Source organism: Perissodus microlepis, chromosome 15, assembly GCF_051167445.1.
Source record: "Perissodus microlepis isolate ML-2025 ecotype Zambia chromosome 15, ASM5116744v1, whole genome shotgun sequence".
In the NCBI taxonomy this organism is placed as follows: Eukaryota; Metazoa; Chordata; class Actinopteri; order Cichliformes; family Cichlidae; genus Perissodus; species Perissodus microlepis.
This window is the reverse complement of record NC_140475.1, coordinates 5649389-5721477: the sequence shown is the minus strand read 5'-3', so window position 1 is coordinate 5721477 and position 72089 is coordinate 5649389. Positions and strand designations below refer to the sequence as shown.

At 38.6% G+C, this 72089-nt stretch overlaps 3 protein-coding genes and 1 pseudogene across 4 annotated transcripts; 1 reads left to right on the top strand and 3 right to left on the bottom strand.

Moving 5' to 3' along the window:
- Positions 1-30206: 30206 nt before the first annotated feature.
- On the bottom strand, positions 30207-37747 carry vrtn (vertebrae development associated). Of its 2 annotated transcripts, none has more exons than XM_084954417.1 (3): positions 37525-37747; positions 36023-36381; positions 30207-33385 (listed from the first exon to the last, which is right to left on the bottom strand). In XM_084954417.1, the coding sequence occupies exons 2-3, from the start codon at positions 36332-36334 to the stop codon at positions 31640-31642; spliced, it is 2058 nt and encodes a 685-aa protein (XP_084810543.1). In that variant the 5' UTR covers positions 36335-36381; positions 37525-37747; the 3' UTR covers positions 30207-31639. The 2 variants fall into 2 exon arrangements, with proteins under 2 accessions (XP_084810543.1, XP_084810541.1); XM_084954415.1 differs by having other exon boundaries at positions 36023-36354.
- On the bottom strand, positions 36344-43978 carry LOC146371493 (uncharacterized; annotated as a pseudogene).
- A 3951-nt stretch (positions 43979-47929) lies between these two features.
- Positions 47930-56160, bottom strand: LOC146371492 (mitochondrial basic amino acids transporter-like). The gene is made up of 4 exons (XM_084953800.1): positions 55770-56160; positions 53711-53754; positions 53459-53542; positions 47930-51262 (listed from the first exon to the last, which is right to left on the bottom strand). Exons 1-4 carry the CDS (start codon positions 55795-55797, stop codon positions 50504-50506), a joined length of 915 nt encoding a protein of 304 aa, XP_084809926.1. The 5' UTR covers positions 55798-56160; the 3' UTR covers positions 47930-50503.
- A 9901-nt stretch (positions 56161-66061) lies between these two features.
- Positions 66062-71709, top strand: slc25a47a (solute carrier family 25 member 47a). The gene is made up of 6 exons (XM_084953876.1): positions 66062-66217; positions 66772-66815; positions 66900-66971; positions 69621-69800; positions 69906-70170; positions 70454-71709. Exons 1-6 carry the CDS (start codon positions 66181-66183, stop codon positions 70765-70767), a joined length of 912 nt encoding a protein of 303 aa, XP_084810002.1. The 5' UTR covers positions 66062-66180; the 3' UTR covers positions 70768-71709.
- Positions 71710-72089: the final 380 nt, after the last annotated feature.

Genomic DNA, 72089 nt, shown 5'->3' with positions numbered 1-72089 from the left:
AATTAAAATACAACTCTTACGAGCCGGCTCAAAAGCCACAACATAAATATGGAGACTAATACTAGAATTTCACAGAGAAGAGGTTTTATTTTAAATTACATAACAAGTTGGCTAAAATAGCTGGTACCACTAAGACAAAGACTGGTGAGCGTTTAAGAAAGCCTGCCTCAGGTATGCCTTTATCCACACCTGACTAGGTGTGGTCAATAAACAACAGCTGAATACTCTTGCACTGCCACTGCAAAGAGATTAGGGGCTGCAGAGGGATGTAACACAACCAAAAACCAAACAGAGAATAGTAAATAACAGGAATTTAAAAGTTCAAAAACTAAAAACTTTAGGTACAAGAAATGGTGCCATGATGGTTTCAGCTGACATTTTCTTATTTATGTAAGAGCAAAGGATGGCAAAGAGGGAAAGTAGACCACAGATTAGTTAAGGGATGAGCCTGTTTCTGCATGAAAGAGAAGCTTGCAGGAAAATTCACCTATGGTGCAGATTTTGATTATGGCCCTATACATAATGCACCATTCAGTTTTTGAGTGGTGAAGTCACTTAAACCTCCAGCCATCCAAGACATCCTCTTTCATTTAAAGAAAAACAAGTGCATTCTAGTTTTTTTTAGTATTTGCTCATAACGGTTGGGCAGCAAAAGGTAGAGTAGGTTGTTTACTAATGTGAAAGAGTATGACTCAATCACTCCCTTCTTCAGCCTGCGTACCAAAATATCCTTGGGCAAGAGACTGAACCCCGAGATACTGAACTCTGATGTATCCATTGGAGTATTAGTGTGTGACTACTAGTAATTGCTTAGGCATAATGCTTGTGTGAATTTGTAAATGGTGCTTGGCGTTAGAAAGTGCTCAAATTGAGTAGAAAAGTGCTGTGTAAATACTAGTCCATTTAACATCGTCCTTAGATTTAAATACTGGCTGAGTTTTGTGTTTGTGACCTTTTTTTTTCTTCAATGTGGTTGGGTATTAGTGCCACAAAAAGGGGATTATGATATATGCTGACAGTGACATTAAAAAAACATCCAAGTCATTCATTAACTTTGTATCATAGAATGGAAATAAGTAGTCTATAAATCAAAAAGAAGAGGGGTAAGACTAGCAATCATACACTTTCTCTTCGCCACATTTATTCACATTTATGTTATCGGTATGTGTCGATCTATTGACTAGAGACATCTTTTAAAAGAGGTTTTTACTTTCAATCAGTATAAATAAAGCACAATTTTCACATAATTCCAATTTAAGTATTCACTCTTGCTTCATGATGAAGAGGGAATTCGAGCTTTGTGGAGGTTTTCTATTATTTAAGAAACAGCAGGGAACATATTTGCTACATAAAGAGCTTTGACACATTCCTTTGGTGGTGAAATATATCCTCATACTTTTGCTTGAATGAAGCACTTTGACAAAAATCATTTGAGTAGCAGCCCATGGGAAATCTATCTTGTCATTTTTTCCCCATTCCCTCTCCTCTGCCTCAGAGTGTGGGAGGCGTGCAGAAGAACCTTGCATTAATGCCTCTTGTTTTCAAATGAAAGCCCATCGACTGGGGATGTGTCCTCAGTTCATTTGCTTGATATCTAACTCAGAAGGAGGGATGGGACGTGCAAAGATTAGTAGACAAGACAGGCGTGTAGCAAGGAGATCTATCTGATTCTGTTGACTCTGTGGGATCCCAATAGGCTGTGCGTATACAGAAACGGGGGACGGAGGGTAGAGACGGGGCGGTTGTTGATGTTTGAAAACATACACACGATATGAGAAAACATAAGACGTAAAGGCACTTACATACAGATAAATATTTATATGCACTTGCTGCAGCTGCTGAGCAACATAATATAGTTACAGTCCACACTTATGATAAACTACTAATTTTAGAAGTAGCACTGTGCATCATATCTGTAGAGATAAGCAGATTTACTTAGTAGGGCTGGCTTTGAAGCCTTAACTTATAGAAGTATGCATGTTTGTATATGTGTGATTCCCGCATGTGCGGACGTGTGCATTTGTGTGAAGAACAGCTGTGATACTATATGATCCATTTGGGTGCAGGTGGCACATATTGGCAAGATTTGCTTGTGAGTTGTGTGATCCCGAGCACAGCTGCGATGTGGCAATATACTCAGCACTGAGTTCAGCCACGACTATTCATATATCATCCTCACAGTTGGAAGATCCTGTCATTTGCAAAGATGTGCTCTGGTAACTGGCTCATCTTCAGACCCTCTTGTGTGTCATGTGTGCACTCAACACCAAAATGATGCCTCTGGGGACCCTTTCGAATAAAAGTGTGACAGTCTTCTGCAGCACCTTAACAACGAACCGATTTTTTAAACGTGTTATTTCATTCAATTCTTCCGCTCAAAAATGTTTTCCCAGTGCTTTTTAAAATATTTTTTCATAATATTAGAAATTCAATCAGTATCACAGTTACATGGAGGAACTAGATCAGGGGTGGGCAATCTCAGTCCACGAGGGTCGGTGTCCCTGCAGGTTTTAGATCTCACCTTGGGTCAACACACCTGAATCACATGATTAGTTTGTTACCAGGCCTCTGGAGAACTTCAGGACATGTTGAGGAGCTAATTTAGCCATTTAAATCAGCTGTGTTGGTTCGAGGACACATCTAAAACCTGCAGGGACACCGGCCCTCGTGGACTGAGATTGTCTACCCCTGAACCAGATGCATTTTGTGCATGTGTGAATGTCAATGCAACTGTGCAGATGTGTGGGTGGTTTTTCAGGGCTATGATGAAAATCTATGAGATGGGAAGAACAAGCCCTTTATTATTTTCTCACAGAGATTTATGCGCAATCTTGCACTGAAGCTCAGCAGGGCCTGAAAACGGAAGCCAGTAATCGCAGCCATGGATTTAGTACTAGAGTCGAAAGGTCAACAACTTCTCCACTGAAATATGATGGGTAACCTAGACCAAAGCAGGACACCTAAAATCTCAGGCATATTGTATTTTTGTGTCCGTGCTGACAGCAAAAGCCATCTTGTGAACTAGTTGGCTCTTCATTTTTTTAACATTGTCTAGAAATATTATTGAAAATAATATAAGTGAAGTCTCGTACACCCCCCAAATCATCTGTAATATGTGTCTGTATTCATATTAGCAGTGCTCTCCTTCTCACTTACTACTCTTCCAGTAGTATATTTTGAAAGCCGCCGGGACAATTACTGAGTCACACTGACATGAAAATGTAATTATAATGTAATTAAATGATAATTAAAAATGCGATCATCATAATCCCAGCGGGATCACTAACTCTATACTTGCCATCATGTGACTAACTCGAGGACCTACGGGGCGTTTTAAGCCACATGCTGGCACTAGGGACTGTTGGCAACAATGCAATTAACTCTAAAGAAATTTCTCTCACAAGACACACGTACACATAAAACTGCTACACGCAAGTATTTCTATACTTATTTATATACATACATATATGATCTGATAATTAGATCATGATTTGCATGCATATACTGTATTTGTTACTATTTGCACGAAATGAACAAAGTCCATTTTTCTATAGTTTATTTTTAATAGAGAGAGACAGAACCAACAAAAAAAAAATCAACAAAAAATACAGAAAAGAACACATTACATAAAACTTTGAAAACATTTAGACAACTAAGAATGACCCTTTTTTTGACAAATCAAATACTATACTGTATAACTGTGTAATAAAGTGTTTAAGAGGTACTAGTAACTAAAATGTTACGTTTAGGTTAAACCATGCACAGACATCCAGATCTTTGTGCATGGTTTGTGTTGTACTAAGCTGTCAGGCGAGTTTGTTTTTTATCTGGAGCAACCATATAGGTTACTTTCTGATGAGTTAAATTACAGTACATAGATTTTTAAAGTTATTTTTCTTTCTTTGAGTTTGAGCACAAAAATAACTTGATTAGGTTTAAAGTAGATGATTTTCATTGTCATGGTTACAATTTTTAACAAGGTTCTGGAGTAGCTGTTTCTGACTCAATATACTTCATTTTCATGAAAGTTGAAAGAGCAAAAAGGTCTAAATAATGGATATTAAACACTTTAAATCACAACCAAGAATATACTAGTTACTGTAGGCTATTTCTTCTTGCATTAATATCTTGCCATGCAGTTTCACTATGAATCTCATACTTTTGCATACACCAAACACCAAGTTCTGTATCAGACTGACGGACTTTTATGTGGCGATTCTTCCCCTTCCCGTGTGATGATAGTTGGATCCCCAACTATGACCTACAGAGCAGCGATTTTGTTGTCACAGGAGGGAATGTTGGTCAGAATAGTCTTGTATGAAGCCCTTAAAATGAGGGAACAGGGTTGAAAGTGGTCCAGAGGTGCACCATGAGACAATTTGAGAGTAAGACTGGTCAATTTTAAGTATGTTAAGTATGTTTTGGGGAAAAACAAATGTGGTTTTTGCTATATGTAACAAAACAAAAGTTTTTGCTATATATAACGATATTTGCGCAGCCTCATCTGTAATCACTCAATCACGCAGACCTGGAGACTGGTCGAAGAGACCATGGCAACTTCCGGTCATGAAAAAAAAAAAGTTTATTTCCCTACTGATTGGTCTTTGGTTGCTGGAGGTTGATCACAAATAGTGGGCAGCACCAAAAACCTCCTTGTGATTGCTTTAATCACATTCCTGTGATCACCTGAAGTTTACATGGTAGACTGACTTCATTTATTTACTCCCTGAACTATTCACTGATTTTCAACCAGTAGTTTGACAGCCTGTCATATAAATGTGTTGACAGAGGTATAGAAGACCACAGAAGAGTGGAGATGTGTTTCCAGTGAAAGAACAGCACCAAACATTTATACCATCCTGTTTTCTTGGTTTTGTTTTTTTATGACTCATACCTCAGACAGTCAGTTCAGACGGGCTGATGTACAGAGTGCAAGTTGTAAAAAGAAGAATATGCTTCAAAATATATTTATGGACTTTTTCCCCTTGTTGTTTTTTCTTCCTACCTGACCCACCCACACCCTTATCTCCCAATGGACAGTTTTATTTACAAACCAAGACAACTGGCCAGAAGCCCCAAACTACATATCTCATCACTGCATTAAGTTTTACAACAGAAAAGTTAAGCGCACTACATTGTCTCCCTCGGCTCAATTATAGACTTTCCTTGGACTCCGAGGGGTGATGTGTTGACAGCAAGGCCTTGAATTAGCGGAGGAAGTAGTCCTTTCAACACAGCACATATTTTTATCCTATTCTTCTCTATCCATATATTATTCTTCACAACATATAACTGTTAGTCTGCACAACACTGCTGAATCACTGAATATGTATGTCTTTTGTTTTCTTATGTGCTGCTTAAAATGTAAATCAGCAACCTGTGGATATTTCAGGATATATTTAAATTTAAAACATCATTGTGAAGCATGCCAAAAGTACCATAGGCTGTTATTTTTTACGCCAAATTATTAAAAAAAAGTCACAAAATGGCAGTCTGTGTTCATGTCCAGGTTAGCAACTGATAATAATATACTCAGACAGTCTTTTCGCACAACCAGCTGCCTTTCAGCTAAGTGGAATACAAATGTAGAAGTTCAAAATCGTTTGTGCCTTGTTTTTTAATTTTTTTAAATTCCGACCTCATGGCTTATCTGGCTCCTAGCATTACACTAGGAGCCATGTACCTAAATCTGTCATCCCAAGATAACAGCAGCAAAGTTAGTTTTAGTTTTTAATATTTGCGACTTTTTATATACACTAATAAATGTGTACATTTCTGTGCTAAAGTTTTGATCCACCTATTATGTTGTTTCCAAGGAAACGGACTCATTTTTGAAAGTGGTCTTGAGCAGTATATGCATTAGTTGCTGCTTTTCTGAAAAGTAATGCAGCATTTTACTAATGTTAAGCCACACTGATGTATGAGCCATTCAAGCATAAAAAAGGCACCTTACTCAAAGGAGGAACCAGTGTTCTGTTTATAAATAAGAGGCAACTTCTCAGAAGTTCAATTTTAAATTCTCCCTTCGGACATTTTGTTACTAGCAGCCTATCACAAAAACCATATAATTTATTCCCATTTCTTCAGTTAAATCTATGGAAGATGCTGAAGACAAGAGAGTTAGCGTAAAATAGCATTTTTTGCACTAACACTGGATGCCAGGTGTTGAGTCACTAAGCTAAGATTGTATATAGTTTTTGCCACAATAAAAGTATTGTCACAGCATTACATGATCCATCATGCAATGTCAGCTGGAAAACATGTATGGCTGCATGTAAATCGCTGCACCTATTTCCCATTTTACTTAAAAAAAATATTGGGTGGTTCTGGCTTTTGAGGCTTTTGCACACTACCATGGATAGTCATACATGGCCTTTGGTTTTTGGGACTATTTATTATGATTGATGCTTTATTCTTTACCTTATTATTATTATTTACATTAATATTACTGCATAAAACTGCAGTCACTATACAGTTTAAAGGATTTAGCAGTGGATACTATAAAAAAAAATAAAGGTACTGAGACATTTAATCATTCCATGCATTGTGTTATGTAATAATATATTCTTGTGTTTAATATATAAACTTTGCCATACATTGGGTTTTTGAAAATAATGCTCTTCTGTATGTATTCACATTGTATTAGCAGCAATAAAAGCATGAAGCAAAGCACCTCGCTCCATCTTTAAGAATTCAAGCATGAAAGGATTAAGCAATTACTATATACCATAATTATTTGGTTCATTAATCACTGCTGAGTCATGACTGCCTGTTTTTAATACTCATATCCCAGAAATGATTAGCTCATAGCTCACAAAATAATAGCAACCGTGACATTCTAAATGGTTATCGGTTTTGTTTGCCCAGCATTTACATTACATTTACACTCTAAAAGTAGAAGAACCTCAAGGATCCTGTAGGAGTTCAGTCACAATTGCCACTGTGAAGGAACCGTGTTGATTCAAAAAGGTACCTTGAGATACTTCTCAGAAAGGTTCTTCAAGGACTCACCTTGTAAGGAAGATGATTTCCTTACTAGTATCACTTGTATTGTAACTAGTATAGCACTTTAGGAGCACCTTTGCACTTTATTAAAAGCACTTTAACCAGCACTTTATTTAGCATGGCGCTTTAAGCATAGATTTGCACATCGATAACCATTTGCACTCAAGAGGTTTAATTATATATTGAATATTTCTTGAGTATTTTAATAATTAGCAGGTAGCCTTTTGTTCAGGGTCCTGCACAGCTGCTCCTCTAGAGGTAAGAGTGTTGGTGCAAAGAAGTGCTGTGAGATTACTCACCTGTCTTTTCTGTGTCCTCTCCAGGGTGTTTGGGCAAATGTTTCCCCGGGGTCCGGACACTGTTTAAAGGTTCCAGAAAGGCCAAGAGTTAAGGAAGTGTGGGGAATCTCTGTACAGGGTTTTAATTTTTTTGCAGTAGGGTTAAGGTGTAATGTTAAAATGTAAAACATTTAATTTTCAGAGAATAGTCAAATGTGTGTATATATTTAATTAGATTTGAAAAACTCACCTGAGAGTAAAAAATGGTTTGATCCTTAACAGCTGAGAGTATTAAAGGCTGCCATTTTGTCATTGGACAGCAGAGTGATTGCTGTTGCTGTTAGCAGCTTGACCTGTCATTGATTGTCATGGCGTTAGTTATCTGTGGGCAAATAAACACCTCATGCTTCCACCATACTTTGTCTCAGTCTTGATCTTCACTGTAAACTTGCTCGTTTCCACATTGACCAAAATTTTTTTTAACTTAGTTTTATCATTCTTTTACTAAGTCTGTTTTATATTTTAGTTTGGTGGCGTGGTCAGACCTCTGTCACAGAGAAAAACTCACTGATTCAGATAGTGAGATGGTCCAGTGGTCTGAGGTGAGTCAGTCCTGTACTCTAAACAGGTACAACGGATGGCTTTATCAGTTCTTAAAAATGGTTTCCATCCTCTATGGGGACGGAGGTTTCTAGTTCCAAGATGCAGGACAAAGATTTCTAAAAACAGCTTTGTCCCTGTTGCTGTCACTGAACTCAATAAGAATTGTTTTTGATTTGATTCATTTTGTTTAGGTACTAAATATGTGTTTTGTCAGGTTCCATTAGGTGTGTGTGTTTGTGAAGGGATACCAAATGCTATCATTTTTCTGTAAAGCAAATTTACCGTTTTAGCAAAAAACAAGAAGCTCTTGGAGAGCACTGAGTAAAATGTTGGAGTATTGTCTTTGGATTCGGAGAATGTGTCTGCAAAGATAGTTCAAATAGCTTCGGCCAGAATCAGCCAGATATTGACATTTATGTATAAATGTACATACTATAATATGAAGGATGTGTGTGCTTTATGTTATAGTATTATTATATAGTACTCATATTCTAGTTACATACTATGTATATGCTTGTCAGTGTGAACAGTGAGTGGAAAGGAAAGTAATAGTAAAAGAGATCAACGTAATACAAGAAAAATCATGTTTGCCAAGTCCAAGTGGTGCTTTGTTAGTGTAGGCAATTGCTTTAATAGTTGGACACACATATTGGCATGAGCTCGAAAGGGAGTCAAAAATGTGGATGGTGTCAGGCATTGAGTAGCTCAGCTGGGATTGTATACAGCTTGTGCCACAACATCAACTTACTGCCACTTACCTGCTCTATTGACTGTTAAACAACAGTCTGTAGTAACAGTGGACCTTGGAATGTGGAACAGCTCAGGGTCTGCCCAATTTGGTAGTAAACAGGATCTGCCTCATTTCACAATCTTTAAACCAGTATGGCTACTGGAACAGGAGACAGCAGTATAGTTTGCAAAATGCACATGATGATTATTTTTCATAGTTTAGTCTGTACACAGTCCAAAACTCAAGTTTAGAATTGAACAAAACAGAGAATAGAGGCCAGCTGGCACATTTAGGAAGCTCGGTCCAATAAATCTATGGCACTGCACTTGATAAATGGGCGAAACAAAATGTAATGAAAAGTCTTTTCAATCGATTCTGTAAAAATCGACTTATTCTTTAAACCTTTTAAAAACAAAAACATCTATTCATGGAAAACCAAAAATAAGTGTAGATGTAATAAATAGGGCTGCTACTATTTCATATTGCCTATTGAATATTTTGGTTTTCAGAAGTGCAGTTACATACTGTCATTCAGGTGATCGACTTTCATCAGGAGGCTCTTACTCGGGGACTGCAGTGAGACCGCAGAGTGAGTCCCACTTCATCTCTTTTTTCTTTTTTCTTTTTTACTTTCTGAGTCTTAATTTTGTTCCAAGATTAGTCAGATTTTGATTTTACAGCATAAACCAGCACACAAGGAGCACCTGGCCCTGAATGGATCCCTGTTTTTTGTTTTTTCTGGGGAGGTGGGGTTTGAGAAAAATTACCTCGGGAGGCCTTTTCATAACACGCATTTACAACAGATAGAACTAAGAGCCATGTTTCCATGGTAACATAGATGGCTAGAGTAACCTCTTAGGGACACGCTGTTGGGGCTTGCTCAACCCCAGAATACACTGCGTTCTTTTAATTGCTTAAGGCACCCAGAAACCAAACAGCACTCTCGAGCTGAAGTGACTGGTTGATTAACCAATTAAAAAATAGATTAATGATGCCAAAGTTCAGCTTCTCAAATCTGAAAATTTTCTAGTTTTCTACGACACTAAAGTCAACATTTATTAGTTTTTCACAGCTTGTTAGAAAACGCACATGCACACGCTCGCACGCACGCACGCACACACACACGTGCACACACTTTGTTTGAGCATATTAAACTTTTTTGCTTCCTCACAGTAAGTAAATGATGAAACTGCCTGAGGTTTTCCTTTTCTTTTCTTTTTTGACACAATTTAACAAAACACTGCCTTTAAAAATAGTCACAACATCAAATGAGACAACTGATGATAAATGAACTGCTTCTTATATAGCGCTTTTCTACCCTACATGAGCACTCAGCATTTTATACAATATGCCTTTAAGCACTTTTTATCTGTGCATAAATGCTGTCTAGCATTCAAACTCTGATGTATGTATCGAAGAGCAACTTTGGGTTAGTATCTTGCCCAAGTATATTTGGCATGCAGAGTGGCGCAGCGAAGGATCGAATTACCAATCTTCTGATTAATAGATGACCTGCTCTACCCCCTGACCTGCAGCCACAATTAAGGTGTTACCACTAGACTTATGAGCTGTTCCTCTACAAATGTCAGTAGCCCCTAATGATATGGGGGAAACTTGAGGCTTCTTGGAGCCCTGGTCGTTAGGGTAATCCAATCTTTTTTTGGTAAGAATGAGTGATATTTGACTTTTGACAAATAACAAAAAGTGGCAAAATAGTGCTAAAAATATTGGGTCTCGAAAACTGCCATGCTAAGAAACAGCAATGACACCTTGGAAGCTCAGGATGTTGTCAGTTGGCTTTTGCTGCGACTGACTGACAAGTAGAAGAAGTAGTCCTGTCATATCAGGAAGCCAGTATTTTGTTTTTTCTACTGTAGCACTCTCCTCTTGTCTTTCCTAGTGATTCGCCCTTAGAAGGATTGAACTGCTTCAAAAGGCACTTCTTAGTCTTTTCATAGAGTTGCCTAAAAGAGAATAAAAGCAGCATTTGTGTTTGGTTTATGCAGTCAAAATACTAGAACCTGTTTGCTGACACATTTGCATGATCAGCGTATCCTTTATCCCGGATTAAAAATTTGATTGAGGATTACCGGTTTTTGGGCACGTAGCAATTCTAGTACACATACAAACACACACACACATAGAACTGCATAATGAGTCTTAAGTTCATCCTCCTTCTCAGTTTTTTTTCATAAAAAACAATAAGTTGCAGAATATCAATAGTTTTTGTTAAGTGTCTGTAGAGGGTCAACCCACCAATGAGCTGCATGTGTGGAAGAATAACAGAGGCAAATGTAAAAGTAAACAGCTGCAGGTGGTGAGAGTATTAGAGGAGATTATACAGGTAGCAGGCTGCGAGGCTGCCCCAGCCCCATTAGCATCAATACCTTCCTGGCTTTGGAGCAGAGGTGGCGTGCTGCTCCTAAGCCCTGCTTCTGGGGCTCCTAACTCCACTCCAGATGTTTGGCTCCACTAAGCTTGACTTCATCCAGTGCAGGGTGATAGAGGCTTAACTTCCCTCTTTTAATGCTGGGTTATGTGTGTGTGTGTGGCAGCAGCATAACAAAATTAAAGTTGTGTGTTTATTTTGTATTTTATCCGGTGGCCCTAAGGGGAAAAACACAATAACTGTTGAGGTTTATGAATTATCTGGCTGAAATTTGGGGGAATCATACTTCCAGCAGCCTCTCCTCATCCGTGTGCGTGATTTCCTGTGTAACAGTGCTACCAGATGAATGCAAAATGTCACATGAACATTTGTTCCAGCATTTGACAATCTGTGCAAACCTTTTCACGCGGCACACAAAGTGCATTGGTATAGCTTAGAGCAGGATTTGTGCTGACTTGTTTATGTCAAACAGTGTGGCGGTAAGTATTTAGCTTGAGTGAATTTTAATGACACCTTTATCTTTCACAGCGGTGCTACTTATTTATTTTTTAATAGAAAGACATTCATAAAGAAAAGACACCAAGGGAAGAGAGGTCTTCGATTTTCAGGATTTCTCTCTGGTTTTAGATTGATTGCCAATTAGATAGGCAGACTCTTGGTTCAAGTTTAGGGACAGGTATTGAAGATATTGACGCCCCAGGCCCTCTCCCTTTGCTTTTGTCTGGTATTTTTGATAGGGTGCATTTGTGTTACAACGGGGGCATAGAAATGAACCGATCTCTTATTTGCACTCCTCTGTTCTCTCGGAGGGAGCTGCTTTTTGAATGCTAAACAGTGTTGCTATATCTTCAAAAGGCGACAGTGGATTGATACCCCTGAGCTACAGAGGACTTTTCCATCAAATCTGGGATCAATTTACCTCTGTGCCCCACCCAGCATCCTCTATCTGAAAGTGAAAAAGCAGACCTAATTTCAGATCAGGATCCAGGCTTGAAATTAACTGAGAAATTTACTTTTGTTCAGTTCTTCGGAGGTCGTTGATTGCCTATTCAGAGCATACTATGCATGAAGAAAATAGGAAATTGCAGAACGTGTTTTCATTTAAAATGTATGTATTAAAATGAACACCAATTCAAACAAGCTAAATTTTGTCTCTGACGTGTTTCACAGTCTGTAGAAAAAATGTAATGTAAATAACTGTGGCTTTTTAATTACAGTATTATACTAATAAGGACTATAATATTGTAAGTTTATGCAAATGATGATTAGTGACTATTTGAACATCAGCTTTGAAGTATCCATATTTTACAGTATGTTCATCCTGATTTTTTATTACCATTCTTTGCTACATTGAGAGATTCACAAAGATTACTTGAACATGTGTTTCCAGCTGTTGGTAAACTGCAGTAAACTAATGACTGCAGTATATTTCTAAGTAACCCACTATGGAGTCTGGAAGTAGCCCCTGCAGAAAAAATATTCTGAGGCCACTTATGCTGTGTGAAATACTATCGCACACAAGATACAAATTGATAAGATTATTGCATTTTGATTAATTTGTGTATACATTTTGGTCATAATGCTTTCTTCCCAACTATCTCATACAGGTCGTTAGGTACAGTAAAAACAAATACATGCAAATATATTCAAAATCTGTCAGAAACTTGTTGAAAGCTAAAAAATATATTGAGAGAGAGAGAGAGAGAGAGAGAGAGAGAAAGGGGGAGAGTTGTACTGTTTTAGAAAAAAGCAGAAAAAAAGCAGAAGAAAATAAAGAAATAAAGACATTACAGTCTCTGCTGTGTGATTAAATGTTGCTGAATGAATGCTGGAGGTATATTCTACTGTAGAAACATGAGCAGATAGAAACAGAGGCTGCACCCTGACTGCTCATAACTTTGTTACCTGTAGAAGTTCAGGGTCTGGCAGCTGGGCTGGCGTCGGTATTCACTCAGCTTTAACATCACTCTGGGTGCTTGGCTAGCTTAGCATTGGCATGCTGTCTGTGCAGATGCTTGCAAAGTGCCAAAGTTGTGTTAGCAGCATAATACAATTGTTTCCATCCTGCATGCAGTTTGCAGTTTACCATCACATTCTTGCCTTAGGATTAGGATTGAACTTTATTGTCATTACACATGTATAAATACAGGAAAACAAAATACAGTTTGCATCTAATCAGGACTACAATGTAAGTGCAATAGGAGCATAATATATACAGATAAAGGTAGCATAAAAGGTGGGAATAGTTATGAACAGAGCAATGAAAACAAAAACAATGTCATATCTGTAGACTGTGTCACTATTTTTCCTACATTGGCACATGAACTGATATCATCTGATTGTAACACAAGTGGAAGTGGAATGGATAAGCAGAATCGATGACAGGTCACTCTCGTCCATCATTTTCTCCACTCCACAGTGAACATCTATAGTAACACAATATCTGCCGTGTTTCCTGAAACTTTTCCTACAAAGTCGGGTGGCTAGGTGTATTTTCAGTGCCACAGCTGCTACTAAACAATCATAGAAATATTAAAAAATAAATCTATATGAATATCATGGGAATGTAAAGGCAGCGATCCTATGTCAGCACCATGGACAGCGTCACAGGTTCCAGACATCTAGCTAAGGCACTGATTGTCTTAGCACTGACTGCATCTTAACCTAGCAGACGAGTGATAAATGCAGTTTATTTTATAGCTCGGTAATTTAGATTAGTGATAGTCATGGCTTAAGAGAGACTGCACCCTTATGTGCATTCATAGGCATGTTTGAGATGTGTGTGAGCGAGAGTGACAGACAGGGTCGGTAAGAAGGTGGAGTAGTAATTACAGCCTAGCTTTTTACAGGCATCTTGTTTTTTTAATTATCTGAACTCTGCTTTTTCAGTTTCTCTCCTCCTGGACCCATGGGCTATTGGTCCACCCACACATCACTAACATGTTTCACACTCAGACTGGAGGACAGCAAAAGACAGATGGTTTTGAATTTACCTTAGGAGTCTTGATCCAGGGAGTTCAAAACCATGAATATCTTTCAAATCAGTGCTTCAGGGAGTAAGGCTTGTCTGTTTGGCTGTCTTTATCCAGCAAAACATGCCCACAAATCAACCCAAGTGCACTCCCAAATTAATCAAAACACGTTGAACGATTGTATCTCACGCAAGTGCTCCGTGTACAAATTTGCCATAAAATATAGAGTGTTTTCTCCTCTGTGGCAACATCTGGGCTCTATACTGGACTTGAAATATTTTTTTAAAGAAGAATAAATCACATCTGTAACTCAACTAACGAATTGAGCAGGGTAGAATATTCAAGTATCTCTTGAATTTGCGTACCACTTTTAGGAGGTTGATGAACTTTAGAGGTTTTCTAAACCTCTTCTGAAGGAGTGGGTTCAAGTGGGTTTTGGAGAGGCCACTGAGTAAAATAGTTTTTAGAGTAAACATCAAACTTTTAGAGACAGGACAACAGTAGAAGGTGTGTTTTGCATAATCAAACACTTGAAGGAAGGAAGAGACAGAACAAAGAAAGAAGAGATGACTAAAAGAGATAATGACCAGAACCAAAACCAGAACAGGAAGTAAATCCAAGCTTTATTTCTCAGGGACAGCTTAGTGCACATCTTAAATACTGAAAATGGTGTTTAGTTTTTACAAACGCCAATGATGCTGATGTTTACAACCAATCATATTCAACTGTAACACAATGGTATCCTAGAACAACAGAAAGTATAACTAGACCTTCTCAATATTTCTTATTTTTTGCTATGAGAAGAAAGACGTGTGCTTTGTGGAAGGGAAATTCCTGCTTATCTTTCACAGGCTTTTCTTTTCATAGAGGTTGTTCAGTTTACTCATGAGAAGCCATTGTGACAGTCAGTATTGTAGCTCAGACAGTAACAAAAAAACTCCTTTACCATTTTTGCACTCTTCTGCTCTTTTGATGTTCTCTGCATCGCTGTATTTATCTCATCTCACCCTCCTCAGTGACATTTGGAAAATGCTACTCACAGCAATGGTGCATTTCTTAGTTCAAAGACTCAAATCTGATCTGTTCTTTGAAGTTCAGTCTTTGGAAAGATTGAAAGGAGAAAAAAAAATTTAGGACTCATTTGACAGTCTGCAAAGTAATTATGTTTTTTTTTCTCTCTTTTTATTTGGGTGTATCTCAAGCCACTTCTTTGTTTTTCCTTGCTGTTGTTTGGAAGCTGTTGATGCCTTGGTGGATATGCTGCACAAATAAATCATACTTTCATAGAGTAAACAAAAGCCGAGTCATGAGACAAAAAACAGGCTGGATGAAAGGAAACTTTACCCTGTTTATGCTTGAAATTCCTGAGAGCACTTGACGGAAAACATTTTCTAGACTTTGACTGTTTATTTATTTATGTTCAACAGGTAAGAGACAAGACAAGATGAGAATGAATGTTCAGTGTTTCTTAGGGGAAATGAGACTATAGATATAGGCAACGGATGTATTACATTTGTCTGGTCTTCATTAAGAGCTGAATAAAAATTTTACATGGGAGGGCAAAGGAGGGGCAACAGGTCTAGGCAGGGTGGCACATACCTTTTCAGCGAAGCATGTGAGAATCCCCTATGTGGAAATGGAGTCAAGAAAACATCCACAAAAACACTTTAAGAAAACAAATCTTTTGAACAAACAAGCAATTTTACAAGTATTTTAAGGACATGAAAGTTGGGGGGCCACGGCTCCCAGTTCTCCCCTTTGCTCCCCTGCAGATCCGACCCTGGTTTGAATCCATTCTGGGACCTTTGGAATTTTCGTGTTCTTCCCATGTATATGTGGGGCTTTTCTAGGTACTCTGGCTTCCTCCCAGAGTCAAAAGACATGCATAGCATTAATTGGCAACTCCTCCCAGTCTCAAACCAGGAATCTTTTTCATGTTAGGAAAATCTGTAAACTACTATATGTTTTAATGTCTAAATCTTGGCTAGAAAGCCAATGCTATTTGTTACAGTTTTCTGTTATTGGGGTCTTTGTTCAAAAGTGCATTACTCAGCCTATTACCTCCTGGCCCATCAATGCTAAATGATTTCTTGCCTTAAATGTATATTACACTTGATTGGAGTGTTTATTATTTTTCTCACCCAGAGTCATCTTTATTTATATAGAATGAGAAATTGGTTTCTGAAGCGTCTGAAGTTGATGTCATCGTCTTGTTTTCCCTTCTCCCTCTAGAAGAACACGGATTGGTGATGAGAAGAGCTGATTAAAAAGCTATAAAGCTACAGAGGAAGAGGGAGAAAAAGCGACAGATTATTTATGACAACGAAATAGAGACGGTGAGGGATATTGCACTGGGATCATCTCCTTGTGGGCGGACGTCCTCTTGAGTATTGGTTTTGATAGCTGAGTGAGAGTTTATTTGGAGAGACACTCGTGGCTGATAATGAGTAATGCAGTCAATATTCTCGTGACAGATTAGACCTGGATACATAGCAATGCAGCGCTGCTCCAGCTGCATGCTTCAAATGAAAGATCTGGCCCAGGGGATCAGTTGGTCATCTGTTGCACGGCTCCCAGAGTTTGTTTCCAAAGCTAATCAGTCAAGACAGATTGAAGTTCCAGCCGACAGGGAAAAATGCCATTAAATTCAGAGTTAATGAAAACAAAGCAACTCCCTCTCCTTACGTTCTGTCCTCTTTGCTTGCTGTATTTATAGAGAAAACACATAATTAATTTTTAACCCACTGACAGGCCAGCCAGATTGCTTTTGGATCATAAAAGCAGATACAAGTATATCACTTAAAATATGAATGTGGAATAAAGTCAACAGGTGAAATATGATATCATCTGGATGAATGTCTTTCTCTTACAAAGAGTAAAGGGAAAAACTCAACAAAAACTGGAAAACAAAATGTAACATAAGCCGACACTTAAAGAGAAATTTTGGGTGAGATTTAAATTGATTCAATTTCAATTACGGTCATGAGTGCTTTAGCCCATCCTGTGCTTTCAACCTTCTGATATCTTCTTAAACCTCACATATCTATTAAGTTTTTTACAGATGACCAGTCTAGAGCATGTTCTGTGCATTTCCACCATAACAGACTGGCGGCAAAAAGCTAGCATCATCGCAAGAGCATAAAATTGGAACAGTGGATGTTTGTGAGTATGAGAAAGATTATTGCATTCCAACAATTAGCAGATGTAGCCCATGATTTTCTTCTCATTGAAATTACCATAAATCCTGCTATGTAATGCTAAACTGTGCATGCTTGGCCTAGATGATGTGGTCTAAATTCTCCACATCATCTAGGCCAATTAAAGTTTTTATATTTTCTGTCATTAACAATACAACTTCCCATCAAGGGTAAATGACCCGCAGTTACAATTTGAATAGTATCTGAATTGCAAAACTGTATCCCTCCCATTGTATCCCAACTGTGGCTCTTAAAAGCATTAATGAGCTGTTATTTAATTATAAATCATGCAAAACTCTGGTCTTATTATTTATGCTAAGCCTTTCCAATCTCACATGGGTCATACACTATATTGCCAAAAGTATTTGCTTCAACTTGAGTGACATCCCATCCTTAATCCATAAGATTGAATGTGATGCCGGGCCTGGCTATGCTGCCATAACAGCTTCAGCACTCCTGGGAGGGCTTTCCACAAGGTTTAAGAGTGTTTATGGGAATTTTTGAGCATTCTTCCAGAAGTGCATTTGTGAGGTCAGACACTGATGTTGAATGAGAAGGTCTGGTTCGCAGTCTCCACTCTAATTTGTCCCAACGATTGTTTATCGAGTTGAGTTCAGGACTCTTTGCAGCCAAATCAAGATCTTCCACACCAAACTATCTCATCAATGTCTCATCAGTGGCACCTTCAAATATTCAAGATTCAAAGTGTTTATTGTCATGTGTCACAAGACAAAAGGCATTTCTCTGTGCAATGAGATTCTTTCTTTGCTGTCCACCCACAGATGCCGATGCTCAAAGCCGACCTTGCTTTGGGCACTGGTGCACAGTCATGTTGGAACAGAAAGGGACCATCCCCAAACTGTTCCCACAAAGTTTGGAGCATGAAATTGTCCAAAATGTATTGGTATTCTGACAGAGGAAAATTTAGTAGCATGGAAATTTCATAACTGGACATGTTGCACAGGTGGCATTCTATCATGGAATGCGCTGAGCTTCTGAAAGCAATCCAAATCTTTTACAAATATGAAGGTGCTTGATTTTATACACCTGTAGCCATGGAAGTGCTTGAAAGACCTGAGTCCAATGATTTGGATGGGTGAGTGAACATTTTTGGCAATATGGTGTGCACACTTTACAAAGAAAACAAAGGGTCTTCAAATTTTAAGACACTGAATTGTACACCAAGCTAATGAGAGTAATGCTGGCAGCTCTTAATTCTGAAATGGCTCAAATAACAACTGCTAAAGATTGTAACAAATCTTAATTTCACAAGTTGGCTGAATAAAAATGAACTTTTTGTTTAATTTAGTGAAAAATATTAAATTAGAGACAAAAGAGACAAACAAAAATGAACTGAACTGAGCAGAAAATTATCTGTATGACCACTTTTTCTGCTGCTTCAGACCAAACTTATATAAACACCAAGTAAAAAGCATCAAGAGCAAAATAAGCATTCCTTGAATCTTCAAAAGAAAAGGAGAGAGGGAGCTGTGTTTTAGTGCACAACAGGATTAAAGTCGGCATAAATGCTGAGCATATTTCAGGCTTTGATATGAGAGGTGAATTAAAACTTCAAGAGTACGAAAGTGGAAGTAAAACTCTCACCCTACTGCTGTGGGTAGCTTTTCATGTTTGTTCCTGTATTTGAGGTTTTGCTGAGACTAAAAAGAAAAGTTTGCCAACCTTCCAAATCATTTTTTATAGCTGCCCTCTACAGACCTCTGAAAACAGCTTCAGCATCTGAAGATTACAGTAAACACACCCTCCCTTTGAACACCTCAAAATATTACCCAAAATATTTTCAGTAAACTCAAAAATGGGGGGGGGGGGGGGGGGGGGAAGGAACTCATTTTAATTGAATGACTGTTACTTTACTCAGTTGTGTAATTCAGTGAGTCAATGAAACGCTGCGCTGATGCTGATGCAGCAAACCCAGAGCAGCTCCGCACTCCATCTTTTCTTACTCTTCGTCTTTGCCTCCCATTAAAGCAACATGATGAAATCACAATATCTTGATCTCTGTATAAATGAGAACATGGTGTGCTCAGCAAGTGTCCTTCCCAACATGAATCCAGACTTTTATCTTTAAAAAACTTTTGTGTTGTTCGCCCACACCCCTCCCAGCACCCACATCTTTTATACAAACCAGCAGAGTCCTCTATCCCAAAGCACATTTTTAATACATCAAAAACATCCGAGGCACTCCTGTGGGTGACATTATATCCATAACTACCTGTGCAACATAGGAAAAAGTTTTTAAAGTCTTTTTCCTCCTTAGTGGGTATAAGAAACAATGTGGTCCAATTCTCTAGATACAATCAAAGAGTTCTGCTTTTAGAGCAGGCAGATGAACAAATGCACTCAGACAGAGGATTTGGGACTCCTCTGCCTTTGTGTGAAATATTACAGACCTGATTGGAAGTGACACAGCTATAATTCAGCAGTGTGAGAGGAACCATAATTCAGTGAGAAGAACACACACACACACACACACACACACACACACACATGCATGCACGCACACACACACTCACAGAGACCATATGGGCACTTTTAAGGTACAGATAATTTTCTCCTGTTTTACTCAGTATATCTTTATACAGCAAAATCACTTAGAATTTTACAGCCTTCTGGCAGGATGATAAAGAATGGAAATAAGAAATAATAAATAGCAAATATAAAAGGCAAACAAAAACATTAGATGATGGATGGATACTTAGACGACGTTTGGTGATGAATTGGACTAAAGCGAAAGAGGACTAGCGTGTTTTTCCCTTTAAGCGCATTTAGATTCTTTTTTTTTTTTTTTTTTGCTTTGCTTTTTTTTTATTTTTTGTTAGAGCTATGAAATACACCGTTGATCTTAAAGTACATTGTTATTAAGCTGGACTATATGGAAAAAAATCTTTTGTGGCAAATTGCTGGATTGACGACCCAAATGCAGACACATAGAGGGAGACTGACTAACCAAAAGCTAAGTTTACTAAAGCTGATGCTAATGTCAGAATCCAAAATGCATACTGTTAAATCCCAAAGGCATCAAACAGAAATCCAGATCCAAAAGGAACAGGTGCTGAGACAAAGACTGAAGGGAAGACAACAGTATTTATACACAAAAAAGTAATCGGGGAATTGAAGGGTAAAAAGACAACAAGACTCAGGTATAGATAATCAAAGACCATTAGACAGGATGGGTAAGTAAAATTAAACATAACACAATACAGACAAATAACTTCAAAATAAAACAGCAAGTGAGAAAAGTAACCACAAGGGGTGGTGAAGACACACAAATGAACTACACATAAAGGAACCGACACAGGAAGATGAGGCAGGATACAGTGCAGGAACTTTCTATAACTAGAACTCAAAATGCTAGAAATAACTGAGAATTCAACACCAAACATCAGATGCAGCTAGGAATGAAAGACTCACAATAATATCAATAACCTAAAACTTAAAAAGAATAACTCACAAAAGCAGAACAAAGCCCACGGCTATGCAGTCTGCCTTTATAAATGTTTGTGAAAGAATGGCTTGTTCTAAAGGGCTCACTGTGTCCAGGTTTGGTAGTGTAACAGGACACCACCATCTCACCAAGAAGTTCTGAAATTTTTTTCCTCAGTGATATTCTACGATCAGCTGTAAGTGGTATTATAGCAAAGTGGAAGCATTTGGGAACCATGGCAACTCAACCATGAATAGACCACATAATGATAAGGTGCATATTGGGTAAAAGTTGCCACTCTGCTGACACACTAATGCAGAGTCCCAAAAGTTCCTCTGACATCAAGATCAGCACAAAAACCATGTACCAGGAACTTCGTGGCAAGGGTTTCCATGACCCTTGCCACGAAAGCTCATGGTCTTGTAGGTGTGACGTGCAAGTGCGCCAGTGTGTTTGTCGATCTAGTGTATGTTGTGATTCAGGAAATTTTTACAGCCTTTTGGATGGACTTGCTATTATGAAACAAAGGCACTTTATGTGCATTGAGGGATCTATTTTTCTTCATTATAGTAATACAGAAAAAGACGGACACCATGCTAATGTTCTTCTAATCTCCTTGGATTAATTAGCTTGTGAAATAGGCCAGGCCGTACTGAGTTTCTGGATTATGTTGAAAGGAACATAAAATAATGATTTTCTGTGAGTATAAATAATACATAGCCCTGTGTTGAAATTCCTGAACACAAACACATGTACACTTGCACACGCAAACACACACACATACACAGTGGACTAAAGCTCTCACGGAAGCCGCTCTGTAGAACATTTAGTTTGTGAGTGAAATGTATTTCCCCAGAGTGTACATTTTAGATGTAGTTGGGGGAAATTTCTTTAATTACTGCAACCCTGAAGCAGTCTAACCAAAGCTTGAGAGGTTGTATGACTAAAGCAGGAGCAATAATTCAACGTAATACACTCTGCAAAGGAGTTAAATTGACACAGGGGATGATTTGTTACATCCAGCTTGAGCTAGATTTGCCTGTAATTTTATTAAACTTGAATCTTGCTTCCAAATTTCGGTAGTGTCAAAGTTTAATTTTGCTGCATTGTGATGTAATAGCCTGATCCCAGAACAGCACGCGTCACTATCAAGTTCCTGAAAACACCTGTCCCCCTCTGTTCCGGGTTTGTTCTTTCCTCTAATCACTGTCTGAAGATGGAAACTGAAAAGCACAAGTTGCAAAGCTTGGTTATTTTAAATCACATATGGAGGCAGTTAAATCATATTATAATAATGAATCTATCCTTTTATCTCGATGACTCGGATAAAGGGTAAAGTAGATACATATACCGTAGCTATTCGGTAGAGTAGGAAGTAAAGCGGCTATGATTGAGAACAATTAGACTCTCACTGAGCATGTTCTTCCTTGTCATAAAAGAGACTGACTTTATTATTCTGGGTTCTTTTTCATTCTCACTTACCATTTGAAATACAACTCACAATTGTCACAAATGCTAAAGCTTTCACTTAAAGTGTTTGCCTCTACTTCGTAAACCATCCAGCCAGTTATTACTCAGACTCTAATTTCCTGCCCCTCCTTCATACTTATTCCCCTGTACGTCACTCTTCTTTTCTTGTGCTGAAACAAAATCTGGCTATTAGCTCTTATCGTCTCATTCTGCAGACAATAGCTGCACTGAAATGAGTTCATGGTTCATGGTCGCTGTGCTTTTAATCACAACCCTGGACATTAGCCATTAGGGGAACCAACAGCTGTGCTTACACCCACCAAGCTCACAATAAAACCCAGATGGCTATTATGGGAGGTTCATTTGGCGAGGCTGAGGTTACTAATAAGGCTCTCTTATTAACATGGGGGATCAAAACAGGGCATTAGCCGGGATATGGAAGATAGTTTCCCTATCATTTTGACAAGCAGGATTATCCGGCCTTCAGCAGACACCCAAGAAGACACACAGGCGCTGAGTGTTGTAATTATCTTAGGGCTTTTGCCTATCACATGTTCTCCTTATAGCAAAGACAACAGTGAAAACATGGTATTACATACAGATGAGGACTGAATTATTAGGTGTCCTATGACAATTTTATTTTTGTAAGTATTTCTCAAGCAAACTTTTATTTTGGATGCTTACATTATTTTTACTTTGCACACATAAACAAAGTTATTTCATAAAACCTAAAAAAATACCAGGGTCAAAATTGTTAGCCCCTCTGATGCTAATAGTAAACTGTGTATCCTTTTTGCTGGATAACAGCCTGTAGTTGTTTGTTATAGTCTCACACTCATCTCCTGATCGATCCCAGCCCATTCTTCTTCTGTGAATCTATCAAGTTCCTCCAGATTTGATGGCCTTTTGGCATTGACCTTGGTCTTTAGTTCACCACACAGATTTTTAATGGGATATAATTCATCATTGGGGTTGCTGTCGTACTGGAAGATGAACCGATGGCTGAGACCCAGTTTTGCTGCTGACTGCTTGAGGTTTTCTTTCATAATCTTTATAAGATTCTCAGTTCCAGACACACTGATGCATCCCCACAGTGTAATCCTCCCACCACTGTGGGTGTGGGTTGTCACCTCTCCCTTCTTTCTCTAAACATAAACAGCAGCTCCAAAGAGCTCCAGTTTCATCTGATCTAACCAAAGGACATAGTTCCAGTACGCATAATCTCACTCCAGGTTGACCTTAGTTTACTTCAGTCTGGCTTGGAGGTGTCCCTTCTCCAAAAAGTGTTTTTCTTGGTCTACAACCTTTTAGTTTGTTCCTGTTCAGCATTCAAGTGATTGTCTGCTTTGAGACAACAATTCCCAACATGGCTAAGTCATTCACTGGTGTCCTGGCAGATTGGGAGTGTTTAAACACGTGTCTCAGGCTACGTCCACACTAATGCGTTTTTGTTTGAAATCACATCATTTTCTCTCCGTTTCGGCCTCCCGTCCACATTGAGACGGCGTTTTCCTCTGAGGAAAATGCAGTGTTTTCAAAGCGTTCTCGAAAACGAATACATTTAAAGACTGTGCTTATGCGTCGCAGTGTGGACAGCGAAAACTGAGACTTTGGAAAACGATGAGGCATGTTAGTCATATGATGCAGTCATGTGACCAATTAAACAAAGATAGCGGAGGGCATTATACAGCAGTTGTTTGCTCTCAATTTTGACAGCCCTATTAAAGATTAATATCACTTTGTACATGCTTCAGATGGCTTTTCTTCGAATTCTTTAATTTGTCCGTTTCAATGTGGACGCGGAGCGTTTTCAGACGAAAACTCAGTTTTCAAATCTATCCAGGCTAGTGTGGACGTAGCCTCAGTAGTTTCTGTCCACTGTCTTTGCAGTCTTACACTTCCTATCTGTGCCAGGTTTGTCCTCCTCTGTAACATCATTATATTAAGACACAACATTTCCTCAATTTAGCTGTCTAAATAGCACAAGACCTCTGAAGGTGCCCAGCTGCATCAGGCATCAAGATTCTATACTGAGTCATACGCTATATTGAGTGATATGTGAGATGGGGCCTGAAAAGATCGGACATAGATATTGGTCTTAGTGAAAAGGAGCTCTGCCAGAGGTTGCAGTAATGTTTAGGTGGTTGGTACAAAGCGGACCAGGATACAGGTTTCCCGAGAGAGAATGGTACATACCATTCTTCTTATGCTGGTTTTCTTCTTTCCGTAGTGCATCTTGCTGGCATCTGTTACTCAGGTAAACAACTATGTTCCTGATCAAACCATTGTCCTTACTTGTGCTACCCATGTCCTATCTGGAATACTCCAGTACTTTAGGTCACGTCACATTCTGCATACCTTGAAAGTCATATGTCAGAATGAGTGAGGAAAAACGGGATTTGTTTTTTTGTTCTTAGCAGTGAATAGCCATTCAGGTATCCCTGGCAATACAGCATGATACTTATTTTGTTGCACTTAAAACACCACTGCAGCACCTTCATGGATAGAGCTTGGTCAGTGCTCTGCATGTGGCTTATTTAATTAGTCACAAACACACAACAGTGAGAGTACAGATTGAAAGTTTTACAGTTTTACTAGTGTTTATGTTCAGTGCCACCATCTTGGATTGTTAGCTTGGAGTTGCTGGCCTTTTTAAATGTGAAATTTGAGTTGAGGGAGTCTTCCAGATTCAAACTGACGGCAAACTCTGAAATTCCGACTTAGACTTTACAATTTTTTCCCTAGTCAAAGGTGTGTAGACTCTTAAGCTGCATGTATTTCAACTGTTGACTCATGCCACTGCAGCAAAATAAGGTTTTTCACTTCACCTGCAAAAGGTTGTTGATTCCAGCTAGAGACACAAAGGAAGAGCATCTGTTGTGCAGCTCCAAATGAAAACATGCAAAGCTGACTCCCGTGGCAAAGGAATACCTGAAAGCAGCTTTCTTGTCTTGTTTTATTGTTGTGGCCAACTATCACCTGACCACCTGATTGTTACAAATTCCATCCAATGTTTTATAGAAATGAAATATATTTATCTTAAAACTATGCTAGAAAAGTGCTGTCTCAGTTTTGGTTTGGAATACAGTTATGCTAGTTGTTCTTTCTTTTCCAGTTTTTATGCTAACCTCAAGAGCTGCTGATATTGAACCAAGAGTGATATTGATCTCTCATTTTGCCAAGGGAGCAAAACAACCTTTTTCCTCGCCAAAACTGACAGTTGTAGCCAGGAGAGGTTTTAGTCAAAACATATAAAAAAAAGGTTTAAAGAAAAGTGTAGTATAGCTAATTATCGCTTTCCTTGCACTTTTAACTGAAAATTGATTTTCAAAACGGAACTAAGACTTGTGATGGAGGGCTGGTACCCAAGAAGATAAAAAAGATTTTCCCTTTCACCTTCTTATCTCCAGATCCAACTTTATTGAACTTTGCAGTTCTGCTCTCTGGCTCTCAGGAGTTGCATTGCAGTATCAAGCCTCTTGCTTTTTGTTGCTTATGTTGAAACTGAACAAGTGTTAGAAGTTACGAGACCACAAAGCAAACATACACAAAGGATTACTTGAACACAAACAGGGATTACCCATCGAGGTCTTTATGTATCTGACCTTTGACCCTGATTATCATCTGTCAACATGTGGGAGAGTGCACTAGGAGAAATTGTGATGGGAGTAGTTGTTGACTGCATTGCACTAACAATTCGTCATTGCATGGACAGACTCACTTTCTCTCTCTCTCCTTTCAGAGAGCCCCAAAAAAAGAATGATTATTGATTCAGTGCAAACAAACAATATAAAAATTGATGTGGGAAAAGTGAGTCTGGTTTTGTCACTCATTAATTTGCTTTTCAGTGCAGGTCCCCGATTAGTAGCTGTAGTGTGTGTGTGTGTGTGTGTGTGTGTGTGTGTGTGGCAATGAAACAGGAGGTGCTGGACAAACAACAACAACTAGAAGACTGCTGTAAATCACTAAAATAAATATGAGAGGAAATTGATCAAAGCCATGAGGCAGCAGTAAGTAAATACAATTCCTACTGTATTAACTGATGCTTTCTTCCTCAAGTTTGTATTTTTTTAAAAAAGTCCTTCTTGCCATGCCCTCAAGATCTGAGAAATCTCAGACAGAGCACGATGCATAATTAAGCATAAAAATGGCACATTACTCATGGAAAATTCACAAAAAGCTTTTTTTCTTCTCGCCTGATGTGAGCGCTTCAAAACTTCATCTCACATCAGCCTCATTTTCAAGTCAAATGTAACGCCTCATTGTCCCTTTGTGAGCATCTTGGTTTAAACTCTGCAAACCCACTTTGGTTTTTCTGCCATCGAGTATTGAAAAAAAAAAAAAGCGTGTTCTAGTGCTCATTAAAAAAGTAAACTTCAGATATACTTTTTTTTTATCACCTAACGTGACAAGGTGCTGATTCTAATTATGCTGGGCCAGCTCAAAATGACCAAAAAATTTGATCTTATTTCTGAGGAGTGAAGGACTTAAAATTGGGAGCCTTAGTTCATAAATAATCTATCAAAGCTCAACAAGTAATTCTGCCATTAAAATAAAACAAAGACCAAATGTAAATGTCGCACATGAGGGTGAGGTGGTACAGATGTGCTATATGTACTTAAATTAAAAATACGGCAAAAAAATAAACTTAATGATGTTACCTCCATTCAGATGGTCTTTCAAATCTTTATCTTTATTTCGGAGATTGGAAACAAAATGTACCGGGGTGATGTGAGCCATTGTGATTTAGTGAACCCCGGACCCATTAGTTGATCTAAAATCTTATCTTTAGCTCTCTTGGGAAGCCCTAATGTTTGAGGCAAAGTGTTTATTCAAATGTTATTTTATTTTGGGGGTTGAATTTCCATGCAGGAAATATAAACAACCAATCAAGTGTTCATGCATAAAAGTAATCCCTGACTGGGTCTCTTAGGTGTTCTTGTCTCTCCATGTTTTCCTTCTTTCTTCTTGCACTGTTTAATCTGGCATTAAACAATTTGTTTCCCAGATGTTATCTGGTTTCAGCATTAGTTGGCTGCACTGTAGGATTATGTTTATTAATGGAGATATCACAGGAGAAATCTGCACTGAGCACCCTGAGCGGTGCAGTAACATATTGATTTTTGTGTCCAAACCAAAATGTGTGTGCCTGAAACCTTTTCACAAAGGAAACCAAACCGAGGAAATTTTCTTATGAAGCAAACCACTGCCACCAAGTGGGCAAATGTTTTGCATGCATGCTTTGGTGGATGTAGATCAGAGCTGTTGTTAAATGAAGGTGGCAGAAAACACATGATTATCCTGTGTGGCACGGCTCAGTTTTGAGTAAGGAAAGGAGATCATAATGACTATCTGATCATTTCTAAAAGTCATCAGGGTTGCAACATTTTCAGTAATAACTCACTTTTTTTACTTCCTTTCTTGTAGGGTCAAATGTCAGATTGCGTCTGAGTTCACATCACCATTCTTGTCAGAGAATAATTGGCAGAAAACTGGAAGCCTAAAGAGTCTCACAGGCCTGTTTTGTTTACTGATAAACCTGGCATCCTTGAGATGCCTCTCTGCTTTATCGCTCTGTCTTTCTGAGGCAACTGCAGTATGCTAATCCTTGAAGACTTCAGCTCCCACCTGCCAGCCCTCATTATTTTCATGCTATTTTTGAGATAAACAATGCAGAGTAGCTTAGTGCCAGCGAGATTTCCCTCCATCATACAGTAATGAAGATAGAGATGGCAAACAGGCCCAAAGGCAAAGAGACTTCATCAAATATTTGCTTATACCAAGGTCAGTTACTTTGAGACTGCACGATGCCGATCACATTATTATTTAAAATGAAAAACTTTTCAAATTTTTATGTTTAAGCTGAATTGCACATGTATTATATTCGCCAGCTTCTGATTAGTGATACATTGCACATTACATTCCGAATCATTTATTACAGATGCAGAATATGGTTTGGAATCCACAGGCCCAGACGTCATCACCCACATCACTAAGGCTGTAAACGGCAACAATGGCAAGAACAGTTTTTTGTTTAGATTTCATGTAGGGGAGACCGGGGATAGTTGTAACGTGGGTCAGTTGTAACACTTCCAATTTCTCCAATCAGGGATAAGTTTCAAATGATGTGATTCATCCTGTACATGCCCAATTCAGTTCTGCTATCACATGTGAAAAATCAGCACATTTTGTCAAACACAGACAATTTAACACGAAAAAAAAGTAATTTGTATGCCAAAAAGTAAGTTTTTCTACTTTATTTCAATTTCTAATAGCATTATCTGCTTTGCAGTTAAACTCATCAAACTTAAATTGTGTTATTTGTATGCCTATGGGGATATATTCTGTGTAGGTCTTTAGTGCTAATTTTAGCTAGTTCATGGCTATAGGAGTCTGGGTCAGTTGTAACAGCAACAGTCTGGGTTAGTTGTAACAATAATGTTACAACTTACCACACTATTACTTTAACTTATATTAAACAAGTTGGGGATATGACATCAACAGAGAGAGGTTCACTGGTCACCTTTGTATATGCGGTTAATGCCATTGGCAACACAATTCCTCCACTGTTTGTGTTCCCACACATACATTATGCAGACCACTGTGTCAGAGATGGACCAGTAGGAAGTACTGGTAGTGGAAATAAATCAGGATGGGTGCAAGAAACAGATTTCCTCATCTTTCTGAAGCACTTTGCAAACCACACCAAGGTAAGCCACGATAAAACATAATGGAATTGCAATGCTGGTGCACAACTACATTTTTTCAGCTTCATTGTTATGTTCAAAAGTTGGTGCAATAAATGGCTCTAAGTGCATTCATGTGTTGAATAAAAAAGATTACATGTCAATGTTTTGTCTGTACCCTTATTTCATTGTGTTACATTTCACCCCAGAATATGTTACAACTAACCCAGACTATGGGGTTAATTGTAACATTTCACTCTTTGTGTTTGAGACCACACCATGCAATGGGTAATTGTGCTGCAGAGAAAATAGCTGCACCATTTAATAGCAGAGACATGTAAATACTTTGCATTACATTTTGAATCCACTACCTTAAAAGAGCTCCAATTTACAGACAGAAATGTCAAAAATGTTACAACTATCCCCGGTTTTTATAAAGCCTTCTTAAGTTAACAAATTGCTTTGATTCCAGACTTGATGTCCACCACAGGGCAAGTAAAATCACTAAAGAGTATGTAAGAAACATTACGCTGGAAACTACCTATTTACAATAACTTGTGAATTTCTACTTGTAGTAAAATTCCAGTGTGGCATCAGCTATTCATTACAATGGGTTAAATGCTGATTTTTAAACACAAAAAGCTACACAGAGCCCTTCTTCCTTTTCATTACCTCCATCCCTCCCCCAAACTCTTGGATCTCTTGGTCTGATCTCCAACACTTTTATCCGCATGCATACAATTACCCCCTTCCCCCCTTTCGCCTTCACACTTACGACCATTAACATGAGCACAATAGCTAAAACAGAGAGGAGGCGGCAAGCAGAAACCACAAAACCAGTCTCAAAGCTCATTGTTATTCTTTAGCCACTGCCTCGGTTTGACCTGCTCGTCTGCGGTTATATAAAGGGATTTTGTTCTTTATTTTTGCCTTACTTATGTTTTGCACAGCATGCAATTTGTTAATATGAATATACTGCCTATGCCTCACTTCCTCTGGGTCATGACGCACTGCGGAATGAACAATTTCACCTGTTAAGTGGTCCAATTCATTCTACCAGACAATCAAATCAGGATTCAGTTGATGGAGTACAAGATTAGATATGCTCAGAAAGGGGTTGTTGGTATCCATCCAAAAACTTGGAAGGATGACCAAGTTGTTTAGAAAAAGTAGAGGTATTCAACTATTTCCCAATCTTCCATACGTTTGCAGTAAACAAGGGGTGGTTTTAATGCTTTACACCAGGTAACCCGTGTTCATGAGCTGACATAAAGCACTGCACTTCTTAGGTTCATATGCAGTTAAAAGAAGCAAAACCTGTGCTGAGAAGAAAAAAACAAAACAACATGCCAGCATTCTTAACTGTACACTTTTCAGACGTAACGAAAAACAAATGCTCAGGTCAAATTTAGACTAAATTTATTATGGGGAATCCATAGGGTGCACAATACAAAAGAGTAGCTTATGAAAAGACAAATCTTCACAGATATTTTACTGATGTAGGTAGTTCTAAAATTGTGTGCACAATGACACGTCTTCATACATTCAATTTTTAGCTTGTTTGGTTTTTTTTCACAAAATTAGATTCAGTTAAAAAACAAAAAAAACAAAACAAAACAAAACAAAACACAACAATAAAATAATAAAATACTCTGAAGTACATACTCAGAGTGTGTATCACATTCTCATTGCTACGGATGTCAGATACTGCCACAAATCACTGGTGTGCCAAAAATATGCACAAGATGTCAAGAGAAAAGTGTCACCCTAAATGGAAACCTCCTCCGATTTGGTCTGTTAAACATGATTTTTTAGCATACAGGAACCTTTTTAAGGTGGCCATTTAATCCAAGAATGTCAAGATCATTTCCTCTAAATCTAACCCAGTAGTTAAATGGAGTGGAAAAGGAGTCAAGGTCTTCTGGTTGACAAACCAGTGCTGATTTACACCACTGTCACTCCTGCCTCCAATGATGCATGGAGGCACGAGGTGAAAAGGACACCATGTGGATGTTTCTGCAGTATAACTGGCCTATTGATAACATGGCAGTAACTGACATGCTGGGAGATGGAACTAGATGGTGTAATGGCTCAAGTAATACATCCAACAGTGTACTGGTACTATGAACTACTAAGTTCCTAAACAAAAGTCAAGCCAGCATGTCAAAATCTTAAGATCATTTAAAAACGACCTCACCAATTCGCTCGCTAATTTGTATTACAAAAAAAAAACAAAAAACACAACAACAACAACAACAACCTGAAAGGAAAATGCAACCCTGTTTTTTCATAACAAAAAGTAATCTTATCTGAAAACTAACACTGTTTACATTCAAAGAAATAAAAAAAATAAAATAAAATAAAAAAAATCATTAAATCCCCAGGCCAATTACAACAAAAAACTTACACTTACACTTAAGCATTAAGAATTAAAGAAAATAAAAAGTTAAAGAAAGAAAAATAAGGACACCCGAATTATATAGTGGGGATGGGGATTAAAGGAGAATGTAGGAGACGCAGGTTCAAACAAAATGACACAAAACAAAAGCTTTGAACTGCCTTTTGCCTGGAGGGTAACATGCAGGGTTTAAATGGACCCACAGCTCAGTTTCTTTTCACACATGTGCATGTGCAAATGTCCAGGAGGGAGGAATGACCTACTGGGGTGGTACTGGGGGGGAGGAAAGGACACAATGCATTTAAATGCTAAGCCCATGTATACAGTCTTTTAGAACATTAGAACATAAGGCAACAATGTGTAGGTAGTTTGTTTAGAACAAAACGCTAAGGTATGAACGTGACATAGACTAGCAGAGCTTTCATTTTGCTCCTGAATGCCAATTTTTTAAGTGGCATAAAAGCTTTTAAGCGTGAATTAGTGACACCCCGTGATGCAAGGCTCGCTTCCACATGTAGTAGGTCGAGCGAGGGGTGAACGGGAAGTAGGACCTGAATTCTTTAAATGTGGGGAAGGATTTCTCCTCAAAGCGCTGCTGTAGGAAGAGCTTGGCCTTTGCCTTAAAGTTGGCCAGAGTCACAACATCCATCGGAAACATCGGCTCACCTACAGGTGCCTTTCTGTGAAGGATGTGGGTGGGGACAAAGGGGGGCATGGTGGGCCTTTCTAGAAATTTAGGGGTCTCAACAAATGGGGCTACATGCTGACTCTCCACCCCGCTTTCAGTGGTCTGGTTTTCTGTACCTGTGCTCTCCAGCGTCTTGAGGACATTGGCCTCTGTGTTCTGGGTGACCATTTTCTTTTTGTGGTTCTGGCTACTACGCCACAGCCAGTAGAGGCAAGTTGACATGGAGGGGAATTTCATCTTAAACTTTGCCAGGGACCATTTGGCCTTCTGGACGTGCAACTTTGCAGCTTCTCTGAGCTGTTTTTTGCTCATATATGCAAGCCTGTAGCTTCTATGTTTTTGTCTGTAGATCCTCATCCTTGCCAAAGCAGGCTGGCTGACATTGCGCAGCTCTGGTGACAGACTTTTGGGGCTTTGACTCTTGTCTGAGCTATCCTCACTGCTGCCAGTGCTGCCTTTGTACCCTCTGTTGAACAGCATGGCTTCTCTTCTCCAGTTGTAGTAGGTTGATCTTGAGATTCCTGGAAAATTTCTTTTAAAGATCCTGAAGGGCAAGGATGTGTTCATGGCAATGCAATTTTGCAGGCAGCGCTTAGCTTCCTGCATATGTGCCACATTGTGAGCACGTTCTGCATCCAGCTTGCCAAGGTTGAGGCCAAACATACCGGCAACGCTATCATTAGGATCCAGCTCATCCTGCTTTGCATCAGGTGATGACCAGGCTTCCTGCTCTGTGCTATCTCCTGAACTCGTCTCCCCAGTCGAAGAGGTGGTGGAGAATTTTCCTCCAGATTTCATGAGCTCATGCTTCCAGTTGTAATAGGATGACCTAGAGATCTCGGGGAAGAACTGTTTAAACAGGTGCAAAGGGATGAGCTTGCCTGATAAGTAGCAAGCTTGCAAGAAATGTTTAGCCTCATACCTGGCGGCTGACTTTTTGCAGTGTTCCTGCGTCTGCCTCTTCCAACGATAGAAGGTCCTCTTGGTGATGTTGTACTTGTCTTTCAGACTGGGATAAGAAAGCTGGGGGTCCTGAATTTGCTCGTCACTCTTAATGGCTGACACACTCTGTGTGCTGTTAGGGCTTTCAAATGTAAGCTCATTTGTGCTGACTAATGCCACAAAATGATTGGGTCTGAATGATGATTCGGACTGCAACTCACCAGACCACATAATGTGGATGGTTTGGGGCTCAAAGTCTTTCGGGCAGGTCCTCGGGCGTATGATTCTGTTAAAATAGGGCCTGATTTTCAGATTGAACATGGGGTAGATGGAGTAGATGTTGAACTGAAGAACTGATGACAGGGCGTACACATGCCACATGTTAGCATAGGTGCCAGGGAAGCAGGAAGCTTTAACATCTGCATCAAAGATGGCCTCCAATACTGTTCCAGGCAGGTTTACCATGTCCTCAGACTCTTCAGCACACAGACTGAAGCGAACAGCCTGCAGCATCATTTTAGAATCTATCATCCCAGACAAGTAGTATCTCTTCCACAGCGCCATTTCCACTGTGGTTCGTACCTGTGAGGGACAACAACAGGGACAAAGAAAATTTTTGTTGTTGTGCTTCTGTTCACCAATTTTAAAATTCAAGTGTAGACTTTCAACTTTAATTCATGGGGCCATTTTGCATTAACTGCTGATGAATTGCAATTACAATTTTTATACGTAGTCCCCATTTTCACAGGCTCAAAACTATTTGGATAATGAACTGACAAGTACTTTGATGGCCATGTGAGTTTTTTTGCTTGTTATTTCATGACAAATGGCAGATATAATTTTGGAAGTATTTTTCATTTTGACTGTAATTTTAAATATGACACCCAAAAGACATGTCAGTATAAGTGAGAGAGGCTAGTTTTGGGCTGAAGGAAAATAAAAGGAGTGACCAAATCAACAATCTGGTCTATTCTTTACAAGAATAAATGTACTGGTCAGCTCAGAAACACCAAAAGTCCTAAAGCCTGTATTATACACAGTTATGGACATTGTTAGCTGGCGACCCAGCAACCAAGCAGTCATTCACGTTATACTTCTTTGAAGTCCTGGGTTCATGCATAGTTGGTAGACTGTTATGTAAATTCTCCACTGACGAGTCTATGCAATCATAAAAAAATAGGCAGGCACGCAGACATCCACATAGACCATTGCTCTAACTGTCTGATGACAAAATGAAAATGAATGTATGAATGAAAAGTATGATCCCCACCTAAAAGACCCTGCATGGCATCAACTTGCTAACGGAGATTTGATTTGTTAATCCTGATATTAGAGAACTTCCCTTTTTTTTGCATGAAGCAAGCCTTAAGGTTTGGTCACATATCCTGGTCACTCACTCTGAACCTTAAACGAAACCCCAAACTGCTTAGCTTATATCCTTTAAAAAAAAAAAAAAAAAAGACAAGACATTTAAGGACCACTCGTTTCTTATGAAGCTTCTGATATGATCCATGCCACATGAACTCATTATCAGTTTGGAATAAAAGCTATACTTCTTTAGAGTTCTCTCACTGCGTGGACATTAGGACTGCTAGCAGCTGAGACACTGATTAACAGTCATTTCTCCTGCTGCACAGATTAAATATTCTTTTCACAGTTGGCATCATATGATTGAGATGATTGAGAGCATTTCTGAGTGAGGATGATTGTGGTTCTTACTCCAGGATGTTTAAGAATTTAAGAAGTGGTCTTTTAAATACAGACTGCATTCATAGTCGATTTGTTCTGACAGCATTTTATATTGAAATGATTTCACAATGAAAATTAGTTGCTAAATGCAGACGAGACTAAAGTTTGAGAGTACAAAAGATCTGAAAATGTTATGCTGACATTGACGCAATGCTGACACCTTTGCAAGTGCAAGTGGAAAACATGATTAGTGGGGTTTTTTTTTTTTTTTTAAAAGATCAGTAAAATTGTAGGTTTTCATCTTCAAACTTTTTTGAGATATCCATGCTCATTGCTTCATATTTCAATCTGAAAAGAAAGAGGCCTGAGAGTAGGTGGACAGGTCTTTTAAAAAATATGTCAAATACATTTCTAGATATATCATTGTATATGTCAAATTTTTAAATACAAAATTTCTGGCAAATTGGAGGTTGTTTTAACAGAGATGTTCTAAAAATATGATGATTTGAGATGGAATAACCTGATCCCCATTCGCTGATAATGTTGATGATTTTAAATCATGCATTCAATATATGACTGAAGTGCACAATTTCAAGTGGTTTTATAAGAAAAATTGGAGTACATTTCTAGGAATTACAGCCATTTTTATATATAGTCCCCCATTTTTAAAGGCTCAAAATTGATTGGACACTTGACTGGCAAGCAGTTTCATGGCCAGGTAATGTCTTTTTAATTGTTATTTCAATTGAGGGAACATAATAACTGAAAATTGATTCAAAGTGTTAAATTACATTTTACAGATTTTCACTGTAATTTTAAATTCGACATCCAAGGACATGTCAGGGCAAGTGAACAAGCACACCAGTCAGCTCTGCAACACACACACAAAAAAAATATCCCAAAGATCACAGAAGGCAACTAAAAGTACAAGATGAGAGAATTATTTGAGTGTTAAGAAAAACCAGGTTGAGCATTTCTAATGAAATCAAGAACACTCTTAAGGAGCTTGCCACACCATTTTAAAAGTATATAAAAGAGATACATTAATGTCAATATGAAAGGTTTACAGTGAGGTGCAAAGCACTGGTTACACTGAAGAACAAAGGGGCCATATTAGACTAAAACAATCTATCAAACCCTGCACCTAGTTGAGATGAACGTGTATCAATATGATGGAAAAAGAAAAAAACTCTCATTATATGTCAGACACAGTGGCAGTGTTATGGCCTGGGAGTGTACAGCTGTCAGTGTAACGGAGTCACTACAGGATCACCTCTGAAGTGTACAAAGCTGATCAGAGTGCTTCAAAGTGCAAAAGAATGATGACCCCCCAAAAATTCCAAAAGTAACACAAAAGTGTATCAAGGAAAGGAAGAAATTAGATATTTTTCCACCGGTCAAGTCAGTCACCAGGTCACAGAACATGTGTTTCAGTGATGGAAGATAAAACAAAAGACAGATAACCCACAAAAAAGGCCTAGCAGCACAAGGCAGTAAATTTAGACCATTAGCGCACACGATCCTGCTTACCTGTAGCTCCAAGCTCAGTCCAGTGTTGCCCACTAACAGCAAGCTGATTGCATCGAACAGTAAGTTGCCTTCTCCATCACAGTTTAGAGGCAGGAGGCCCCTGGGTGCATCAGCTGGGTACAAACCATGAGCTGCATCGTCAACTCCTGCCCACTCAGGGAAATCCTGACAGGTGGTCTTGGGCAGCTGAAAGGCAGCGAGGACTTGCTCCACCTTCTGGGCCACTTTGGTCACTGCATCTAGGCCAGGGCTCTCTGTGGCCTCCTGGAGCTCTCCCAGAGCAGACAGCATGACCTCATCCCTCTGAACCATACCTGTGGATCACACCAGAGCTGCAAGGAAGGAGGAGGAGATAAGACCTAAAGGAAGAACAGTGGGGGGAGAGAACAATTCCAGATCCCAGGAAAACTGAAGATTATCTGAGATTTAATTATTTAAACTGTTAAAAAAAAAAAAAAAAAAAAGACCAGTAAATCTTATCCCAATGCCTTTATCACAAGTAAACTACATTACTGAGATTACTGTGGCTGAAACATGTAAAAGCAACAACTGCAACAACTTTAATCCTGAGTTACCAAATGCTGTTAGTAACAAATAACTCCACACCACCTCCTCCTTAATTAAGGAAAGGCTAACCCGGAAATTAAAGCATGTCTCTACTACTCATCTCAGCGAGTTTTATTTAAATGTAAAATTATTGTGTTTTCAGCAGAAGCGCAGCGTATTCACGTGATAAAATGTTGATTATCAATTATAAAATTAAAGGGAGCCCAAAATATTGCTAGAAGCTCTCACCTGCAGCTAACAGGCCTGACCCCTCCTACAGTGAAGCGAGTGGGTCAGCACAGGTACGATACAGTTACATTACAAACACTAAAATCTCCTAATGCGTCAAAGCTAAACCAAAATAAAACTGGATTAAACTAAGCAGGTCCTATGCATCTGTGAAATAACACCTTTTAATTATTCAAAGTTTCATAAACGTTATGTTTAAAATTTAGATATAGTCCCGTTAATTGAAAGAAGAACAAAAAACACTTTGTTTTAACTCAAATGAGTGCATCACACTTCCGTACATTTACAGGTCGCCTAATAAAAATACAATCAGCAAAAAGTCTGTAAAATTGGCCTGGGTCATAGTGGCCCGTGATGAATATTATTTTTGTTTTTATTAAAATAGAGAAATTGTTAGCGACATTATTTAAAGGACAAAAAGAAAGAAAGAAAAGAAATCTGAACAATTTCAAAGTCATTACCTAGTATATGGCTCAATTTGCGCTGCGTCATGGCCTGTTTGTTTTGGGGGTTTTATTTACCCGTTTTTTTGTTTTCTGCCAACGCTTATGATTACTTAAAAAAAAAAAAAAAAAAACACGTACCACTGACGCCTTCTTAGTCACCAAAAAAACCCCCCAAAAAACAAAAAAAAAACTGAACGAACACCGAACAGTAACTCCACATCACAACCCAAAAACAATGATGGAAGCCATTATCTTTCTTACCTGAGCGTCCAGTGACCTAAGATGAGTATCAATGAAAACCACGTACTCTTACTGGTATCTTACTGGAGGGTTTCACAGATCATAGATTGCTTTCACGCTGCGAGTGTTTTAGTCCATTGCGTCCGTTTAACCTCTGGGAGTCCTGTTCTCCGGTGTGCAGTTGAGATGTGGACATCGATTAGCAACACCTCCCTTCAGGAAACAGTCCACGGACGACCCTGGACGCCTCTCGCCCTCCCTCCCCGCGAAACACCTCCTCCTTTTCTCGTCTTCCCCGCCTGCTCCTCCTTACGTCGTGCCAGGGTCAATTTCAAAGTGAAGTGTTAACCGGAGCAAATGTGTTAGGGGCCATAAGAAGGTACTTGTAGTTTTTTCCTCAAAGCGTTTTGGCTTGTTTTTGTTCACACTGAAAAGTTCATTTTCAAGGTTATTTGTCAAGTGCTCTCGGGTTAAGAGAGCAGCAGGGCCTCATTTTTGCTTCATTAACTGACCAACCTTACGTTTATGCTGCATAAAAATACACGTTGTCAGTTTATTTTTATTATATTTTTTTCCACTCAGAAGACTACAAATCAGTTTTAGGTTGTCCAAGGTAGACAGTAGTGTAAAGTGCTACTTAGTTATTGAAGTGGATCTGTGTAGACAGGGTGTGGACATGAGAGGAGAAAAAGGCTCCAGAAGCCCAGGTCAACTTGTTTCTCTACTGTATCACTTTTAACACCTCCTCTCCTGCCTTTTGCAGGATTTCAGGGATCAAGGCCTTTTGTTCCACACACACACAGAGAGACACCCCCCCACACACATACACACACACACACACACACACACACACACACACACACACACACACACAATCCCAGTGACTCTACCCTAACCCCCCACAGCTGGAGGACACCCTCTCTGGAGGACTTTTTTTTAAAACCTCCAAAACTCCCCCATTGCATTCACACACCAGGGGACAAGAGCATTTGTCCCCCCAAAGATCTGTGCACTCCAAGTTCTGAGCAGACTCACTGGTGCCTGAGTTCACCGGGGTTCATGGCTTTGGTCTGAAGCTTATCAGCTAATTGGTCAATGTGTGAATGTGGTTGCTTGTGTGGGGGGTTTACAGTAGAATGGGTACATTTTACACTTTGGTTTGTATAGTTAACACTGCAAATAATGCATACAAACACCCACTTGTTAAAAGGTGCAGCTCTAGGTGTGTGGACAATTTCTTTTCCTTCCTTTAGATTTGCATCCATTGTCTTAGTTTAAAGTCTAAAAACATGTGGACATCCACAGAAAGGGTTCACTAAAACTTAGATTTTGAAAGATGATCACTATGGTGACGCAGAAATCACAAAGTGAAACGGGCAAAAAAGCTTTTAAATACGCCGCCATATTTATTTATTTTTTAGCCCTGAATAATCTATAGAAGGAACTGAAACTGTCAGATCTGGATACTACAAGGGAGTTTACCCATATGGAAAAGAAATAGTAAAAACTTATAAAAGACTTGCATAAGATGTGGCCTACTTCATATAGTGAATCATATAAGGCTTATATGATTTACTCATGAAAGTGGCCACTTTCTCATTACTTTCATATATTGTTTTAGTAAGTATCCAAAACATACACGTTTCATTTATATAATTTTTCAAGGGATCTTACATCTGTTTTCACTCTTGTATGCTTTCATACAAGTTTCACACAAGACAGATACAAACTTTGTAAGATTTATATATACCTTTTCCATATGGGTAGGTTGGTTTCAAAAGCTTGAGAACATAGTTCTTTTGGCCGATAAAGCTACTCTGAAATTCATTTGAAACTGAATCTTGTTTTTCCATAAGATTGCATATGAGTTGGAATTTGTCTTCCCTAGCTTGTACAGTGTGGCAGTGCCATTTTGGCAAGGTACATCTGGAAAGGGTGATTTTTGATCTCAGGAAGGCTACACTTGGATGAATAGAGTGTGAGAGATTACATCATTACAAATTTGACTGAAAAGTACATTTTATGTAGTTCTAGTTCAGTAACATTTTAAAACATCTTCATGTCTGCTCTTAAATTTCATCTGTACTTTAGTGGCTTTCGGGCAATTGGCAGAAAAGGTACTCTATCCATCTTCACTTCTTGCATTCCTATGTTTGACATTAAAATAAGCGTACGTCTTCAGAATCTGATAAAGATATTTGCTTCTACTTAACATTGTATGGAATAAGTGCCTTTAGCCAATTCCAGTAAGGCTCCTCATGTGTATTCATGCCACCTTTCTTGTCAGTGTTTGTGTCTTCACCATCTCCTCAACCCCCGCAGACTCCTGGCTTTAGCCTTAGGTGTGTAGATTAGCTGTGCTGCGCTGCACTGTGAACACAGTAGTGGGCTGGCTGCAAGTATTTAAAATGTAAATAGGGCAGCACCGGGACCGGCTCCGGGAATTTCTTACCTGCTGTGGATGCATGTCTGTGAGTTAGTGTGAGAAAGAAGGGACAGAGCTTTAGATTGCATCTAACATTGCACTCTATACAAATTTAATTAACATTCATGGCACAAATTGCTGAATGGTCAGTTTCTTGTACTCCATCACTTGCATGAACATGCAACTCTGCTAAACGATTCAGTTAGACTTGTTGTGCTTGTTGTGCTTTTTATGTGTTATCAATCTGGTGTTTTGTTTGTGTACATGTGCTTCAGTTTCTTCCCAGTTACTCCACCTGGTTTGCAGAGCGATTAATTCAATTTAACAAGTACTACAATTTGCATAGGAGTGGCCAAACATGGAACTGATTTGCCTAAATCTAAATATTTTTAAATATTTTAAGAATTCAGTTTTCAGTGTTTTTGAACTTGAGATTGTACAGCCAGATAATTCTGGAACTTAACATATAAAGCATACAGTGATTAACAAGTTATTTGACCACCACAAAATGTATCGTTTACATGTTGGAACAGCCCAGTACTGTGTTTTATGTGTTATGCTTCTGTAATGGTTAATCCACCAATATGCCCAGGCTCTTTAACCAAATTGTTGTTCTTATTGTTAAAATATAATTACTGTTGCTATCAATGAATTTTTAAAAAATTATTGTTTAAAAAGCACATTATTATCTTTGATTACGTTTTTTACTTGCATTCCTAAACATAAAAATTAGTTTTAGAGGTTGAATGTGTTGAATGTGCTGGTTTAAAAACATCTACTTACATCTCTTCAACTTTCTTCTTTTTCTTATCTCACTTCTTGCCTCATTTTCTTATCACTGATCATATTGCCCAGCTGAAAGTTGCAAAAAATTCTTAATCTGTTTCCAATGACTTTCACTTTTCTGTCCCTTCTACCTGCTTTAAATTCCAGGTGTCTTTCTTTTGTTGTACTACCTAAATACCCTTGCCATTGTTTAACATTAACATGTGTATTTCCTATGCTGACTGACTCGTTTGGAGCTTGTCTACTGTCCCATTTCAAGGGATTCTTGTGTGGTAGTACACAGTAGTTGATATATTAAATCTTGGTGATTTCTCACTGCTCATCATTTAAGAGCTCAGCCCCTACAAATGAACTCAGTGGATTTTTTACTAGCTTTTCTTTTCTTTTCTTTTCTTTTCTTTTCTTTTCTTTTCTTTTCTTTTCTTTTCTTTTCTTAATCGCCCAAGGGTTTTTATAACATCCAGACTTGCTCCAGACTGGCTGTTATAACACTGTAGGACAAAGTTAAATTTGATTTGTTCTGCTACCTGCGTCCTTTTTTAACTGATACTTTTTTCAACAAGCCTACCTTTTTCCTGGATAGCTTTCTTTACCTGACCGTTAGTTGTTCCCTACGGAGCCACAGTGGCATTTCTAATGCCTCAAGCATATACTGGTGTTGTTTTCATTGCCCCTAAGCAAATCCTCAGAGACAAGCCTGAATAATATTCAGGTGTGACGATGCCGACTTGGCTGCTGAACCATACCCCACACATTGATTTCCTTTTTGCCCAGACAATCTATGCATGTACATATATTTTAATAATGCAGTATCAGCTTCTCGTTCTTGCCCCACCACATAACCCATGACATTACTGACGTTCTAACTGTATTACTCATATGCAGTGCATGTTAGTCTCAGGTCAAAATTTAGTCACTAGTCAACAAAAGTTTTCAACTTTCACTAGATTATCTACTTTCTGCCGACTTTTATTAGTGATTTTTTTTTTCACATTTAGAATCTAATTCAGTTCCCCATCTTTCCACTTTCCACCAATTTGTCCACTTTCCTATCATTTTTTTAAAATTATATCTATATTATTCCATTATATAAAGTGTTAACCTCATTCAGTGCAGTTTGATCATCAAACTCTTATTTCTCACCACTGCACACGGTTTCCACATCAGATAACACTGTAGCTGCTGCCTGTTAATTAACCTGGGCAGAAGAGGTGGTCCAGGGTGGAGCCTGCTTTGAAGAAGAGGCCCAAGAAAAGAACTAAAGCATGAGACTTGACAAACAGCATTTGGGGGTGGGGGGGTCTTTTTGTAATGAATTCTAGTCATTGTCTGTAGTTTTCCCCTTTTTGCTTGTAGACCAGTGCATTTCCTATATGCTGTTTTTGTTAAGTCAGTTAGACGTGGGTAGGCAGAAAATCTCTTTGTCCAGAGGAAACCAAAATTTGCTATTGCCGCTGTCACTTCCTGTACTGCGAACCAGGTGTCATCACCGAATCTCTCAAGTTAATAGCAACCATCCATGTGAGAGTATGACTCTGACCTAAAGCACAATTATCATCCATCTGAACCATGTTTGTCATCTTATCATCTGTGTATTTTAGATTTAAACACACTTTTGCACCTTAAATTTTAAACCTTAAATTACATTTACATGTTTAGGAAATACACACAAGCAAAATCACTGGATTAAAACTTCAATCTCAAAAGGAAGCAGATCTTTTTTAATATATCAAACACATCAATACTGAGAATATAGTGATATATAGTGATATTAAACACATGCATTCATATTATTGATATGATTGCATGTATTGTGTCCTTTGAGGTCTGAAAATAGAGATTAGGTACTTTTTAAATGTTGAAATAATGTTCTGCAATGATGAGACATGTTCTTTAACACCACATCTAATCTTAAAGAATAAGAGTTAGAAAATAAGCAATGCTGATATAGTGTCTTGGTCTATTTCAGCTTTACTAGGTTTTATCATCACTATTATAATCGGATCACTTCTAACTAGCTCTCTTTAATTGGGTCTCTTTAAGCGAAGTATGAAAAATAATTTAAACAGATTTCTGCCAAAAAATAAATAAATAAAAGTGAAATACACTGGTTGTCTTTTGCTGTACTTGGGATGATGCTCACAGGTGTCTGAGCTGGTAAAAGCAATGTTTACAATGCCCAAATAGTGGTTTTAGAAAAAAAAAAACCCTCAAAATAATATATAGATCTTGCTGGATTATCTGAAATATGTAAATGAGGATTATAAATTCACATATGCAAAACAAACCTTTTTTTTTATTGTATATGCATAAGAATAAATCTGTACTTAGAGGTTCAGGTTCTTGATCCACGATGAAGCCTCTTTCTCTCCCTTTCAGTGCTACAAAAATACATTTGTTATTATCTTTTCTTTTACTTTCAGTATGTCAGAGTCTACTGGTCAGGGTTAACAATTAAACAAACCTGACACCCTGACCCACAGCTCCACTGATGTTTTGGCTTGCTCATCCACAATCACCCAGCACCTGAATTTCTTGTTTTGGGGACTTTGAAGAGTGACAGTCAGAGTTATATCACATGCAGTCTGCTGCTTAATCTGATACTGAGCGTCCTCTTGTATTTGAGCACCAGTTTCATCCACCTACGTCTGAATGATCAGCTTTTGTTGCTGTTTATATCAATGTTTTTGCTTCGGGTAGGTGAACAGAATATTCTGTAGTGACAATGTTTCATCGGGCATGAGGTTATGAGAGAAACAAGAAAATGTGTTAATTACATAGATTCGTTACTCAGGGCTTTCTCGTTATTAGAGAAAAGGCTTTCATGTTGACAGTGCTTGCTGATGTGAGGAGAGTGACAGTGGTGATGTCCAGCATCTTTCACAGTGAGATCTTTGATTCTCAGAGTGCATTTTGACTCATCATCCTATGATATAGATGCCTGGATGACTCCATTTGGTAGTACAGCATTGTAATCAGTTTCTATTTTTTTATGCCAAGATTTTATACAGCAAGGAAGCAGATAAAATCTTTTGCACATGGAAATGTAATATTATAAACTCGTTCTTAAAATATTGAACAATCTTTCCCAGTTACACCTGTGGAAAGAGGAACAAGAGGCTCTAAGATCCTGGAAGTAAAAGATTAGATTATCAGACTGAGATAGGATGATGAGACTGGGTTCATTTGTCTCTCACTCTATGTGTTCTGATCAAAGATAAAAGCAGCAGCCACATAATAATATGACATTACCAACCATCCCATGTGTGAATCTATTCATGAAAAATTCAGGTTTACTGTCATTGTGCTTCAACTGAAATTGAATTCAGTAGAACGCTGTAATACAGCCTTTTTTGTAATTTCTGAACATTTACATTTAATTTAGTGTGTTCAGTACCTATATAGTATATAAATACTTTATGAGTACAGGAGAAGAATGGATTAACAGGTGGAGATAAAAGAAATAAAATTATACTCTGCACAATTTGTCTTTCCTTTGTAATGGATGTAATCATCACATCACCACACGCACTCTGGTTTTTCTTCATGCACACTTCCTATAATTTATAATCTCTTTCTGCTATTTGCACATTTTTTACTGTAAATTTCTAAGTTAAATCTGTAAATTTTGTATAACCTGTAAATTGTAAATACTGTGAAATCACTGTCATTTAATGGTTGGGCATTGCATTGCACAGCTACAAGCATTTCACCTCATGTCATACTGTGTATGGTTGTGTGTGTGACAAATAAAATTTGAATTTGAATTTGAATTTGAATCCATGCAGTTGGATTCTCTAAGCACTAAGATTCTCTTATCCTAATTTTTTATAAATTCTGGTTCACACTTTACCTTGAACTCATGACAGTGTCGACTGAGGTCAATAAAAATGAAAACATCCAAGGTTTTTTTTTGTTTTGTGTTTTTAACTATAACATCACAAGTGTGCATTTTGTGTGTTTTATTTTGTATTCACTTTTGTGTCTTTAGTTGTTTTGCTTCCCTTGTTACTCTTAAACTGTGGCTTTCATTTAGTTTTATGTATTTGTTTATTGTTTTTATGTCCATGGTATAAGTAGATCTGTTCTGGATAAAAAATTATGCAAATACCTTTAATATGAAATTATATATTTCTACCACATCTATCAAGTAAATAAATATACAGATGTTATTCTGTAATGATGTATTAGTGCTAGTTTTTATCAGCCATTGGTTTGTTTTTGTTAAACAGATGACAAAACTGTTTATGATGGTTTTCTACGGTGTAACTGTTTGCACACATGCCTTGTTCAAGTTTTAGCTCCTCATCCACAACCTTGTGTCGCCCTCAGGGTCAGACGGTTAGTTCAACTTCTCTTCTTGTTGTTATCCTAAAATGTAATTTTCCCTGCATTTGGTAATCGGTTAGAGTTTAGATATAGTTTGAAAAACAATGTGAAAGTTTAAATTAAAATATCCATCACTGCATGATTTATGTGTCATTTATAGTGTAACACTCGGGCGTTAAAGTGGACTGGAGGGATTTGAAACAGCGTTTTAAGTGCTGATGTCGATAAGTTGTGGTCGTGGCACTTCAGCATCCAACTACCACTGCAGAAGAGGAGCGAGTGCAAGCAGAGCAACAAATATCAGGAAAACACACAAACTTTCTGCAGAGTTTATTGCACAATGTGTCTGCTAGCTAAAGAAACAGATGCTGGATTTATAGAGGTGCAAAGTAATGAAGTACAAATACTTCATTACTGTACCTAAGGAGAATTTCCAGGTATCTCTACTTTACTTGAGTATTTAATTTTAATTTTACTCCCTATATTTTTACACAAATATCTGTAGCTTCTACTCTTTACACTTTAGGTTTAACACATCTTTGGGACGTTTTTATTGAAGGATTGAGCCTTGGTGGTTCCTGAGTTGTTCCTGAACAACCTAATCAGTTTCCTCATAAAAGGATGACAGTCTGGCTCTATAACCTTGGCAAAGTTACATCCAAATAACTTCTAATTGCAATTGTTTAAACTGATGATCTTGGAATTTACAGTTGTTTAGAAATGAAAGGGAGCTTTTCTAACTTGTTTGTCTTAGATTTTCACAGAGTTCCTTGCACTTTCTTATTGTTCTGTCTATTGGTCAAACCAGTTCTTTTTTATGCTGGCAAAGAGACGCTACAACTTGTACTCAATCACGATCACTAAAAAGTTAATATGCATCAGCCCTGTCAACTTTATTGACTTTGTTGAACCTTCAGCAGGGCTGGAATGCCACAAAAAATTGGCCCTGGCATTTTGATAGAGACCGGCCCACCAGGCATTATAGGAAAAACAATAAAAAGCCTTTGAATGAAAAAAACAAAACAAAACAAAAAAAACACTGTCTTGTTGACATATATGTATGATTTCTATACATTTTACATCAGATAATTATTTAATAAAAGCTAGACATTTTAAATAAGAATAAGAAAGAAAAGTATTTCTTTGTGCCCCCCTTTCCCTGTTAGTGCCCTACCTGCCCCCCTGGCAAAACTCTGCTAGACACGCCCCTGCACAGTTACCAGCTGTCAGCTACTTAGAAAAGGATCCTGGTGTTATTTGTCTCTCGGAAACAGTTCATAACTTCCCTTCAACTCATTCATGTCACCTAAAAGATAAACCTGTTTCTCCATCACCTGCTCAGCTCAGTAAAGACATCTCCTGGTTTCATCTTCATATTTTCCTCTCACAAGACATCAAAACCAATACTAGGACCAGCAGCGTTTACAGACATGGCTCCAGCAAACATCAGCTGATACTAGAAAGTAATATAAAATAAATTCTAACAACAGCTTATCAAACTTAAACGTGTTGTTTAGCGTGATCTCGGCTGGTTTCCTCTTTCTGACACAAAGTGGGCGATAAACAAACAAGACACGGGACTTGCCAGAAAAGCCGATCAGCTGATCATTGATCAGTTTCATGATTGAAGTAGCAACAGGAGAGGGAGGGGGAAAGACTGAGAGAAGAAGACAGAGAATAATTCAAGCACTGTGTCTTTTTTTCATTCTAGCTGAAGTACGGGACAAATCACGTTCCTTTTCACCTCAATACCATTTTCTTCTGTTTGACTGTGATAAGACTGCTTTCAGCGCCCTTGCCCAAGCAAGGGGGAGGGTGCATCCGACCTTCTCAGCTGTTCCAGCCCAGAGTCGATCAAGACCAATTGCCCAATCCACCACATTTCATTGTTTATACCGCTACAAAAAAATCACCATTGGCCCATCGGGCAATTGCCCGGAACTTTCCATGGCCAGTCTAGCTGTGACCTTCAGCATCACTTATTAAAGATTTAGGGGAGGATTTGTATATATTTGAGCCCGCATGTATACTCTTGATCTATTGTGGATTAGAGAAATCCCAAAATAAATTTGTGCACCCAATTCTCCTTTTTTAGTTTTTCTGGAAAAAAGAACAATTGAAAGAAATTTAAAAAGAAAACAGAATTACATTCATGCACAGATTGAGTGGATGTAAACTACTCAAAACAAAGGTAGGTTGTCATCTAGTGACGAGTCAGTGTAAATGCAGGTTGTTGTCGTTGTTTTTTAATTCAACACTGAAGTCTGAAAGAATGTGTAATGTATTTGTTGTTGTATTTAATGGATTGCATTTATATAGCGCTTTTCGGGGGCCCTCAAAGCGCTGTACAATTCTACTATTCATTCACTCTCACATTCATACACTGGTGGAGGTAAGCTACAGTTGTAGCCACAGCTGCCCTGGGGCAGACTGACAGAAGCGAGGCTGCCATATCGCGCCATCGGCCCCTCTGGCCATCACCAGTAGGCGGTAGGTGAAGTGTCTTGCCCAAGGACACAACGACTGAGACTGTCTGAACCGGGGCTCGAACCGGCAGCCTTCCGGTTACAAGACGAACTGCCAACTCTTTGAGCCACGATTAATGTAGTAGTATTTCAACTACACTTTGATCAAATCGGGTTTGGCCCTTGAAACCTATATCTCCAACTCAAGTAAAGAAGAGGTGTGATTATTACTGTTCAGAAAATGCATATGTGCTAATCGCAGAGCTACAGACACCCAAGCAGTATTGTCTGATTGTCAGGAATCTATTATTGTAGGGTTTTTACCTTACAGTATAAAGTATCTTGAGGTGACTGTTGGTGTGAAGTAAAGATGAAAAACTGCATTGACTAAGAAGACTGAGACAAAAGAAACAAGCAGCTATTGAATTATTATTATTATTTTTATTTACCCAGTTGTACAGATCTTTATTGCCAAAATAGACAAATAGGTTCTGCATGACAAAAATATCACGTCTCAGTTTTTTTGTGAAAATACTTAAACTGATTAAAGACAGTTTAAACTTAAACGTGGACATTCAAGGCATTGCACTGCATTATTACTTTAGAATAAAAAACATATAATATATATTTAACCAGTCACTTCAAAACAATCCTGCATTATCAGAATTATATCCTGTAAGTATTGCATCTTTCAAAGAGCTGGATTAAATAGATTAAATATTTGTCATGTAATATGCTTCAGATGTACTTTGTAGCCAACGATAACAGTCGCTGTTTGAGAAGTTGAATATAGAGTTAAACAAAAGCAACTTTTGCATACATGGCAATCATGCTTTCATTCATCACCGCCACCACAACACAACACAACTCTGTTTAAGTGAAGCATCACTGAAGGATTCCCCCAAAATACTTTTGACCTTAAACTCTTAAAATAAAAGACCTCCACATCAAAACAGGTGTGTTACATTCAACAAACGTGGAATTAGTGCAGCTGCAGGTAAGTAGATTGTTTTAATGCAAAACATGTTGGGTTTAATTTGCTGCCAGTGTGAGAACTTAAAAGCTTGAAAAAGCTTTGATTGGAGTCTGACAGAACTGACAGAAAATTATCCCCTTATTGAGAAGAAAACCTCGATTTCATAGCAACATTTACATTTAAACATGAACACTGATCCAAAATTTCTTCTTCTAAATTTGTTTGCTTTTCTTCATTCAGCAAAGGATGTTACACCACCAGAGCTCAAAGGCAGTTATGGTTAAAGAAATCTGGATCTGTTTTCCCTGAAACAAGACAAAGTCAGAAGAACACCAAAGTGCAATGAATCACCTAGAGCAGGGGTGCCAAACCTAAGGCCCAGGGCCTAAAATTGGCCCAGCAAAGACAGCTGGTCTCTGGATGACTTTAGAAACTATCACGAAGGGCACACATTTTTGGATTAACTTTATTTTTTTATACCTTTTAAGCCTTTCCTGCTGATAAACTACTTTGGTATAGTATGAATGACTGTGGAGGAGGTCTTAAGTAATAGCTAAACAATTAAATAACAGAGAGGTTCCTGTTATAGAAATTTCAGTTAAAACAAAAAGACTTTCATTAATCAATAAAAGCTTTAGGTTTTATAAATACGGTACAGTGTGTTCAGTGAGCTACCAGAATGTTTTCTGTAATTTTGCACATTTACAACTTAGAAAAACAGAGGTTCTGTTGAAATTGCACTTCTTTATTTCATATTAATATATCTCATAGATTAAATGCGCAGTTAAACAGAAAGTGGAGTGTCACTTGTCCGGCCCATTTAAGATGAAAGTGGACGGCGTGTGGCCCTCAATGTAAAATGACTTTGATATCCCTGACCTAGAGTAAAAACGAGAAGCCGCATGCCTGCAGTAACACATTCACACGTTAAACATGAACGGTCAAGCAAATGAGGAACATCCTCAATCTTGTGTTATTTGTTGGTTTCAGAAATGCAATTCTTTGCAGATTTCTTTAAAGTGCCCCAGCATGAATATCTGGCCTTGAATATCAGGCACACACTTAAAATCACCTTTAAAAAGAAGATAATGACAAACAAAATAGCAAGGTTTTATACTAGACCTTTAACACAGCAGTGAGTAACAATAATAAAACTTGATATTATTTGGAAGAACACAACACACACAGGCAAAACAATAAAACAAAAACGGCAACCGCAATCTCGATTCACACCCAGACGTTTTTCATTCGATCCCTGAAGAGCTGTTAGACCTGATGCTTTTTGCTTGCATCGGATACTGGCATGTGCTGCACGAGCTAATCGTTCAATGGATGAGACTGAAGCTGTGATGGTTTTTGGTTTGAAAGCAGTTTAAATGTGAAAAGTTGTGCACGCTTATCACACGCTACATTGGCTCCCTGTTACTCACCCAAATCTTCAGAGGATACACTTCAGGTACAAACATGTGCTTTAGCTTCCTTACACAAAGAAAAAACGTTTTATAAGGCAGGAGAAATTCTTTAGATATACATTAAAAAAAGATTCTCTGGAATATTTAAATCCAGATAAACGCTGCAAATTTGAAGATATATGTAAATAGAGATATTAATTTCCAGCGCCTACACCATACACACAATCTAGCCATACTGACAGGTTTGTGGCTAAGTAACAAATCCTTTTCTTTTATACAAAATAATTCAAAGGATGAGGTCATTTCAAAAGCTGTAGAATCTGTCAGCTTCTATTTCCCCCACCTTATTAGAGGTATATCAACTTCTGCATCTACAGAAGCAAACACTAAACTTAAATTATTGCTAAAAGTAAAGATGTTTTGCTCTCCTTTTTGCTCCATAGAAAATAAAAAAGTGCTGATATAAAGTATAAGTATATTTGGATTCAAAACAAGGAATGGCTGATGTGATGCGAAACCAAGTCAGAGTAACAAAAAGTTTGAATATATATTTTGTTTCGCTGTATTCTTCTAAAGTGCCTGGGTTGAGGATGAGCACTGTATGCTGTCACAGGTTGGTGGGCCGGGTCTGCTCCTCTGTCTGTGTCGGGGCCGGCTCACAGTCTTTAGGCCCTCTGTCCTCACCTTGTACGTACATGAGGAAGAGGGTGACGGTAGCAAAAGTGGCAGCATTCACAGGGAAGGCTCTTAGCAGTGTGGAAGTGAGGCCTCGAGTAAACACCATGTAACCCTCTTTTCTGACACTCTGCCGGATACAGTCAGCAATGCTGCTGTACTGGTTCACACCACCCACCCCATCTGCTTGGAGTCGTGATTTGATCACATCTACCGGATAGTTGCAGACCCAAGACGTGACGCCTGCCATACCCCCAGCAAAGAGCAGTTTGGGAATCAAAAAGCGGGCATCTGGCTCACAGCCGAGGCTGCGAGTCAGCAAATCATACGACAGGAAGTAAACCCCGAAGGCAGGTGTTTCACGGACAAGTGTAGTAACCATGCCCCTGTTTACACCCCGCAGACCCTCCTGTTTGTAAATGCGTAGCAAACAGTCAAAGGAGTTCTTATACATCTTTTTATAGCCCGTCTTTACCCCTGTACCCTGCATTTGCATGCGGGTTTTGGCCAGCTCCATGGGGCAGCAGACCACAGTCTGGATGGCTCCCGCTGTAGCACCAGCAAGGAACTGGTTCCTTGGGGTGTCTTCCCCCAGCCATCGCATTGTATTTCCCTGAACACCAAACACTATAGCATTGATGAATGTAAGGCCCATGATGGGGGATCCAATGCCTTTATACAAGCCAAATACCTGTGGTAAGGGTGAAAGATAAGACATACAGTAACACATCACGATAAAATGAAATCAGGGTAAAAGATAAAAAGGGTTTTAATGAAACAGTTTCTGTTTTTTCCTTGTTACTTAATTTTAAATAGCATTAATATCCAATAATAATTTTAATAATCATTAAAAATAAAAAATAAAAAACAGGTTAACTCGCATTTTCTGTTTTCACAGAAGCCCATATATTTCAAGCTAACACTATAAATTAAAGCCTATATGTATTCTTGATAGCTTTTGCATATCCCAGACCTATAATATATTGTTCCTTCATCACAATGAGGAACTTATCTACACTTGTCATTACTTCCCTGATCTCAGTTTGAACAGCTTTTTCTCTTTGAGAACCAGAAGGGTCAGAAAAAAAAACACCTACATTACATCTTATAAAGTGATGGCAAGAGCCATAAGTTGCTTTATCTTTCAAGGCAGTTAATTATTTTCTACATACCATTCCCTATGATAAAGCAGCCTGCAGTACCACAGTGAGACTGATAACAGGCATTTGCATAACAAATCTTATGACCATTTTATATATATTTCCAACAGTATCCTGAATCCTAAAGAAGAAAATATGATGATTTAGGGAAAATCTGTGAAGTAATTACGGTGAAAGTAAAAACATAGCACCATTCTGATGGGAAGTGTGGTTAAAATGGCCCATAAAACCAAAGCCATTTTCAGACGTGTGTGTTACCCAATGGGGCCAATGTCTCTTGCTGTGTGTTACACGTGAGAAAGTGCACCTTTGGACAATGACCCACTCTGATTCTCCTAACACTGCCTGGTGTTAGTGTAGGGATGGGTATTGATAAGATTTTCACGATTCCAATTCCATTTTCGATTCTGTTTAACGATTCGATTCTTTATCGATTCTCTTATCGATTCTTTTTAAAAAAGGAGAACACTAAGGTCGATTAGCTTAGAACTTTGTTTTATATCTTCTCTTTGAACAAGATAGAAATTTAGGAGTAACATGGCCTTACAAACCCAACAGTGAGATCTTAAGAGATCCACAGCCTATGGCTCTTCAATGGGGTGTCACAGGGTCCCCAGGAAAAAAAATTGTAAATGTAAAATAATAAAATAAATATTCTTCTGTAGCAATAACAAAGTATAACATAAATTATTCAGTAGCAATTACACAAGAATATCCAGTAATGTCCCTGCGTACAATTAAACACATTCACTTAGCGAAAATCGGGGGCATCTGCTGTGGCAAATGGGTGCAAGCCTTTTACCACAAACTTAGTCACTGCTCGGTGACATTCGTCTATCCTGGCCTGAAAGGAGACGCTACCAGTAGACTGCAGCGAGAACTGCCAGCATCTGAGCCAGACTCTGTCTGTCTCTCTCATCATGGTCACCTAAATGCACAGTAATGGCAGGTTTTGTAATAAGGCAGATCGCGCTAACATAATATGCACTGTTAGTTGATTATTTACCTGCCGCATTAACGGGAGAGGACGTGCAAACGTTACCGCTGCTGCTGGGTTGAGATTCACGAATCCGGAGCGGAATTAAAAACACGACATTCATTTAAGGTTATCGCGTGTTTTGTGAGCAAATGCTTTTTCATATTCGTAGTGTTTCCTCCCTTAAATGAAATATCTACTTTGCAAGTATTGCAAGTTGCCCTGTTGTCATCCGTTCTCGTAAAGTATAACCAAACTTTTGAGCGTTTGAGCCGCTTAGGTGCCGTGTTTCCTGCCAGGTAAATGACGCTCCGCAACGTGGTGACGTCATTCGGGGCGACTGGAATCGATAAGGGAATCGTTTGCAAAAATGGAAAACAATTCCAAGGAATTGAAACAGTGGGAACCGGTTCTCAACAAGAACCGGTTTTCGATACCCATCCCTATGTTAGTGTGTGAAAAAGAATCAAGCATCACTTAAGTCTACACGTCACTTTGACTTTATTGACTTTAATCTAATAAGCAAGCTATATATATTATATAAGCTATAATATATAACCATGATCTCTGTAATCATATTATTACTGCATACTAGCATTAGATTGATCTGTGAAAGTAATCTGCACGCCCTGCGATAGATTGGTAACCTGTCCAGCATGTTCCCCGCCTCTTTCCCTATGAGAGCTCAGGAAGGCTCCAACCCTGCACTGGATAATATGAAGAAAATGAACGACTAAAGAAATCCACATACCGACTCCTGACGTATGATGGACTGGAAGCAGTGGAAAGTCCCACGATATAGAGGTTTATCAGCACTCTGGACCTGCAGTCTTACCTGAAAGACAAGATGTTTGGAATGATCACCTCAACACTGGAAGACTAGAATCATGCATGTTTTACACATTATAAGCAACTGATTTCACTTTTAAAACATGCAAGGAGAGAGAGTAGGGGGGAAGAAAAAAAAACGGAAAAAAATGGCAATAACGTTGTTATTACCTACCTTTACTGTGTCAAATGGGTGTCCAACCAACACTCCAGCCGCACCTACAGACAATGAAACAATACTGGACTAATCATTTGGTTTTAATCTGGAGCAAACTGGAGCAAAAATAGGAAACCCTGAGAGAGGCACTCGCTGATTACACATGAGATATCCTGCAATTCATATGTAGCTATTCATTTATTATTCATATGTTTCTATATATAGCAGTCTTTATAACCCATATGGCCCACTTGACCAGTCTTTGAAGCTCAAAAACTCCTGCTGCAGTTGTGTCATTTTAGAGTCTACTGCCATCGCCTCTTCAGAGCCACCTCTATGAGCATCAACACTCTCTAAAACTTTCTTTAGCATGCCTTTGAATGTTGCATAATCTGGGCCTGTAAAGCACATACCAATGTTGTGATGCCAGCTTGAATTTTTCACCTGAGCCTATGTTGAAACACGTGCTGATTATATCTCTTGAACAGGTGACAAACATCATTAAGTTTTAATATAGGAAACCTTCACTAGATAACGTACCTGTACAGCAATCCAAGACGGTATCAGTAAAAAAAAAATTTTTTTGGGGGGGGGGGGTCCCCCCTTCACAAAATATAAATAAAAACATATACTACTACATGTTCATCTATGTATTATATTTTAAGTCAAATAACAAATGACATATCCCATCACGTTTTTGCAAATACTTGCTTATTCTATGGTTTGAGGTTAAAAAAATGCAATTGAGAACCAGTTTAGCAAACATAATACTATAATAACTGTTTAGAAAACACACATGTATGTTAATCAACCATTTGTAGCACCGTGGTAAACAAACAGTGTACTAATCCTGCATAATCACATGCTTTGTCACTTGACCTGTTTGTAAAATGAGCCCCTAGGAGCTCAGTTCCAGTTGTAAGCTGGAAAACGCACCAAATCAGACATAACACAATGATGAGCAGTCACTGACCTCAATGCAACAAGGATATTAGAAAACAAAAAAACAGTAGGGATGTGTTCATAGTTTTAGCTTTTCTTTCCAAGCTCCTTAGACTACGATGACCTGGATGACCGAGAACCTTCACAGACATGCAGATATGATCTTTTTTTTTTCAGATAAACTTGAACACAGACATTCTGAAACTGCAGTAGCCAACTTCCAATTTGTTTTTAGATGGTTCACTAAATGTGGGAAAGCACATGATCTTCCACGTGACTCACTTTAAACACAACAAAAAATAGAATTGGACTGTAAAAGGTTGTGTATGGGTTGGAAACAGCCAAGCCCTTTACAGCAGGAAAGACTGGTGGTGCTTGTGTCACTGCTTGGGTGCTTTCACTTCTCACTGAGCTAAACAAGTGACACAAGGGAGCCATAAAGAAAGTTGACATAAATTTATAATTAGAATTTACTTGCAGCAAAACGACAAATGTTTCTCTGTCTTTCAAGCCTCGAAAGGTTCTGCCACACATTAATTAGTACAGAAGAAGTTAATTTAAGCTACTGAATAATAATTCTGGAACACACTGAAGTGAGTTAACCACATCAACATCCATAAATTAACCCAATCAATCGGTGGAAGAGGCAGTAATAAAATGAGGCTCAGTAATGCAGTTTCTACTTAGAAGCAAAAGCAAACTTCAGTGTCATACCATTAGTGAAAGTGAAACTACAATATTTAGTACGTCACATAATCACACATTATGTGTGCATGCAAACAAACAAAAACATCATAGTAAGTTAGTTTTTTTAAATGTATATATACATTTTTTACACATGCACACACATCACAGTAGTCGTTTCTAAATACATACACACACACACACACACACAGATAGATAGATAGATAGATAGATAGATAGATAGATAGATAGATAGATAGATAGATATGAGAGAGAGAGAGAGAGTATATAATCATATTTTTTTAAATACGTTTTACATACACATGTAATTTATGTATGATAGTTTTTTTAAGCTGCTTGGTGTTTTGATGGTTTGCTACCATGACAAATATCAGGAACCGCAGTGGGTATCTGACACGGTAAAAACGAACAGAAGTGGTGAGTGACTTACCTCCTAAGCATCCAGCAATGAAGTCCATCAATAATATCTAAAGCACACCAGAAGGTTCTCGATGTCTTTCTGTCTTTCTCAGCTTTTCCCCAAACAACCTTTACTTTAACGTTTCCGAAACGTGTACCTAAGCGTTTTATCTAGCTGATGGATCACTGCTAAATGATAATATCAGATAACGTTTATCTTAGCTGCCATTAGCTAGCTTGTAACGTGCCTCTCTCTGTTACAGTCACGAATCTTGCTAATAGTATTTTCTCTGTTTGTGCTGGTAAACCTCTCCTGTTGACCTACGCGCTTTATATGAACCTTTGCGATGTTTACAGTCAATGCAGACTTCCTCCACACTGTCTGTAATTCAGAAGTTCATTATATATGTATGTCAAAGGAGCTTGCGTCACAGGAAGTTGCAGGTAACGGTAGGACGGCCCGCATAGAATTGCTATCCAATCAGGGGAACAGACACCACCGCGTATCTTAACATTTAGAAAACAATAAATAAATGAATACACACTACAGCTTGATGCTACGGGTGATATGAAACTATATGTTTTTATACATGTGGTATATATCGCACTTTGCACATTTTGAATGCTCTCTCGTTGAATAAAACAGAATTTCTTCTTTTAAAATGTGATAAACACGTTAAAGCACGGTTTCCCGCATGGTAAGTTGCATCCACAGAAACTGGCAGGCGTTATCCGAGTTGATACTAGTCAGCAAGATTTTGATTTACAGTCAATGCAGACTTCCTCCTGAATTTTGGCTAACTGGGTTTTCTGTACTACGAACGTGGTTCGCTTCTTACCGAGGTATATGGTAACTTATGTTGTGACCCAACCTGCTCTGGAGATGTTCTCCAGAAAATAGCGTCACCTGTCCTGGAAGGTCCCTCGGACCTCTCCGAGGACTAAAAGTTATTTTGCTTGTGTTTCTTTCCTTTTTTTTTCTTTCTTTCTTTTTCTTTCTTTCTTTTTTTTGGCGAGGAGGGGGTGTTAGTTTCTTTTTTCTGTTTGTTTGTTTTTTAATCACATGTAATGTCTTTGTGTTTCCCCTTTGCGTTTTAGTCATAAATAATATCGATATTTAGACGCAACTTTATTCCTTATTTCGTTCTATTTGCAGCAAAACAACTTCACAACAGTCGCTCTTAATATTTCATCCTAGAACAGGACTCCTACACTGTTCTTGCTGATCTCATATCAAATTTGTATACATATGAAGTTTCATTTCTGCTCTTATGTTTCATTTTTACTCTCTAAGCCTTAAATACCGCAGTCTGCAGCGAAAAGAAAGCTGTCAAGTTATTTTCCGATCGTTTCGCTTTCAAATCAGCAGCAAGCGCTACGTCTTCATTTCTTCAAATAAAGCATGTTCATTATAGAGTCTTTGCTCTGCGAATACTTTTTACATGTGCAATTTGTGAAGCTGTACCCTATTAAAACTGTTGTCACGGGAATGTGCCCGTATTAATATGATTATTCAATCACATTGATTTCACGTTGTTCTGCGACAAACAGAAGGGATTTCCGCGTCTTCCTTATCAGACTCTAGGACAGTAAGCTTCAATGTTAAAATAAATCCAGTTAAAAAGCTTCAAAGCTCTAATGTGCAGCCCAGGGGCGTTTTTAGCCCATTCCTTGTTGACACTGGATTGCCCAATGATATTTCTTAGAAGATCTTGTTTTCTTGGAAGATTTAATGATACGATAAATAGTTATAAAGTATTTCTGTGGATATTTTGTTGGCTCCATAGTGGAGTTTCACATACTATACTGCAGTGATTCCTGAGATTAGGGACAAAACAGGTTTCGATTTTCTAAAATATATTTTTTTGATTTTTCAAAAACATATTTACATATAATTGTTACACAAAGTTTTGGCTGTCTCGCCATGTTTTGGTACAATCTCCCAGGTATAACATTTTTTAATAATTTATGTTTTTGCTGGAGAAGTGCAAGGTTTTTGTCAACACCGTCAGACACAAAGAAATGCAAAAATATATATTTTAAATTAAGTTGTTTCAGCTATTTTGACTATTAGCAGCTTCTCTATTCTATTGTTTATGCACATATGTTTTCAAAGTAATTATACCACATTTAAAAGTAAGATTGTTTTGGCTTTTTATTATTAGAGTTACAGTCATACATATTTTGGGACTTTGTGAAAAAAAATCACAACAAGATGACATTCAGGAGTATAAATTGGTGTTTTGAAGATAAGAGTACAATGACATTGTGATTGAGCTTTAAAACAATTTTAAAAGCATACCATCTATGGGGAAGGCCTAGACATCAGACTCTGCATGCTGGGGAGATCGCAAAGCTGTGTCGTTTTGTGTGTTCTGCCGGAGTGGCGAAAGGTGCCGGAAGCTGGGCGGGGCATTATGATGCCTGCTGTCAGTGGGCTGGGGGGGAAGACTGTGGAGTGGTGAGGGCTGTTTAAAAAAAGACCTTGCTCCCCCTTGTAAAATTTTGTAGATCCGCCACTGAGGTGGGGTAAAAAGCTGAGAGAAAACAATAAAACGAAACTAAAAATAGATGCGGCAAAATGTATCAAATTAACCATCATGTTAGATGCTGTTATAGCTGCTGCACCGTGACAGCAGTATCAGCAACAACTAGTAACCAGGTCTTACACTCAGAGGAGGGAAGATGAAGTTAACGTGGTAAAGAAATGGATGGAGGGACATCATTAGGAAGGGCGAGATTCGAGGATTCAGATAAAATGAATGGCAACTTCTACCATGAGTCAATAATAGCTAAAGTGTAGCTTTTAATTGTTGTCACATGCTGCTGTGCAACTAAGAACTAACCCAACAACAGCTTTACCAACCTGAAGATATTTACCTGTGTATGTTGAGCGAGCTTCACAGTATAGCGCCCCACTCTTTTTTAAAGAGTTTTGGATCTCATAAAACCGAGCAGGACTGCTCCGGTGTGTGTTTTTGTCATTGTTTATTTCGGGCAAAGTCATACTTAAAACACTCCCTTATTTCTCTGACTAACCAACCCTAATCGCAAGAATCAATCACAGCCAAGATTCAATCCGTTTCAGGAAGAGAGTGACACAGAAAGAGAGTTTAGAACTTAAAATCAGTTTCAGCTGGTAAGACTGAATTTGAAAGTTCATTTTGAAATTTTTTTTCTTCCTGTGGTATATGATGACAACAACACAGAGTATTCAGTTCAATTGAAATCAATTTTATTTAAGGTAAGCTAAAGACCCTGCAATAATACAACAAAAATCCCAACAATCAAACAGCCCTCTATGAGCAAGCACTTGGCAACAGTGGGAAGGAAAAACTCCCTTTAAACAGGAAGAAAACTCCAGTAGAACCAGGCTCAAGGAGGGGCGGGCATCTGCCGGCAGGGGAGTAAGATGGGACAAAATGCACACTGTGCAAGAGAGCCAAAGATCAATAATACCTAACAATTAAATGTAAAGTGGTGTATAAAAGCAAAGATTGAAAATGCTAATTAATGTAGGATTCAGGATCACTGGACCCAGCCCTAACTATATGCCTTATCAAAAAGGAAAGTTTTGAGCCTAATTTTATGTAGAGGGGGTGTCTCTATCACAAATCCAAACTGGGAGCCACAGTCACAAAAGAGGGGCCTAAAAGCTGGAGGCTCTGCCTTCCATTCTAGTTTTACATATCCTAGAAACCACAAGATATGCCTTCAGTCTGAGAGCGAAGTGCTCTGTTTGGGTGATATGGTACTATTAGGTCTTTAATACAAGACGGAGCCTGATTATTCAAGACCTTGTAAGTGAGGATTTTAAATTTTATTCTGAATTTTAAAGGGAGCCAATGAAGAGAAGCCAGTATAGGTAAAATGAACTCCAGCAATGAATATTAAAACAATAGTCCATCCTACAAGTAACGAATGCATGAACTATTTTCAGCATCACTCTGAGACACAATTGTTCTACTTTTAGAGATACAGTGCAATAGCAAGAAATCAGTCCTACATATTAGGTTAATATGCACATTGAAGGACACATCCTAGCCAAAAATGAGACATGAGTCAGAGACCTTCCAAAGATCATTCACTAATGCGGTTTCGAAACTGTGATGAATTATGAATTCTGAGTGAAACTCTTCCTCTGCAGATGATCAGTTAGCTGTTTTACCGCTTCTCTGTTTTTGAGGTAAAAGGAAGGAGTCCTTGAAATTTAAAATGAAGTTAAAATATAAATGAACTTATGAAGACATGTACCCTGTGTTGAAGGGTTTCAGTTCTATTCAGTCAGAAAAACTCCAATCATTTCAAGGTCACCAATTAATTCTGTCAAGTCTGCTGTGGCAGACGTGTGGAGAGTAGAGAGAGTGTGGACCCAAATGCAGACATGAGCAATGGACTGAAACTGAAAACGTTTCAGCGTAAAACACCTGAATAGTCTTCTCCAACGTAACATAGGACGTAAAACTGTCAAAGTAAAACAGGTAACAAGAGACAAAGACAAAGACTTGACACTGAGACCTGGAGATATGACTGGGGAGGCACAGGAGATGTACAAACATAGAGACCGGGGTGACTAGACATGAAACATGAGGGTGTCCAGGACGGATGGGGTGCCCACAAATAACACCAAATCAAATAATATAAATTAAACAACAAACACAAAACACTGGGTCATAGACCCAGTATTGTGACAGATACTAAATGTTAACATCTGAACTATCTGTCTACTGAAGAGAAATCCACTCAGTCCAGTCAGAAAGAACTCAAAGTAAAATCTGCCAATGACATGATTTATCTCTAATACAAATCTATTTGAAATTACCAACTGAAAATAACTATCAGAATAGAATCACAGATGAGTTGAACTGCAGTTATTGTTGCCACGGTGTTATCTCCACTCACTGTCATGCTGAAAACTGAAAGGTTTTGCTGTAGCTTAAAATTGCTAAACCTCCTGTAAGCCAGTTTTTACAATAAATGAAAGCTGATGTTTGTTTTTAAATGTAAGACCCTTTGTAATGTCTACTTTTAGAAAAAAGAAAGAAATATGGAAGTGTCAGTTAAATTCACCTAAAATAACCAGCTGAAATTGTTTCTAACCTTTAACTGTGTTGTTGTTTTCATTTTAAAAACCCACAGTGGGGACTTGGTAATCAGCTGTTTGTATGTTATAACTTCTATGTTTTTTGCATGGCTGGATAATGGACCAAGTACAGAACAAGCAAAAGCGTTGCAGTCTGCTGGCAGTCCAGGAAGGAGCCATCTGCCAGATAAGAACTGTTGTTGATGGAGGCAGTGTACAAAGTATATGGCGCTCCTAGTCTGTGGAACATTCTTGTCTGTGCTCTTTTGTGGGCCGTGCAGAAGAAGGAAGTTGAAGAGCTGAAGTGAAACCGAATGTTAAAAACAAAGAAATTTTTCTACTGCAGCCACTGGGTACTCTTAATGCTGTACTTCTTTTGTGGTTTTCTCGTTGACCTCCACTTTTGCTCCTTTCCCATTTCTGGCCCACATATCAGATGACTAACATTCGATCAGAATTCATGGTTCAGAACAGATGGTGCGTTGGCAGTCTGCTGAACAGTCTAGTTGGACCTGCTCAGATGAATCTGTTCTTACCATTATGGTAGATTGGTAACACAGATATGGGAGTGTTTTAAATGTGACTTTGCAAATGATAAACGGTGACAAAAAAAACACCTGGATAGTCTTCTCCTTAAATAAACATTTGTTTTATGACATCCGTGATTATTCAAAGAAACATCCATGTCCCCACCCAGGGATGCACACATGGTGAAAATAAAAATAAAAATGAAAGCAAAACTAAAAGGAAAAAACCTGCAAAAACATTCATTAGGCCGCAAAGGCACACAAATCCAGTAGGATTAAAATGCAAAATAATCTGATTGATGTACATTCTCTATTCTTATTATCATCATTTTTATTTATCTATTTGTCTGTATATCTATCTATTTATATCTCTAGATGGATCTGCCTACATTCACACATACACAAAGTACACAGCATGTACTTGGATATGCAAGATATTGTACACATACTCTAATTACATAATATGTAATTATGTATGTTGTTTTGTTTGTTTCAGTCTGTGCCTTGTTCCTGCCATTTGTTTTGTTGAACGTTTGGTGTCATGTTTCACTATAAAATAAAAAAATAAACAAAAAATGTAATAAAAGAAAAGAAGTGCTTTCTGTTTATTCGTTTCAAGCAGTCAAAGCAACATATTCTCAAGAGGTGGGGTATAGGTAAAATACGTATTGAACATATCAACAATTTTCCAAAGTGCTATTGACATGAAATTTTCACCAGATGCTGATAAAAATCCATATGATCCACACATACAAATAAATCAAACAACAGATGTCCATAAATTGATTATGTCTAATAATGAGTCACAGGGAAAAGGTATTGAACATGCTTAAAGTAATTAATTTAATACTTTGTCACAAAGCCTTTGTTGGTGATGACAGCTTAAAGACACCTCCTTATGCCTCCTTATGCCTCCTTATGGAGGAACTAGTCATATGCTCCAGTGTGATTTTGGCCCATTCTTCCACACAGTCTTCAGATCTTGAAGGTTATTTGTGCCCCTTTCATAAACTCTGAGCTTTAGTTCTTTCCATAGATTTTTAGTTGGATTCAGGTGATTGGTTGGGCCATTATGGCAGCTTTAATTTCTTTCTCCCAAACCAACTGAGAGTTTCCTTGGTTGTGTGTTTGGGATCATTTTTTGTTGAAACGTCCACCCTCATTTCATCCTTATCCTCCTCGTACACGGCAGCAGATTTTTATCAAGAATGTCTCGGTACATTTTTCCATTCATCCTTCCTTCAGTGATATGATGCATGCCAGTGCTGCATATTGAAACACAGCCACACACCATGATATTTCCACCTCTAGACTTCACTGTTGGTATGGTGCTTTTGGTATGACATGCAGTTCCTTTTGAGTTCCAAACATGGTTTTATTATGGCATCCAAAGAATTCAATTTTGGTCTCATCTGACCAGATGGTTTACTCCCAGTATTTCACTGGTTTGTCTAAATGTTCTTCAGCACACTTTAAACATGATTCAACATGGTTTTTCTTTAGCAATGGAGTCTTGCACGGTGAACGTGGCACTTAAATAATTTGAAGTAATTGTACCTGCTGATTTCAGGTCTTTCTGTAGCTCTCCACATGTGGTCCTTGACTCCTGGACAACCCCACGTACACTTTGCCATCTAGACATGCACTAAAGAACATGCTGGGGAAAAAAATATGAGGAGGAGAACAAGGCCAAGACTAAGCTGGAAAACTTAGAAGGAGTAGCCTGACTATGGACACATATCTTGGAGCTATTTGCAATTATGTGCTTGACAATGCAAACGCGGCTACAGTAGTTTCAGTAGTGTTGCCCTTCCCTCAAGATGACACTGCTGAAAACATTGCAGCTGTTAATGATAATCACACCCTGCCCTAGTTACACAAACACCCCCTTTCTTTACTGCATTACATAAGTTTACAGAATCAACAGTCTGAATTACCAGTCAGTCCACCTTTCCAAGACTGTATTTATATAATTCATACAAACCCTATGTACACTCAGCGCATGATTATTGAGACACCGTTTTGATGTCTTGTGTTTTGCCACTAGATGTCATTGAAACAAAGCTTTCAATGATAAGATAAGCTAACTCTTCATTCCCAGGGCGTAGATTTGGCATGGACGTAAGGGACGTGTCCCCACCAATATTCAGCTATTATTGAATTGTCCCCACCAAAAATTTGTTCTCTTCGAGTAAAGAAAAACAAAACCGATAGAAAGAAAAAACGTCCACGTCTCATTCACCTAGCGGAGCAGAAAGAGTTAAATTACGCTCTCTACTGGAGTCCTACCTCATGTGACAAATATGGCCAATGTGATTGGCTGTGCCTTTCAGGGAGCTCTGTTTAGTTTTAGCAGCGGCAAGCCTGTGCTGCCAGGACCTGCAAGTAGGAGAGGAGGATGGCAGCAAAAAGAAAGAACCTGGATATAAGAAATTATTTTTCACTTAAAGTCAAGTTAACTCATACAATGTGTCAGTCATAATAACGTTACAGGCTATGCTAAGCTTTGGGCCACATCAGTCTAAAATTGTATGTAACAATGAATAACTTGTTTTGGAAACTAACTGCACAACAGGCAGCACGATTAGTTATCTCAGTCTCACAGAGTAGCATTAATTTTGATTGAAACTGTCAGAGAAAACGGCAGCCTCGAGCAAGCCCGGATATTAGTTTACAGAGGCTGTTAAAATGATATGTCTAACGTTAAAATTTTGGTGACTCAATAATTTCATCCTAATGGTACTGACATATTCATAGGGTCAATTTTTGAGACAAAATATCATGAGGTAGTCATGATTTTTCAAATATTCCACCTTGTAGTGCAGTTTGCACAAATTGTTTTAAAAATGACTCACCCTACAAACATTACTGATGAGTCAAGATCTGCACAAATCGACAGAAACACTGAAGCAGCTACACATTTTATTCCTATTGTCATGTATGTCCTATTTATCAGGTGACAGAAGAACTAACACAAGGCTCAGAGAGCAATGGTGATAGATGATGACTTGGTGGTGCACATGTGTGACTGCATGTATTTTGTAATTTAACATTATATAATTCACATATAAAACTATGAATTGTAATTTTAAATGGTTTAAAAGCATGTAGAATAGCATATGTAGGCAAGTTTATTTCTCCTTTTTTTTAATCAAGAAGCAAAGACAAAAAGGACCAAAAAAAAAAAAAAGAAACAAGGCAGGGTTCGGTGGTTGAATCATCCATCCCCACCAATGCCAAAACCAAATCTACGCCCTTGCTTCATTCTCATTGCACAGGTCCTTCAGGGAGTGAAGAGGATGTCCCTTGACCCTTTGAAGTGCCTTTTTGTGTGCCATGTTGCAGCTGAGAACCGTACAGAGATGCAGCATGTCAGCACACTTTCAATGAAGCAACGGTAGAAGATGATCAGCAGCTCCATCTTCAGGTACATTATGCTGAGGATTCTCAGAAAATGTAGATGCTGTTTGGCCTTCTTTAAAACCGCTGAAGTGTTTGAGATCCATTGGAGGTCTGTGTCTATGTGCACACCCAGGAATTTAAGGCTGGAAACCCTTTCCGCGCACTCTGTGTTGATGCTGATGGGCTGCAGCACGATCGTCCTCCATCTGAAGTCGACTCAGTTTTTTTTTTGTCTTGGTGGTATTGAGGTCCAAGTTGTTGTCCGCACACCAATCCGACAGCCTCTGAACCTCAACTCTGCATGCTGCCATTGTCTGGGTGGGTACTGATGCAGTCATGTGTGTACAGATTGTACAGTAGGGGACCTGGTACATAGCCTTGTGGAGAGCTGGTGTTAAGACTGAGGGCTGAGGACCAACTCTAATTCTCTGTACTGAGAGGAAATCTGTGATCCTGCGGCAGGTAGTAGAAGGAAGTCAGAAGTTTTACTATCAGTCTATCCAAGAGTATCATATTAAAAGCAGAGCTAAAGTCAGCAAAGAGCAGCCTGGCGTAGCGCCCCTGTTGTTCCATGATGACTTGAAACTTGAGTGCAGACTTACTCATGTATTTTTTGGTCCACACACAAATCTTTTTTACGCACACAAATTCTTTTTACACATACAAATCTTTTTTACACACACACAAATTCTTTTTACACATACAAATCTTTTTTACGCACACAAATTCTTTTTACACATACAAATCTTTTTTACACACACACAAATTCTTTTTACACATACAAATCCTAATTTACAAGTACAAAACTGATTTACAAGTACAAAATATTTATGACCACAATTTGAGCCCATAGACTTTCCATGCCTTTTTGCACCTCCCTTTCTTCATACGTTTAATACTTTTTCCCTGTGTCATTTCTCCTTATTACATAAAACGTGAACGTCTATGCTTTGATTTGCTTGCATGTGTGGATTGAAAGAGTTGTTACTAACATAAGGTGAGAGTTTCAGGTCAGTAGAACGTTTAGAAATATATTTTCTTAGAACATTGGTGATCCGTTAAATAGTTATTGAACTCGCTGTACACACACACACACACACACACACACAATACACATAGGCACACAATTTTATATATAATACATGGACAGTGTCCTACATAAAAGCGAACTGGGTTTATTAAGTTCACATGACTCTTTTTGGCATTTATAAATTTATCAAACTCTGTGTCGCTAAGCCGAGTTTGGCCATTTTGGCTAGGTTCAGGTAAAGTCGGAAAAAACGTTTTCCCTCGTCGGCATCGGCGGTGACGTTTCACTGATACACAAATTGACGTAACAGAGCGACACAGTCAAGGTTATGTAGCGCATTCAAGAGGCAGAATGGGCTCACATACGGCATATATTTGTCGGTCAGTCACCAAGTGACAGGATGCATTTGGCTGATTTCGTGTCTGGATCATTTGCAGGTGCCGGTTTACATTAATCTATCATTTTATAAATGAATGTAAGCTAACGTTAGCTGAGGAATTTGCTAATGAGCTAGCATGATATGAATTTGGACACCCTCTATAATAACAGCATATTAGATTAATGCTAACGCATATGATGCTTTGATCGCTATGTTTTGCCGTAAATTGTTAAAATAAATGAGTCCTGTCCTCACTAGCTAAACCGTCTTCTGTCCTGGTAAATGTTACGATCGTAATAATCATTAACTGATATGTTAACTAGACAATTTAAAAAAAAGATATAACGTGCCATTATCATTATCATGATTATCCACAACAACTTTAAACTTTCCACGTCTAGCAGTTTGATTGCCACCTATGACAGAAAATGTTTACCCTGAAAAGTCTTTCAAGGTTACTTTTTTAAATTACACAAAACATCAGATCAGTAACTTCTCATTTCTGACCTTGCTGTCACCGTCCCCCATTTTTAAGTGTAGCAGTTAAAACTTATAACCTCAAACATGTATGTGTGTGCTATGTACTTGCACTATTTTCTTGTAAACAAACAGGGGCATGTGGAGTTGCAGTGGGCTACCCTCTGGACACTGTGAAGGTACGGGAAATGATATGTCTCAAAGCAATACAACATACATAATTTGTTTTTGCTTTTTTTACGAGATATTCTCAATCTCTCTAGGTTCGAATACAAACACAGAAGCAGTTCACAGGTGTATATCAGTGTGTAGTGGAGACATTTTCAAAAGAAGGGGTAAGTGGAAATTCTATAGCCTAACTATAAATGCCCAGTAAAGGTGTGGGTGTGTGATCTAATTCAAGCTAATGTGACAAAATCCAGGGATTCAGGCGGACCAGCTCAGCTAGTAGAATTGTGGAATAGCAGCACATGTGACAGATCACTTTGTTACATTAAGTGTGCACAGCTACGGCTCCAGTGTTGGTGAAAATGGAACACTATAGTTTTCAGATCATTTAAACAACATATAAAATGTATCAAATATGGGCAGCTTGGGAGTGCAGTGGTTAGCACTGTTGCCTCACACCAAGGAGGTCCTGAGTTTGACTCCAAAGTTCAAGGTTCAAGGTTCTTTATTTGTCACATGCATAGTTATACAAGTATAACACACAGTGAAATGTAATCTGACACGCTCCTCGACATGTGCAAAAATGGGGGGGGGTAGAGGAAGAACATTATATATATACATTGGGTGAATGTGCAGTAGTAGCAGCAAGCAGGTGAATTCTGCACATTAATAAGAATAGACATCTGACTATTTTACAGAATAGACAATATAAACATATTTAAAATTAAAGGAATTTGGAATGTACATTGTGCCTGGGTTTAGAGTGTCTGGAAGAGAGTCCTGTCTCAGTCAATTATAGATGATGTGAGAGGGCGGGTGTGTGTGTGTTTAGGGCCCGGATGGCTTGGGGATAGAAGCTCCTCTTGAGTCTCTCTGTCCTTGCCCAGATGATGCGGAACCTTCTACCAGATTGCAGAAGTTGGAACAGTTTGTTGCCAGGATGGGACGGGTCCTTCAGTATCTGCGCTGCTCTAGTCCGGCATCTCCTGGTGTAGGTGTCCTGAAGCGGGGGGAGAGCAATCCTGCAGCAGCGTTCTGCTGTACGGATCACTCTCTGGAGAGCTTTTTGGTCCTTCACACAGCTGTTCCCAAACCACGATGTCATGTTCTGTGTGAGGATGCTCTCCACAGCGCCTGTATAGAAAATCCTGAGGATCTTTGGAGAGACCCTGAACTTCCTCAGTTGTCGTAGGTGATACAGGCGCTGCCTAGCCTTTTTGGTCTGGACCTGAATGTGGGCAGACCATATCAGGTCTGAGGAGATGTGGACACCAAGATACTTGAAGGACTGCACCCTCTCCACTGGAGCTCCATTGATGATAGTGGGCTTGTAGTCTCTGTGCTGACTCCTTCTGAAGTCCACCACCAGCTCCTTGGTCTTGCCGACGTTCAGCTGGAGGTGGTTGTCCTGGCACCATGATGCCAGATTCTTCACTTCGTCCATGTAGGCCGCCTCATCGTTGTTGGAGATGGCACCCAACACCACTGTGTCGTCAGCAAACTTCACAATGCTGTTGGAGCCATGGGTGGCCACACAGTCTGAAGTGTAGAGGGAGTAGAGCAGTGGCGAGAGGACACACCCCACTGTGGTGCTCCTGTGTTGATGGTGATGCTGTTAGAGACGCATCTACCCACCCTCACCACCTGAGTTCTGCCAGTGAGGAAGTCCAACACCCATGCACACAGACGGCTGTTGAGTCCCAGATCCCTGAGCTTTGTGAACAGTCTGCAGGGCACTATTGTGTTAAATGCTGAACTGTAATCAACAAACAGCATTCTCACATAGTTACCCTGTTTCTTGTCCACGTGGCTGAGTGTGGTGTGCAGGACGTGGGCGATGGCATTCTCTGTGGATCTGTTGGGTCGGTAGGCGACCCATTTTCACAACGTTTATCACTCTGTAGCATCGCCTCTTCTTTCCCACTGGGTTATGTCACCTCTTCTCAATTCAAAATGGCTTAATAATAATATAGCTGTATGTGGTGAGTATATTAGACTCCACCATCTAGCCAGGGCTTTTGTGTGTGGAGTTTGCATGTTCTCCTGTGTTCGTGTGGGTTCTCTCCAGGTAATCTTCCTCCAACAGTGCAAACTTAGTTAGTGGGGTTAGGTTAATTGATGATTTTAAATTGAATTGACTGGCTCTCTGTGCTAGCCCTGCGGCAGACTTATTCAGGGTGTACCCTGTCTCTTGCCTTGTGATAGCTGTGATAGGTTCTAGCCCCCTGTCCTGATAAGAATAAGCATGTATCTGAATGCAAGGCTAAAAACAAATTTCAGCCTTTATTTTGGGAGCTTATAGCAACATATGCTGATATGCTGTCAGGCAAGACCTTTCTAATAATATTACAATGGTATACATTCATATAAAAAAAAAAACTCCAGATGTTAATTGTTTACCAGCTGTAATCTCAGATCGTTCAAGATTGGAAATGTACGTTTAGCTTTCAAAACTACAACTGCTTAGTCATTTCCATTTTCTGTTTCCAAAAACGTTGCATCTGGAGAATGTAGCTTAAATATACTCACCACATACAGCTATATTATTATTAAGCCATTTTGAATTGAGAAGAGGTGACGTAACCCAGTGGGAAAGAAGAGGCGATGCTACAGAGTGATAAACGTTTTGAAAATGTGTTGCTGTGTGTAATTCAGCATTAGTTTTCTGTGTTAGCGTTTGATATTTTTATCAATAACATATAGGGGTTAAAGATTTACAAATAGCTGATTTCTGATTTTATTCAGAAATCAGCTATTTGATCCCACATGATCACACATGATCAGTGGTTTCTCTTTTTATTCTCTAATCTCATCAGGTGCATGGCTTCTTCAAAGGCATGTCCTTACCCATTGCCACAGTCTCTATGACGTCCTCGGTGGTGTTTGGCACATACCGGAACTGCTTGCAGTGTCTGAGCCAGGCACGAGGAGCTTGTTGTGGTCCAAACACCAAACTGGAAGTCTTCCTGTCTGGAATGGCCAGCGGTGTAGCTCAGGTAATGGAGATTTCAATAACGTTTTGCAGTTGTACAGATTGTTTACATCAATGCTAACATGCAACATTTTTTTTGCTGAAGCTCTTGTGATCTGCCAACCAACAGGTATCAGTGATGTCTCCAGGTGACATTGTGAAAGTACGTCTGCAGTGTCAGACAGAGTCCAGGCGAGCATTAACCAAGACGCCCACGCCAAAGTACCACGGTCCAGTTCACTGCCTGCTAACCATCGTCAAACAGGAGGGACTCATGGGGCTCTACAGAGGAGCTCTTCCTATCATGTTAAGAGATGGGCCATCATATGCCACTTACTTTTTGACATATGCAACTATCTGTGAATGGTTTGCAGGTGGCAATAAGAAAAAGTTAGGTAAGTGAAGCAGGGGGCGAAAGCCTGCTATTGTTTTAAGTATGTGCAAATCTTCTTGCATACTCATCTGTGTCAGCTGTATCAACACAACCAGCAGTTGTGTGGTGAATTGTACAAGAACGATTTCTATAATTTGCTATATATAATTCTATAAAATACCTGCTTTAAATGTGGCTCCACTCCTGAAACAAATTCAAATCCCTGTAGAAAATGTTAACCTGCTCATATGAGGAGCCTAACTAGCATTTACCCGATGATAAAAGTTGTGTAATGTTTCCTCTAGATTGGTACGTTGTGATGCTGGCTGGAGGAATAGCAGGAATGGCCGGTTGGACTATAGGAACACCCATGGACGTCATCAAAGCGCGCCTTCAGATGGATGGAGCAAGGGAGACAAAGAAATATAAGGGCTTTTTACACTGCATAGCTGAGACTGCAAGAGTGGAGGGAACTGGGGTTTTCTTCAGGAGCCTAGGCATCAATTGGCTGCGTGCATTCCCTGTAAACATGGTGGTGTTTTTTACATATGAGGTTCTGACTGGTTTTTTACAAGCTGGAGGTGAAGGCGTTGACCCGCCTCAGTTAGGGTTAGAGTAATATTTGCCAACCTCAAGGCTGAGTGCTTGACATGTAATAGCATTTGACTGCTTTATGCATTTTTGCATTGCGTTGCAATATTTTAAAAGAAAGATCATTTCATTGGCACTGTTACAATGTTACATATAATGCATACATTAGTAAGTGATACAATACATTTTTAGTGTAAAGTTTAAGTGTCAAGCTACCAAGAGTTTTTGGCATGATTCATGTGACCACTAGATGGCCTCCCTGACCAACTTGTCACATTTTGGCCTTGGTTTTTCTGCTCTGCCTAAAAGTAAGAAAACAGTCTGCAGAGTCATTAAAGGACTTTTGTCAGTGACCGTATATTTGACTTTATTCAAGACCGTTGATGTCTTCAGCTTAAAATGAGCCGCAGTACGCACAGTTTACAGCAATCATGTTACCTGTCCACAACCATGCCATGTATATGTTTTTAGTTGGTGCATTTTTATTTATTTTTTTGCTGTTTCCATAAATGTTACATGTGGAGAATGTGACTTAAATATGCTGAACATAAATCAGTGTATTGTTAGGCATTTTTGAACTGAATTATTTATTAATTGAATGATTTTTTAAAAATAGACTCAGGATTACATTCTGCATATCACCAAATAGGACTTTATGAGTCCTATTTAAATCTTCAAAACAAGTTATCTGTATCTATAATATAATATTGGAGCCTATCTACATTAACCCATACATTTCTGTTTTTCTTGCTTTCCCTTTTCTTTCTCATTTCTGAAAATACAGCACAATTTAACTCCTGCTGGCTATGGTTTTATTTTGAGGTCTTGTGGGTGCACAGACACATCAGGGATCTTCAAACACTAGGAATGTTGCAAATTATGTATCTCCAGCAATGTGTTTGTACAGGTATTATGAGAATGTTCAATGTGCTTTCCACAATAAAGGAAGTTTGCAGAAAATTTGTTTTAATTGTTGCGTCAGTCTCCTCATTAATGCTAGTAATTAATTTCATAATTAAATGTTAAAAGTAAGCGAAAGCAATTATTGCTCTGTCCCTCTGGTTTATTTACCTGTTCAAAATGTTGCTGAACTATTTAGTTATATATTATTTTGGGAGGAAAAAACAAAAACACAGACATATATTCTCACCTATAAGTAAAGATAAGTCTCTACAAGTGGATATTTTCCAACTACTACACTCTAACAAGACTAGATGTCATGAAACCAAAGAAATCATGCATAAATATTTAAAGATGTGTACTATAAATACTGTCAGTTACAACAGGAAACAAATTCACATAAACAACTATCCAAATGAGTAAAGTTACCATAAGTATTAAAAATTTGAT

Coding starts and splice junctions, on each gene's coding strand:
- vrtn (XM_084954417.1), bottom strand. CDS start 36,334: ATGGTTCAGAGGGATGAGGTCATGCTGTCTGCTCTGGGAGAGCTCCAG. Junction 33,386..36,022: donor GACTGAGCTTGGAGCTACAG/GTAAGCAGGATC, acceptor TGTCCCTCACAG/GTACGAACCACAGTGGAAAT.
- slc25a47a (XM_084953876.1), top strand. CDS start 66,181: ATGCATTTGGCTGATTTCGTGTCTGGATCATTTGCAG. Junction 69,801..69,905: donor TGGCCAGCGGTGTAGCTCAG/GTAATGGAGATT, acceptor GCCAACCAACAG/GTATCAGTGATGTCTCCAGG. Junction 70,171..70,453: donor TGGCAATAAGAAAAAGTTAG/GTAAGTGAAGCA, acceptor TGTTTCCTCTAG/ATTGGTACGTTGTGATGCTG.
- LOC146371492 (XM_084953800.1), bottom strand. CDS start 55,797: ATGGACTTCATTGCTGGATGCTTAGGAG. Junction 53,755..55,769: donor CATTGCTGGATGCTTAGGAG/GTAAGTCACTCA, acceptor CATTGTCTGTAG/GTGCGGCTGGAGTGTTGGTT. Junction 53,543..53,710: donor ACCCATTTGACACAGTAAAG/GTAGGTAATAAC, acceptor CTTGTCTTTCAG/GTAAGACTGCAGGTCCAGAG.